A 72,089-nucleotide genomic window follows, 5' to 3' on the forward strand; every position below is an offset into this window, starting at 1 on the left:
GTAGTATCACACACATTTCACAGTAGAAAAATTAGGTTGAACTAAACTATAATTTTTCAAAGGTTTTGAGCAAGAACCGAAAAATTATTTTAAGTCCAATTCACCCTCCTCTTAGACATATTTTGGGACATCATAATTATTCAAGGAGGATAACTTGTAATCAATGTTGTCGAATACATCTTTGTTCCAAGCTTTCAATCAGTGTCTTAAAGAGAAGTTTTGCTGGGATTGGAAACAGAGATTTCATTCCACGGAGATTTAACAGTCTTTGAAAACCCAAGACCTTGCATCAATAAATCGGATAGGCTTGGTCCTCAATCTTGGTCCTCCAACGTGAGGAGAATAGGGCTATGATTCGAGGACCCCTTGGACATTCCTTGAAGAGCCAATTTTAGGAATTTCAAAAGCCAATGATAGGAGAAAGCACTTTGTCAATTCTGCTCATGGAGCGACTGTTTCCCCAAGTGAAACGTTTTCCAGAAAGCAATACGTCTGAGAGATTCAAATTAGCCACAAGTGATTGAAAGTTTCCCATTCCTTCCTAGGAAAAATGACCACTTTGTCAATTCTGCTCATGGAGCGACTGTTTCCCCAAGTAAAACGTTTCCAGAAAGCAATACATCTGAGAGATACAAATTAGCCACAAGTGATTTAAAGTTTCCCATTCCTTCCTAAGAAAAGCAATTAAGCACTGGTTAATTCACAGAGGATTTCATCCCACAAGTTACTCTGGCCAGCATCGTCCCATGGTGCATATACAAGAGCAATAGAGAAATCAAAATTACAAGATAGGATATTACTCGACAATAGGATCCATCTTTCGAAATAGAGATGCCGAACAACCTTTGTGGTGTCCTTGTTCCAAACTGCAATTACTCTTCCAGAAATCGCTTAGTTTCCAACAAAGTCCATTCCATGTGCATTGATTAGTTTCCTTAGATGAGATCGCTTGGATGCACTTCCTAGGCCCAATTCCAAGAGAGATCACAAATCATAGTAGTAAGGAGAAAAAATAAGAGGGAAGAAAACATATGCACTAGGTAACAAGAAAATGCTGTCGCCAGCTATTTAGAGTTGAGCAGCTCCACATCAGTGGCGAGACGCCTAGCTAAACGATGAATAATTTCTTCTTCGTTCCCTTAAACGTTAATCCAAGATCTTTTCCAAGCTATAAAGCGAAATTGGCGTCTATGGTTGGTCTCATGGCCATTATCTCTATGGAACTCACAATATTTTCTCATCTTTACTTACAATAAATTTTTCATTCAACTTTCTTGGCCACTAGAGATTTTTACTGTTTCTTCTTACTCAAGCCAAGGTCTTTTCTCTTGAAGTGTTGAGGGGTGTAAAAACCCTATTGTATGGTTTGATCATTTTTCTCTTCTTTATTACTTCCCCTCTTAGAATTATATCTATCATAACGAATCCTCTTCTTTAGTTCTCTTGAATGTTTGTAATACTTAACATTCATCATCAAACCTCATATATTATTTGGCTCGAGCCATTAATTCGGTGAAGCTTCTGGGAGGGTCTACACCAAGGTTTTCAAAGAGTTGTATTGATTTGCAATTACACATCATTGCATTGATAGCCACTTCATGGTTTAAATTTTTAATATGCACTACTATTTGGTTGAACTTCTTTAAGCGATTTGCTTTCCTCAACAACTTCGTGCCAGTTTGACAAATAACCTTTTTCACTGGTATGCTTGTGACAAATCTTGCACAAAATTGCCTAACTTGTAACGAGAAGGAGGTGATAGAGTCCAACTCCAACCTTGATACCATTCTTATACAACACCTTGTGAAGTACTACATCATCATTCAATTGCATGTGCACAATTGTCTAAATTTGGCTAGGTGACTTCCATGATCTATAATTTCGTTGTCTGACTAGAAGTTTGAATTTAGTTGGAAAAGTTGCACACAAGATACTGTTTGTATGCATCAGTCATTCCAAGCAGATATATATACATATATACATAGAATGACAAACCAATTATGAAGTAATAAATATATAATGATGGGTCTCATAAAATATAGTTTTGTCCATGTGTTTGAAACAATTTCTTAATTTTAAATTTTAACTAACTTTTTCCGCTTAATTTTAACCAATCATGATTCATTTGCGATTCCAAGTATTAATCCTACGTAGAATAGCAGGGGTACTATCTAATTTCTTGTCCGGGAGTGGCCACTCATCACTTAAGTTGATATTGTAAACCCTTCCATCTCGATATTTTCTGAATCTCTTGTACCTTTTTGTCAAGGTCATCCTCGTCTAACAGACATTAGTGGTTTAGTTTAGGTTGTTCAGTTGGTGAGGGTGGCTCAGGCGTAAAATTCATGATGCCAAGAGGACTCTCGTATGGTATCTAGAACAGTGTTGGTGTTGGTGTTGGCGTTGGCGTTGGGCTTTACCTTAGGTCATGCAGGGTTTGGTTTTGTGTTTTGGGCAGTCGCTCTAGTATTATACCTAATTTCTCGAGTGGAGAGAGGATGGTCCTAGAAAATCTTCTTCGTTAATTAAATTTAAACCTAATCCCTTTAACCTAATAATTAAAAAAAAAAAATTGGGATTAGGTAGGGGGAGCTATACGTGTGTTCTCCACATGCATATTTTATATGGCTACGTCCTAATCTTACTTGCTATTTGGCTAACGCCCAGCAACTTCCAATTATTAGAGTGGTGGCAGGTGAGTCACAAACTACAAATGCCCAAGAAGGGAAGAATTGCTATTTATAGAGGAAAGATTAACTTCAAATTTGTGGGTTTCTACTAAATATAATGTTGACAATTGGGTTGGTCTTGGTAGCTCTCTTGGTTATTTACGTCACCTATTGGGTTAACAAATGGAGGAACCCAAAATGCACTGGTGTTCTGCCTCCAGGTTCCATGGGATTTCCTCTCATTGGAGAGTCCCTTCAGTTACTAATTCCCAGCTACTCTTTTGATCTCCATCCTTTCATCAAGAAGAGAATCCAGAGGTTTCTTCACTGATTTATGCCTTAGAAACACTGAATGTATACATGTCCCTGTCTTATTATTACATTGTTTACATGGATTTTTCTTGTTCTTCAGATATGGACCCATATTTCGAAGTAATGTGGCAGGTCGACCCATTGTATTCTCAGCTGATCCTGAACTCAATCATTACATCTTAAGTCAAGAAAGAAGATCAGTGGAATTGTGGTACTTGGACGCATTTTCTAACCTTTTTGTGCTGGAGGGTGAATCAAGAACTAGTGGAGCCACTGCTTCTATTCACAAGTATATACGAAGCCTTTTCTTGACTCATTTTGGCTCTGAGAGGCTCAAGGGAAAATTGCTTCCTCTGATAGAAGATCTAATTCGCACAAATCTACGCTCATGGTCGAGTCAAGCAACAATCGAAGTGAAACATTGTGCTTCAGCTGTAAATTCCAAGCTCAGGGCTATTATGCACTTGGTAAAAATCAGAAGTTATGCTCTTTATTTGATGTGTATAATTTTCTTATTTTGGTTATTGCAGTTAGTCTGTGATTTTACAGCCAAGCTTCTCTTTGGCTATGATGCTGAAAAATCCTCGTTTAAGATGAGTGAAAAATTTGAAAGATTTGCAGAAAGTTTTGCTGCATTCCCCTTCAACATTCCTGGCACTGCATACCACCGAAGTATAGAGGTAATCAAAAGTTGGCATTGCCCTCTCTATGTTTTTTCCTTTGAAAAAAGGACCTTGAAGCAGGAGTGTGTGCTTGAACTTTTGAATCATAAACTTCCTTGAATAATGCTCAGAGATGTAGACTTGGTTCTTTTTTTAATTAAAACGTCCTATATTTTATAAAATCAATCTCTTAATCATTTTATCAAAGAAAATGTTAGTCAAATTATTTTAGCCTTAAATATTAATATTGTTTAATAATTTTACCTGATTATAGTACTTAGTCCTAGTGACGGAGGTATAACAAGTTTAGTAACATTTTCTTTGACAGAAATCTAATTAAAGGACTAAAGGGTTTGATTTATAAAGTATAGGGACATTTTAATTGTATTTTAAAGAAATAGAGAATAAGTAGTTAATTTTCACAAACTATGGAACATAATAGTAATTTACCTCAATAAATTTCACTTAGAATGTGTTCAGGATCATTGAGCACACTGTTTAATTTATCCAGAACCGAAAGAAGTTGACGACATTTCTGGAGCGTGTGCTAAGAGAAAGAAAGAGCTCTGCTGAGAAGAGTGAAGAAGATATCCTGAATCAAACCTTGGATGATATGGAAAAAGAGGAATTCATTACAGATGAGTTCATAATTCAGATTCTTTTTGGGGGTCTTTTCGCCATCGCCGAGTCAATTCCGATAACTATAACATTACTTTTCAAGTTCCTTTCAGCCCACCCTTCAGTATTAGAAGAATTGACGGTACAGTATGCTTTTACGCGCATTAATTAATATTATTATTATTATTTGGAATAAAACTTTGAAGACGACTTCAATGCTACTAAACTAAAGCTAGCTAATTGGTTACGTGCATGAATTATTAGTTTATAAGATGTATACCTTAGAACAGTAACTGTAAATATTAATTTGGAACAGAATGAACAAGAGAAAATTCTCAAAAACAGGAAGGGTTCAGATTCCCCATCAATTACATGGGACGACTACAAATCAATGACTTTTACGATTCAGGTAATTCTGCTTTCTCTCTCTCTCTCTCTATACATATAAACTTGTGTTCTACTCTTGATTTTGAAGCATGTAATTAATTTTACATACATCTTATGTGTTTGTTGGCATGTGGAAATCATAGGTCATCAATGAAACTCTTAGGATGGGAAATATTGCTCCTGGATTGTTGCGAAGAACAATAAGAGATGTTCATTATAAAGGCATGTTCTGACTTATAATTCAAAGGTTGCCTATTCCCAAAGCACAAATGATGACATACATTTTAACTATTAGATGAGAGCTTGAGAGATTAGTAAGTGCTCTTGGTGCACATGAACCTTCTCTTATAATCATATATGTGAGTTCTACTATTCATATTATAAAGAGAATCACATTTTTTTAAGAAAGGAAGCAATATTTTCATGTGCTCTAGAGTATTCTATAATCTTTCATTTGTCCTGTCAAATACTTGGAACGCCCGGGCATGCATACACCCACAAGCATTGTTTTTAGTTAAAACTTCTTCTGTTCTCCGAGCTAATATATTTGGATTGATATTTTCTTTATAAAGGATATACAATTCCTGCTAGTTGGACAATAATGCTTCTCACTTCTGCCAGCAATTTGAATCCTGAGCTATACAAGGATCCACTTGAGTTTAATCCATGGCGCTGGAAGGTGAAGATCAACCCTTTTGAAAGGCACAAAAACAATAGAAACTACTAATGATATTGTTTCTTGATGAGAATTAAGCAGCATGACCATTTGAAAATTGATTTTGGGTTCTTAATATAGGACTTGGACTCGCAAACTATATCCAAGAGTTTCACACCTTTTGGTGGAGGAACAAGGCAGTGTGCTGGGGCAGATTTCAGTAGGGTGTTCATTTCCATATTCCTCCATGTGTTGGTCACCAAATACAGGTAAATTTCTTGGCTTTTTCTATGATCATTCTTGCGTTCAGACAAATCATCTATATCACGATTCATGACCTAGCCCCTTTATTTGTAATTATTTATAGGTGGACAAATATAAAGGAAGGAAAGATATCTCGAAGTCCTATGTTACGAATTAGAGATGATATCCACATCAAGTTATTTGAGAAGGATTGACAAAACAAAAGGCATCTGCATCTAACACCAATTGCTTGGATACATATACATGTTAATTTCATGTGTTTAAATATTATCTTCAATAATCTTTCTTTCATGTTTGATCCAAGTTTGTGAACCTTCTATTTGTTGAAGAGCAGAAACCTAACTAGTGCTTTATGTGTAGCTTTCATACCATCATGTAAGATTTTATTTTATTTTTTTGATATTTTTTTTTTATAATCAATAGATTATTTTATTAAAGAAAAATAAATGGATTGGAAAAACCTATTATAAATCGCTCAACTAAACTCCGGCCAATAGTCTCCCCAAAGAAACTAACTTAGAGCCAAATATGCTAAGTGAAAAGCCTGCCAAGAAAACAAAACATGAAGACACCAAGACATTAGAAAAATCAGCAAAACCAATTACATGTATATGAGTCTTAACATAAATGTTGTGTCATAAGTCCATGTGGATTCAGCGTCTTTTATGATGGCATCCATATTGAGGTGGTAAATGGACTCTTAGCAAGAGAGGACTAGATCAATGACGCAATAAACAAGACTTTTGGAATGGTTCCTGCTCGTATAGGAAATGGAATGGCAAAATCTCTTCTAGATTTAGTTGGTGAACCCTGTAAAGCATCTAATACCATTCTTGCAATAATAGGAGGCCACAAGTGCTCACTGGATGTGGCTGCTATCTTGCAAGGAGAAATAAAATTTTTCAGAGCCTGGATACTCTCATGGGGTAAGATTTGCCAATTCATTCATAATTTGGAAATTCCATATCATATCAATGAGTTTATTCTCTTCTGGAAAAAATTTATGTAGGAAAAAAAAAATTGGTAGAAAAGAAAGCACAAATTATGGTGATTTTGGATTCATTGAGAGAGGTGGAAAGAACGATGGTGTTATTGAAGAAACAACCATTGTTGCATGCCAGGAAGTGCCTGCTGGCACAAAAGAAATTCCTGGTGACCCTTAGGAATTTCATGTGCTGCTTCCTCTATTTGACCTTCCTTGCTATGATATTGTTGAAACAATTTGGATCTTTTTTGTTATGCTTGAGGGAAATTGATGGAAAAGAAAAGAAAAGAAATGCCATTTCTCAATTTGCTTTTGTTTGGACAACAACTACAAAAAGGAAAAGAGGAAAAAACAATGGAAATTAGATTTCTTAATTTCCCTACCTTTATAAAATTTCTCTCCAATTTAGATTGAAAAAGGAAATGAAAGATTAAAAAAATTATGAAGGCTAAAGTTATAAACATACACTGTATAAATAACAAGGGCTACATGATAAGAGTATAAAAATAAAAATATACTTCTTTTATTTTTCATCCACTTATATGTAACTAAAAAATATAATGTAAAATAGATTTCTTTTCTTTTCTTTTCCTCTACTTAATTTCTTTTCATTCCCATTTCCATTTCCATTGCACAATTAAGTATCCAAACAAAGGCTTAGTGTTAAAATGATCAAAGGTGACCAAACCACAATTGCCAAGGAAACTGGAAGGAGACTTGGAATGGACACAAATATGTATCCATATTCATCTCTGCTAGGTGAAGGTAAGAACGAGGCAACTATATCACTTCCAACTGATAAGCACATTAAGAATGCTGATAGTTCTGCTAGTGTTTCTTCTCTGAACATATAAGAAACACATATGTGGAATGAGTGTTGATGGAGTGAATGATGCACCTACCTTGCCGAAGGCTGACATAGGAAGTGATGTTGCTGATTCCAAAGGTGCTACCAGAAGTGCCTCTGACACAGTTCTAATTGAGTCTGGGTTGTGCAACTTGAACCAACACCAATTTAACATGGAAGATTAAGCAATTGTCAACAAGCTTGAAGAATAATTAATATCAGCTATATATCTTCAAGTCAGTATCATCTGCTTGGTGCCCATGCAAACTAGAAATTTTCAGGAATAAAAAATAATGGTATGATTTGGTTGTACAATGTTCTTACATCCTTCTTGATCCTATTAAATTTGCAATGCAGTATGCACCACATACCCCAACAAGAAGGATTTTGGTAAGGACTGTAAACAGATTCTTCCATTTTTGAAGCTATTTTTAGAAACAATTAGATGTAAGATGAAACAAATGTTTAGTCAAGATTCAATTGGACATTTGAGAATGACTAAATGCAAGATGAAGCAAGGTGGTGACAGAGGTTCTATTTTTTCCAAGTGCTTTTTGGCTAAAACTCTTCAAATTGCCAAAAAAAAAAAATCAACTAAGAACACTTCCTTTTTTTTGAAACACTTCCTTTTTTTTAAAAGCTGATGAACTAAATCCAATTAAGCTGAATAATTGAAACATGAGCAGGACAAACGAAGACAAGCTGAGAAGCCAAATCCAGTAGAATGAATGACATAAACCAATAACCCAAAAGCCACGTCAATGATGAAGCAGACACAAACAATGAATCCAGCAACTGAAATAAAGAACTCAAAAACTAAGATAGACTTGTAAATCAAAAGAGAATGTGCAATTAAAGCTCCGCTCTATAGATATTATAGTCTTCGGCAATTTTCTTGGCAAGATGATTCAGGACAAGAGACTCATCACCTTCAAAAATAAGGCCAAAATTTCTTCCCACATTTAAAGTCAGTTCAGCTTCTGGACAAGGAGAGAGATGCATCTGATCATATGACATCTCCTTACCCATCTACAGTGTAGCCGAGCAAAGTAACCGAAGCACCTTAACTTATTTTATTGCATTTCTTATTACTCACATTTTATTTTCTTTATTTGCGGTCAATTTATTAGCCAGAGAAACTGACGAAGTTTTTCATAATTTATTAGCATTTTAACGATTTCCCCACCTATTAAAATTTTCAACAGTATCATCTCAAAGCACAAATTTTCTCATAATCCCAATATTTCATATCATTTATCTCAATTTCTCAATTTTCATTCATACATAGACAAATAAATTTGGTATTCATTCATAAATGAAATACTACATTTCATTAATGTATATAATTACAAATAATTACATAGTTCCATAATTTACATGACAAAATAAATATTTAACACAAAATATAAAATACAAAATACATGAAATAGCCTAGTGTCCTACTCAAAATACACTGCAGATGTGGTGACACTGGAACACAATGCAGATCGGGATGCTCACCCAGTCTGAGGTCTGTTGGGCTCTCTATCTGTCTCACCAGTGCCTACGTGTGGTAAAAAGCGACGCGCTAAGCAATACAGCTTAGTGGTGCCAATATAAAATAAAAATAAATTAAAATAAATAAATATGAAAAAATTATGTTGCTATTTCATGCAGACTGGATTTCTGATAATTAATCGTAATATTATTAATTTTAGTACTTTTTATGTTCATTATTTGGTTATAAATTATTTAGACTTGTTTTAGTTGCCCATGTAACCTATACTAGCTCATTGGACTGGATAAACGGGTAAACTGGCACTGGGTACTAAGCACCTTGGGCCGTCGCACCATCGGTCATAAACTGTTTGCCAAGTGTGCAACAGAATGGCTAATAAGCCATATCAAACATCAAGCATAAAGCCAAGTATATCAATCATAGCAAAATGGCCATAGGCCATAATATCACAAAATGGCATGATATACCATAAATCATGGAATAGCATAAAGCCATATAAAGTACTGCTATCGAAACCCTATTGACATGCCAACCTATCCAAACCAATCATTCTAGGCATACTAGGGCATATTACAAAGTTAATTGTTTTATTCATTGCATTTGAGGTTTAATAGTTACTATTTACCTTACTATTCATGTAAAAATATTGACTTTTTCATAATTAATAGGTAGGCAAGTTCTAATTGCTCTGAAATACCACATTTTGGGCTTTACATTTGTTGGCATTGGTTGCCAATTTCAATTCAAAGCTCTTTGGAAGTTATTTCAAATTTTCAGATTTGGTCACTTAAGTTTTCTGTTCCATTGGACCAATCTACAGTGAGACTTTAGCTAAACTTTCTTCATCAAAGTTGTTTCTTAATATGTCTTCTTTAATTCTCTTTTTGAATCACTCAATTTGAAAGTTTGTAACTCAAGTTATGACATTTTTACCATAACTGGCTGGATTGGTCATTGTCCAGATTTTCTGGGTAGAATTTGGTTCTGACAGTTTTGGTATCCTAAATTTGGCTAGCAATTTGAATTGGTTCTGGTCAGAATTTGAGTTTTTGTTCTTCATGAAAGTTGTTCTACATGTCTAAGATTTCCAAGGGTTCAAGAATCAGGTCATTTGGACCTCTCTACACAAAGTTATGGCCAATTGAACAAACATTCATTTAGTCATTTTCCAGGTCCAGAATTTTGGTCTCCCGGATTTAGGCAATTTTTAGGTCAACTTAAGTTGGTTTTCTGGGCAGGGTCCCTCCATAAAAAATGTGGCATTTTATCCCTAGTTTCACCTTCAATTAGCTTTGTACCAATTGAAGCTACACAAGTCAAGTTAGGGCTACCCAAACACACTGGACTCAAGTCTAGGATTGTTTGGCACATAGGGTAGCCTAACCATTTCAATATCCAATGCCACATTTAATCCCAAATTAAGGTCAAATCATGCCAATTGGTTATCAATTGACCTTAAGAACACTAATTTACCATCAATTTAGCAAAACCCTAATTTTCCCTCAAACCCTAATTCCCAAATACTTCAATCTTGCTTCACACATAGCAATTAAGGTTCTAAGTCTTATATTCTCATTCAAGGCCATCCATAGATAACTTTAATTAAATCAAAACACATCACACACTCCCCTATTCATGGCTGCCAAAAATTAAGAGTACTCATACATGGGTATTTTTATTTAATTTCCTCAATTTCTAACTTAATTCATACTCTTAATATAAAATTTAAAGAGAAAAAGAGAGAATTTGGCACTAATCTTAGTATGGCAGAATTTTCTCTTTGTTAAATCTTCACTTTCTTAGCATTTTCTTGGCATTTTCTTGCTATCTAAGGCTCAATAACTCTTTACTGGAGTCTCAAAAATTATTTCACAGGATTCCTTACCGGTCTAGGGTTGCTAAATATCTTCATAGCTATTTCCCGTTAGGGTTACCCATCGCTGTAGCTACGGCTCATTTAACTTCATTGCATTTTATTTCTAAAATTTTTCCTTAATTTTTCTTATCATTATTTGGTTTATTTTTGACCCCTTACTCTAGTTTAAATATACTTCCAGACATTTTAGCTGTCTAGATAGACATTGGTCATCGAAATAGTAGAATGTACGGACTTCTAAAATGAGGGCGTTACAACTCTTCTCCTCTAATAAAAATTTTATTCTCGAAATTTACCTGATGCAAACAGTTAAGGGAACTGTTGCCTCATCATCTCTTCGCTTTCCCAAGTTGCCTCCTCGGTGTTGTGGTGCCTCCAAAGTACTTTCACCAGTGAAATCTGCTTGTTCCTCAATTCCTTTACTTCCTGAGCCAGGATCCTTATGGGTTTCTCTTCATATGTCAAATCTGATTGGATTTCAATCTCTTCCATGGAGATGGCATATGAAAGGTTTGATCTGTACCTTCTCAGCATGGACACATAACATACATTGTGGATCTTGCTGGTGGTAAAGCTAGCCTGTAGGCCACTGGACCCACACGTTCAATGACTTCATATGGGCCAATGAACCTAGGGCTTAACTTACCCTTTCTTCCAAACCTCAATACCTTCTTCCATGGTGAGACTTTAAGAAATACCTTATCGCCAACTTCATATTCTATATCTTTTCTCCTCAAGTTAGCATAAGACTTCTTTCTATTTGAGGCAACCTTCAAATTGGCTTTGATTAACTTCACTTTCTCCTCAGTCTATTTCACCAGGTCTGATCCCACAAGTTTATCTTCGCCCAGTTCAATCCAATATAATGGTGTTCTGCACCTCCTCCCATACAGTGCTTCATACGGAGCCATCTTAACGCTAGCTTGGTAGCTATTATTGTATTCAAATTCTGTCAGTGGAAGGTATCTGTCCCAACTTCCCTCAAACTCAATAACACAACTCCTTAGCGTATCCTCAAGGACCTATCACATATTTCATGTTATTATTATCATTTCAATTTCAATATTTGTAATAATTCAATGAGTTTTAAAGTTTTACCTGAATTACTCGTTCCAACTGTCCATCCATTTGAGGATGAAAAGCCTGTTAAAATGGAGTTGTGTACCCAAAGCTTCTTGCAACTTCTTCTAAAATCTAGATGTGAACCTCGGGTCTCGATCAGTATGATAGAAAGTGGGATTCCATGCAGTCTAATTATTTCACTAATATACGACTCTACTAGCTTCTCCGGTGAGTAGTCAGTTCTGATTGGTAGAAAATGTGTTGATTTAGTCAATCTGTCCACTATCACCCATACTGCATCATGCTTTTTCTGGGTGAGAGGTAGGCCATTAACAAGATCTATGGTGACCCGATCCCATTTCCATTCAGGTATGCTTATAAACTGTAAAAAACCTAATGGAACTTGATGTTCTGCCTTAACTTGCTGATATGTCAAACATCTAGTCACATAGTCAGCAATATCCTTTTTCATACCAGGCCACCAGTAGTGAGGCTTTAGATCATGGTACATTTTTGTGCTTTCAGAGTGCATAGCATAAACACTAGTGTGTGCATCTTTCAGAATGTTTGTCTTCAATTCCCCATTATCTGGTACACACACTCTTCCTTTGTAATACAGACACCCATCTTCTTTCACATCATATTTGGTCTCCATCCCTTCTTTGATTTTGCTCATAATAGCCATTAGTTTCTCATCTACCTTCTGCCCATCCTGTATCTACTGTAGCAGGTTTGACTTCACTTGCAACTCAGCTAAAATAGCTCCATCATGAGCCAAAGACAAACGGGCATTCAGTGATCTCAATGCTACAATGGACTTTCTGCTCAAAGCATCAGCAACTACGTTTGCCTTCCCAGGATGGTAGTCTATCACACAGTCATAATCCTTCAGGAACTCAATCCACTGCCTCTGTCGAAGGTTGAGCTCCTTCTGGGTTGGCAAATATTTCAGACTTTTATAGTCTATATAGATGTATCACTTTTCACCATACAAATAATGCCTCCATATCTTCAATGCAAATATGATCACTGCTAACTCCAGATCATGGGTGGGGTAATTCTTTTCATGTGGCCTTAGCTACCTGGAAACATAGGTAACCACTTTCCCCTCTTGCATCAGAACACACCCTAACCCATTATGGGAAGCATCACTATAAACCACAAAATCCTTCCCAGATACTAGCTGCGTTAACATTGGTGCCTCTGTCAACATAGCCTTCAACCTCTCAAGACTAGCTTGACACTTGTGATTCCAGTCGAATTTTACATTCTTGTGTAGCAACTTAATCAGTGGAGCAACTATCAAAGAAAACCCCTTCACAAACCTTCTGTAATAACCAGCTAGCCCTAAAAAGCTTCTGACCTCAGTTGCATTTCTGGGAGGCTTCAATTCTATCACTGCTTCAATTTTCTTAGGATTCACTCTAATCCCATCAGCTGATACTATGTGTCCAAGAAAAGAAATTTTATTTAACCAAAAGTCACAATTGGACAGCTTAGCATATAGCTTCTTCTCTCTCAATGTCTGCAGAACAATCCTCAAATGCTCATCATGCTTCTCTTTATTCTTGGAATACACCAGTATATCATCAATGAAGACCACTATAAATCGATCTAGGTATGGGTGGAAGATACGGTACATAAGATCCATGAAAGCTGCCGGTGCATTTATCAAACCAAACGGCATCACCAGAAATTCATAGTACCCATACCGAGTCCTGAATGCAGTCTTAAGCACATCTGCCTCCTTTACCTTAGCTGATGATACCCTGATCTGAGATCAATTTGGAAAATACACCTACTCCCTTCAATTGATCAAACATATCATCAATTCTGGGCAATGGATACTTGTTCTTCACAGTCACTTTATTTAACTGCTGGTAATCAATGCATAGTCTCAAAGTCCCATCCTTCTTTTTCACAAACAGCACTGGAGCTCCTCACGGTGACACACTGGAGCATATAATTCTCTTATCCAATAACTCCTTCAATTTAGTGGGTGCCATCCTATAAGGAGTAATGGAGATTGGTGTTGTACCCAGCAGGACCTCAATGGAAAATTCTACTTCCCTTTCTGGTGGCAAACCAAGCAATTATTCAGGAAATACATCAGGGAAGTCACTCACAGTGAGAATGTCATGGAGACTAGATCTAGCCTTTCTGGTATCAACCACATGCACCAAGTAGGCTTCACAACCCTTCTTGATCAATCTCCTTGCAACAGTGGCTGAGATGACATTAGACAAAAAAACTATCCTTTCCCCCATAACTATTATTTCTTCATTCTCAGAAGTTTTCAATGTAATCCTCTTCAATCTACAATCCACTATTGCCTGACAACGTGACAACCAGTCCATTCCCAAGATCACGTCAAACTCGTGGAAGGGCAATTCAATCAGGTCTGCTGAGAACTCATATCCCTAAATCCTCAATGGGCAACCTTTGCACACTCTATTTACCACTACACTGTGGTCTAGTAGGTTAGTGACTAAAATGTCTTGGTCACTTTCCTCTACTTGAATTCCCCTTTCCATGAGTAATTCGATGCAGATGTATGAATGTGTGGATCCTGGATCCACTAATGCATGCACAGGTATGTCATAGAGAGAAAACATACCACTGATGACATCTAGGGCATCATGTTCCTCCTGAGCACTCATGGCATATGCCCTTGTTGGTGCCCTGGCCTCTGGCCTCTCAACTGACTCTATTGCCGACCTCTGTGATGTGCCAGCTGCCTTAGATTTACCTAGCCTTCTACCCCTTTGAGTTGCAGGGGCAAGCCTATCTGCTAGTGCTGGAGCAGTTGTAATAGTCCTCCTTGGGCAATCTCTAATCTGGTGCTCAGTAGACCTCAACTGAAATTAACCCCCAATCACTTGCCAACATTCACCCTTATGCCACTTATGGTAGTGTGGACACGCTGAAGAGGCTACTGGGGCTAGTCCCCTAAACACCATCCCTAGAGAGCTGCCCACTGATGGTATGAACTGGCCTCTCCTCGGTGTGAACTGAGATCTGGGCCTTTGGGACTAGCCTTGACCCAGTGGCTGACTAGCACTTTGAGCAGGAGGACCTCTAAACTTTTTACCAGGTGCAGAGGATGAACTGGTCTGACCTGAACCTCTCTTCTGTTGTCTATCTCTTCTGCTCTGTTCATTAATTCTGACCGTTTCTACTTTTAATGTAGCTTCAACTAATTTTGCGAAGTCAGTAATCCCCAAAGCTGTAATCATAAGCTTGATATTGTCATTCAGCCCTTCCTCAAACCTTTTGCACCTCTCAGCTTTTGTGGGTACTATTTTTCTCCCATATCTGCTCAATCTGACAAACTCTCTCTCATATTCTGCCACTGTCAGCTGTCTCTACCTCATACTGATAAATTCTCTTCTCCTCTCTTCCAGGTACACATTACTGATATATTCTTTCTAAACTCTGTAAGAAAGAACTCCCATGTGATCTGATCTGGCTGCACCTCCTTGGATACTGTGTCCCACCACTGATATGCATCATCCTGAAGCAGGGACACAGCACCCTCTAGGTTTTGTTCTAGGGTGCAGTGAAGTTGTCTCAACACCTTTCCCGTTCTGTCTAGCTAATTTTTGGCTGCCATGGGATCATCTTCCTTCTTTCCCAGAAAGTCCACAGCCCCATATTTTCTTAATTTCTCCAAATAGGACTTCTGTGGTGGTGGCGGAGGTTGTGGCTGTGGTTGTGGTAATTTTGGATGAAACTCGCAAAGATCCTTAATGTTTCTATTTTTCCTATGCCTTTTAATCAACCTATTAATCTTCAGCTTTGGAGTGGGAAGATCAAAGTCCCAAAGAGAATTACTTGAACTGCTAAGAATAACAAATGATTTTAGCTAAATAGGAATAAGTATTGAGTTCCATCCATTCTTTGGAACTGCAACAATATTGAGTTCTGGAGGATCAAATTAATTATACGACAGTGGATCAATCTGGTTATTGAAATTTCTTGAACCATTCCTAACCACGTAGAAACTAGTGCCATGTACATGCAATGGATAGTTCTCGGCAGCACCAATATTAGTCCCCTAGAAAACTATGTCAACTGCATCTCCATAGTTTAACATCTTCACTTTCAAACCTGTGGCTATAAACACTGAAACATTGATTGCATCTCCAGCGAAGTTAAAAAAGTTTGGTGGAAAACTTAGGAAATCTTTGTCAACAACTTTTGTCAAGCTCTTCAGGCTTCTTGCTCATAAAGAGAGATATCATTTGTTATTCGGCATGCTAGATGCTGAATGAATAAACCCTCTTCTCCTTCATAAACAAAACCAAGATCCTTTCCTGCTTGGATCGCAGAAGTTACTTCAACTTCTGAAGAGAGGAAATGGTCATCAGCTATATAAATAACCAACGGGAGAATAGGATGTACAAGCAATGCTTCTAGAAGAATATTGTTTATCCTTCTTATTTCATTATCAGTTGCTACAAAGGATTTTTTGGATTGCCCCTTACTAACTCTCTTACCCCTATTTTGTAGCTTAGGATAAAGGTCCAGGAGTGGTCTTTGGGCCTTAGCTCTCCTCTTTATGAGTCTTGTAGCTTTAAAGTGAGAAAGAGGGAGATTACTATTTAAGCTTGGGCTCTCATTTTCGTCATTTTCATCTAGTTCCTGTTGTGATCTTGGACTAACTAGAGAAGTAGTTATAATGGGTTTTAATGGTATAGACCTAGATTGAGGATAGGGCCTAGATAAAAACTCATAGCGGGTTAAATGGCCATTATGAGGGGGAGAGATGGATGGTAGCACCTGGATAAGTTCAAACTCTTCCAAATTAAGAGCAAACAACTAGTTGGGTTTGGGTCCCAAAGGAAACATATCCGATTCAAATTTGCAGCTAATATTCCCTCGAGTATTTGAGCACTCAACCTTCTCTGAAAAATCACACTTGACATTCCTTGAAGTATCAACACTCTGAGCGCTAGCTTTATAATGAGAGGAGTCTTCCAAAGCACCATTTTTCGATGGCTAATGGCTACATGAGCTATCATCACAGTTGTCTCCACCAATGGAAGAAATATGTAATTGATGACTTCCGAGATGCGTTGAATCATCTCATGCAACTTGTTGGTCTAAGGAATAAACTGAAGTGCAACTCTTCTCTCACCCTTCATTTACCTTGTAAGCATTGGATAAACCAATTGCACTAGACATGCTTGCTTGCCCAGTATCATCTTCTTCATCCGAACTATTATCCTTTACAATACTGTGCTTCTTAGAACTATGACCTGGACAATATGATCTTACAAAATCACCATTACTAACACATTCTTCTACCATTAAAACATTAAACCAAGATTTCTCAACATCGACAGCTATTGTTATCGGACCAACAGAGGATGAAACAATTAATAGTAAAATTTCGGCATAACCTAATTGTGATTTCTTTTGCATAAGAGGATCCATTAAAATGAAAGTTCCACACATACCCCTAATCCAATTAAAAAAAAAATGCTCAGACCATAAAGAGAGGGGAACATCAAACAACCTCAACCAAACTAACCTTTTCTGAGAAGTGAACTCCTCACTCCAAGGGTTAACCTCTACAAACCATTCATTGAGAAGTGGCATCTCAATGAAGTTTTTCACAGACTCTGTATCCTTAAAAACTAGCAGAATAGTATCACCTCCCATTGGAATTACCGATATTGAGAACATACCTTCTTTCATCAAGTATTCTTCCAAGTTGGAAATGGTGTGAATGTTTAACATAGTGGCCACCGCACAATTTGCCAACCATTCCAAATTCTCCTTCTTTAACTCATCAGGGACTGAGTAATGACCACTCATGATATAGGTTAGTGAAGTATCCCCATCTCCATCCCTAACCTTCCATGACAAATATCAAAAGGCCTCATTATTTTTTTATACCCTTTGTCAATTCTAGTTGCACCCGCATTGTTAAGGGAGTTACCATGAAGAGAAGAGACCTGTTGTCTATAAACTTGCCTCTGAGGAGGAGAAGAAGGAGCCTTTGCTTTTGAAAAATTTTCCCTGACATAAACATTAGCAACACGATGTGAAGGGCTGCCTGCACATGCTTGCATCATTACCTTTCCCCTTCTCTACTTTGTCCCCACCGTATCTCAACTGAAAGCTCAAAATTTATATGAACCTATCCAAATCCCATTTATCATATTCAAAAGCTTATCAAAACCATTCAATGATGCGCAGATGAAACCAAACTGTCTACCTCTCTGACTAAGCTTATTAGGGATATAGGTATCATCAATTCTTCCCAATTGAGAAAAGGATTGCAATAGCGACTTTGCATCCCATCCAAAGGGGAAGTTCTCGAAATAAATGCTCTAACGATTCCTTGAAAATGCTTCTTCTGATTGAGAGGAGGTAAAGTAAAGTAAGGTTTTATAAAGTAAAAATTTTCAAAATAAAGCTTTTCATGATCTTCAAACTTTCATAATTTTTAAGTGTTTGGAAGTTATGGAAGGTTTTTAAAATATATGAAGGTTTTAAAGAGAAAACCTTCTTAATCCACCAAATCGGTGAGTTAGAAAATGAAGGTTTTTGGAAGTTTTCAAAAACCTCCAGGAACCATATTTTAAAACACCTCCTAAACACAAGTTCAATGTTTTTAAACTTTGAAAAACCTTTCATTTTTTTAAAAAAACCTCCTCCCAAACAAAGGCTTGTTTTTTCAAATTTCCTCAAGGACAAGGAAGCTTTTGATGGGAAGTTGTTGATATGGTGTTGTTTGGATAAGTAAGTTGGCATAGTTGAGAAAAATCAATCAGTTGCAAAAGCTTGGCGAGAAATGGTTGGACAGCTATTGATTGCTATTGAACAATTGCATTAGTCAAAAAATTCTTTGTTTTCTCATTCTTTCTTTTTCTTCCTTCTTTCTTCTCTACCTTTCTTGCTGTATGGAATAAAATAAAGAGGGAAATTACAAAAAAATTATCTTGTGATTATACACATTTTTCAAGTAGAATCCTGAGGTTAATTTTTTGACAAAAAGATACCTCAAAATTACGTACGTGCCATTAGCAAAGAAGTAAAATTGCCTAAACATTATTAGAGTAAATTACAATTTAATATCCAAGGTTTAGTGAAATCCACATATTAGTCTCAATATTTTTAAAACTCACCTATTTAGTTGTTGACTTTTTATTAAATCTATATATTTGTCCTTGTTTGGATGTATATAAGAAAGAAAGTGTCCAGATTATTTTTTATTCTTTTTGTTAATTATAAAATAATATAATATAATAATAAAATTTTCAATTAAATTCTTTTAGGATCTTTATGACCACAATACAATTTAGTAACTAGTTACCACTGGTTACTACTTACCATTGTTTCGGGTTACAAATGTGATCACTCCTTTGTTCATCATGTTTGTCACTATCTTTTGTGCTCTTCAAGATGAACTTTATAGATTTTTGCGCTTGTGTAGTTATAATGGACTTGGAAGGTGGATATGAAAGCCATTACAGTGGGGTCAGATTTTGTTGGGGGTGGATTATGTATCTATTACCTAGGAAAATAAAATCCCCAAAATGCCAATTAATTGTCTGAGCGTAGAAAGTCCATAACCCAATTTGGAAGACAAGAATTTGAAGAAAATAGAAGCTCAACTGCATTAAGTACCAGTCAAATTAGCTCTAGAGCATTGGAGCAAGGTCAATCTCCTGTGGATGACACTGGCATTTCTTCTGCTTCAACAATATGCATGTCCAGCTCCAATCTGTCGTCAATTTTGGAAAGCTGGGAACTGACGATGGTCTTGGTTCCAAGGTCACGTTTCAAAGTATGCATCCATCTATTTGTACAGTAAAGATGATCATTAAGGTTGCATGTGAAGCATATTGAGCCAAGCCTTGGCATGTTTAAGTTTGGCTTGCTTATAGAATTGTCTTAAAGCTTATAGTCATAAGCTTGGCTCAAAAATTGAGTATACTTTAGTCAAATGTGGTTTGCATGCTAATTAAGTGAGCCTAAATTAGACTTGAGTTATTTTTCTTCAAATTTTGCTTATTGAAATTGTTGATAATGTAATAAATTGCAACAAACCCTTAAGAAGATATGGTTTAGCCTCATTATCTGCATCCTTGTTCAAACTCTTCCTAAATATATAAAAACTCAAATTACATCATAAATTACAATTTCTATTTTAACAAACAAATCAAACCATTTTGAGAGTCAAATAATTAAAAAAAAAATCAATTTAATTTGATTTGGATTGATAATCTAAACTAAAGTCTAAGTTTCTAATTTTGGTAGGCCTCATTCTCTTTAAAAAAATTTAATATCGATAAAACTTTTGGGGTTAATGAGGTATAAAGGTAAGAGGATAGAGGGCAACATAGTTTTTTTTTTTTTTTCTGGTTTTTGGAAAGCGAGGGCATCGTAGTTTCAATCATGCAAGCTGTAGCGCTAGAATTGTCAGTCCAACTTGTAATATAATTATTGCAAGCGGCCAGCACAATTCGAAGTGATAAGCTCTAGCTTAAGCAACTTGCATGAAATATATATTTGTTTAATGTTTGGGCAGCCCGACCAGCACCGCCACCTAACTCTACCTCATGGATGACAGCCCGCCCACTGCCCGAAACCCTAACTGCAAGGTTTGCCCAAGAAGAGCGTACAACCCCTTATAAAATCGCCACCAAATTGTTCTTTTGCATAGCCGCTCTCTTCTTCTTATTCATCCTTCTTTTTTCTCCTCTTTCTGTCAAGTTCTAGCTTCTTCATTTTTACAGCTAGTTTTGTTGCCGCCCTTACGTCCCTTTTATAGTTGGTTGTCATTTGGATCAAGTCCATTACATAACACTTCTCCCTTTCCTACTTACATCTATTTCTAACCTGAATGGGTTACAAAGTAGGAGGGGAAGACTCAAACTGCTCAAATCAGATTAAGCATGATATTTAGAGTATGAGAGTTGCTGATCTTGGTGATGCCTGGGTATAGTTTTTTTTTATCTGCGCCTGGGTTATATAGTTGAGTATTACATATATATATATATATATATATATATATATATATATATATATATATACATAATTTCTATATAAGTATTGTTTATTTGCATGTGGTCTTCAAATTGATTGGATCAATCTTTTATAAATTGTAATGATCGATTTGTGCAAAAAACTTCCATCCGCATGTGACTCATTGGTGGACATGGCGGCCATATTTTGCACATATTGACTACGAAGAAGTGTATAAAAATGAACTTCTGCAGTTTCTAAAAAGGTTGTTGTGGTTTCTTTCTTTCATCAACCTAATTAGATTTGCATACACATTTATCCGAAAATAGTCTTTTTCTCCCATTGTGATAATGCCGTTTTCGATAGATCTTGCCTGTGGGTTGTTCCAATTCTATTTGAAATGGAACCCATTTTCAGATTACTTAGGAACATCGCAAGGGAAAGAAATGAAGGGAGAGAACATATGGTACATGTAGTGAGCCTTTCTTGATAGAACAGTAATGTGGGAGCAGTTTTCCCTAGCTAGCAGAAACAAGGTGGAGACCATTCTAATTAATTATAAGGTGACCCAAAATCAATTTAGAATATTATAATAATAATAATAATATGTAATATTTTCACATTTGAAAAAATTTATTGAAAAGGATCGAATAATGGGGACTCAGACGTTGCAGGCCACAATTCTGGTAGTATTATAATATGGAGCTTCAAATATCTTGGTTTATGTCACCACCCAAAGCTATGGATCCAACCGACGTTAAAATTTGAGTCGCTGCAATCTATAGTAAATCTAATCCAATGAAACTCAATATAAGACCCATAAGACTTAACATAAATTAGGAGAGTTGGACTCAACCTTACAAAAATATATTATAACCAGAGAGTCTAGGTCAATTCTATATACATAGCATCTCATAATTAGAGAAATTTAACCCAACTCTTAAATTCACACAACCTTTCATACCACATATATATAAATAACAAAACTAGTGCCACCATAGACTTGCAAGAAGTAGGGGTATTTAGTTCCAGTTTCGATACACTTCTACCTAAGAATCAAAACTAGAATCAAAACCGAAATAAAACCTTTGATTCTATAATTTTTAGGAATCATGAATACTTGGAACTGAACTTCTTAATGATTTTGGTTTGGTTCTAAACAATTTCATATAATTCTAATTCTAGTTTCGGTTCTATACCACTTTAAATTTTTGTTCCAATTTCAGTTCGATTTTAGATTTTAACACTTAGAACCTCAGCATTCTTATGTTCATTTTCATATGGTAAAAATGATCTTAAATTTCAAATGTAAAAACAACAATACTAACATTAAAAATAATATTAATATATTATGCATATTCCTTAACAAGAATGTAATATTATCTTCTACATATTTTTTAATTATATAACAAATACATATATAATTAAGAACTACAAAATATTACTAATATGTAATTTATTATAAGATGATTTAATGCATTTATGACTAAAATTATTTAAATAAGTTAGAAAAATAAAAGATGATATATATCAATTTTTGTGTTTGGTTTCGGCTCCTTTTTTTTATGAAATACCAAAACTGAACCAAAATATTAAATATGTGTTCATTTTAGTACAGTTCAATTCTTATAGTAACAATTCTTTTTTTTGTAATAGGCAATGAGATATTTTTATTAATTGAAAAGGTTAGGAAAAACTTAGCTTACCTAATCCAATCAAACCCCGGACAGCAGGCCTCCCCTTGAGAACCAAACTAGGGCTAAGTAAGCTAAGTGGAAAAACCTGATGGAAAATACAAACACCAAGAACTGAAGCCACAGGACAAAGAACAACATTGTCCAATTGCAATTTAACCAAAACTCAAAATACTTGTAGCTGGGCTTTCTGAGCAAGACTGAAACATGGCAACAACACTAAAAAAGACTAAGCACATTTTATCATTAAAGAAGACCCATAACAACACTGATGACAAGCAAATCAATAATAGCATCAACACAAAGGCAACCCAAAATACTTTGATAACGAGAAAACCAACAACAGCATCAACACAGAGGTAACCCAGAGCGCAAAAACTATGCTCATAACCAAGCAACAAAGTCATTTGCTCTAAAGAGTCCCTATTTTGCCAATGAATCAACAACAACACTATTAGCCTCACGCAATGTGTGGACAAAGGAAATGGAAGGCAAAGAGCTGATACAATTCTGCATGAAGTTGAGAGTTCCATTGACCCGCCATGGAGCTTTGTTAGTAGTAGAGATACACGCTAAAACATTCTTGGAATCTGATTCTAAAAGGATGTGTTCAGCTCCCAAGATCACTTATGGGTGAGAGATCAACAATTCAAGAGCCTTGTGAATCGCCTTAAGCTCTGCAAATTTGAGTCTAAAATAATAGTTGGACATGAAAAAAGACCAATAAAATCACCATTAGAATTTTGAAGGATCACTAATGGCACTACGACCAGGTTTTCCAAGAGAAGACCCATCAATGTTCCATTTGAGGAAACGGAGGGGAGAAGGGGACCATGAAACATAAGGCCGATGCTTGATAGCGTTTGTCCAACATTTAATGGAATCAGCAGACAATAAGAAATCAGAACCAGAGTAAGGAAAATCAGAATCAAGAGCTTTGAGCCACACAGATACTCTGTATAAAATGGTTAAGCACAAAGAGGCAGTTGAGATAATAGAACCATTGAAAATTTTATCGCTGCGAGCAATCCAGATTGACCATATAATGGCATAGAAAAGGGTAGTCCAAAACCTTATTTGAAAGGCACCATGAACCAAAGCCTTCCATTCAACAAAAAGATTACCAACCGAATTCGGCATGCAAAAAGATAAACCACACCGTTTAAAGAACCATGCCCAAACAAGTTAAGAGAAACAACACTCCATAAAAAGATGGTTAACATATTCAACTGTGCAATTGCAAAAGGGACAATTGGACTCATTAAGAGGAATAATGTGAAGATAACTAAGCCATTCCTTGGTACTTACCTCCCATGACAAGCAAACCAGACCAACATCTCAGTTTTTGGCAATGCTAAACTGAGCCACACGAAAGGAAAATCCCCATAGCCATGATAACGAGCATCTAGCAGGTTTGAATAGAGTGAGTGAACTAAAAAATGTCCATTAGTTGACAACTTCAAATCAAACAATCTTCCTTGGATGAGCAAAGAGATATTGCATTCACCACATCCAACAGGTTATTCATTGAATTCATTGAATCCATTCTCCCAGAAAAATTCCAAAGCTAAATCACTACAAGAAAAAATCAGATTTATGACAGAAAAATCGGTCACCAATCCAATTTTTTGACGGATCTGTGACCAAAAAATTAACGTCACAATTTTGTTTGTCACAAATTTTTAGTGACGGATAAGAAAAATCCAGGATAAGAAAAATCCATCACAAATTTCAAAATTTGTGACGGAATTCATTCGTCTGTCACAAAATGTTTGCCGGTTAAAACACAAATCTGTCACAAAATTGGTCGGATTAGTGACGGCAAATCCGTCACAAAATATTGTCCGTCACAATTCTTGTGACATTTTTTTTTTTGTGACGAAAAGCATTTTGTTACAAATTTGTGATGGATCTGTCCATCACAAATTTGTAACGGATTATAATTAGTAACAAATTAATTTTTTTCAATTTTTTTTGATATTTTAATTTTTTAATAATAAATAAATAATAGTGAATTAAGAATTATTATAACACAACGAAAGAACAGGTTATCAGCGACAGGCATTTTTCGTCGCTAATAGTGGATTTTGGGTCACTGAAGGCTTCAGCGACGGATTTCTACTCAACTCAACTCAACTAAGCCTTTATCCCAAAAATTTGGGGTCGGCTATATGGATTCGCTTTTTCCACTCTGAACGATTTTGGGTTAAATCCTCAGAAATGTGTAATGCTTCTAAGTCATGCTGTACTACTCTCCTCCAAGTCAATTTAGGTCTACCCCTTTTTTTCTTTCTATCCTCTAGCCTAATATGCTCTACTTGTCTAACTGGAGCCTCCGTATGTCTACGCTTCACATGACCAAACCACCTCAATCTCCCTTCTCTCAACTTATCTTCAATTGGCACCACTCCTACCTTTTCTCTAATACTTTCATTACGGACTTTATCTAGTCTAGTATGGCCACTCATCCACATTAACATTCTCATCTCTGCAACTCTTATCTTAGATGCATACGACTCTTTCAGTGCCCAACACTCACTACCATATAGCATAGCCGGTCGTATGGCTGTACGGTAAAATTTTCCTTTTAATTTATTGGGAATCTTACGATCACATAAAACTCCCGTGGCACGTCTCCACTTCAACCATCCGGCTTTAATCCTATTACTAACATCCTCCTCACATCCCCCATCCTCCTCACATCCGTCACTTATACTCTCGTCGCTAATTTTTGCAACCGATTTTTACCACCATCGCTAAATTTAGCAACGGCATTAATGACCGCATATCACTGTCTCTAATATTAGCGACACTAGATTCAGTTGCTAATGTCCATCGCTAAATACCAATGACAAGACAACAAATTTCCATAAGTCCGTCGCTAAATCAGTAGATATTCTCTCCTTTATCTCACTAATTTTATTTTTTTAATTTCTTCTATCAATATTATGAATTTATCATAACAATCCATAATCCATAAATAAAAACAATAAACTAATTATAATCGACATAATTAAAATGGATAAATTTACAAAATAAAATTCATACAAAATACTTGATATTTATACAAAGTAAATTAAAATACAATTACATCTATAAAAAAGTACTATAATTCCACACATAATAATCTCTCTAAATGATGCTCCATAGTTGCATATTTTATGCCTTTCTAGTGTCTTGAGCATGCTGAAACCAGGACAAAAACAACATTGAAAGAATAGGTTTATCATTTATGAACCCCATAGATGAAGCAGAATGTTTCATCATCTCAAAGCAACACATGTTGTGTGTTTGATTGTAAAAAAACAACAATATTGTTAAATATTGTTAAGGGCTCTTCATTTTTTTAATTTCTTCAAGTGCTCTTTGTTTTTGCAACTCCGCCTAAGTAGTTTGTGCTTAGCCGGTCCCAAGCCCGGATAAAGGAGGAGGGTTGCGGTAGGTGACAACCAGCGTAAAAATTTCGTCACACCCTATGATATGGATTCAAATGATATAAACGCTGGGGCGTCCTCTACTAACGACGCACTACATCGGAGCCCGAGTGTAGTGATAAATATGCAAGGGTGTAAGGCGTTCACCGAAAGCGACGCGCCATGCCGGCGCCCGGGTGTGGTGTTAAGTGAGCAAGGGTTCCCACATTATGGACGGGTGTGGGTAAAAAAGTTAGTCCATAGGACAGATAGCAGAACAAATAGTGGAACAGAACACAAGATAGACATAGAAAACAATAGAAGATATCATACAAGGAGACCAATTAGGAAGGAGCAGGATAGGAGGAGGATCAGGGTTGGTACTTGGAATGTTGGATCACTTACAGGAAAATTAATGGAGCTTGTGGATACCTTGGAAAGGAGAAGGGTGAATATTGCTTGCATTCAGGAGACTAAATGGGTAGGAGAGAAAAGTAAGGAAGTGGGTAATTCAGGTACAAACCGTGTGATTTACCTGGAAAGGAGGGAAATAAGAACTGAGTGGGTATAATCATAGACAATATTGAAAGACACAGAGTAAATGTGAAAAGAGTAGGAGATAGAATTATACTAGTAAAGCTAGTACTAGAAGGAGAAACAATAAATATAGTTAGTGCTTATGCCCCACAAATAGGACTAGACAAAGGAGAGTAAACAAAGGTTTTGGGAAGATATGGATGATTTAATGCAAAGCATACCGAATGAAGAGAATGTTTTCATTGGTGGAGATTTGAATGGACATGTAGGAAGTGATAGGCAAGGTTATGAGAATGTTCATGGAGGTTTTGGTTTTGGCAGTCGAAATGAGGAGGGAAAAAGCATCCTGGATTTTGCTATAGCATACGACCTAATACTAGCAAATACCTACTTTATAAAAAGAGAGTCACATTTAGTGACTTTCAAAAGTGGGCAACATAGAAGCCAAATCGACTTCCTCTTAACCAGGAAGACAAATAGAGCTCTATGCAAGGATTGCAAGGTCATTCCAGGAGAGGCTTTAACAAGTCAACATAGGTTGGTGGTCTTGGATATCAAGTTTAGGAACAATTCAAGTAAGGTCAGAAGAAATAGTGTAGCTCGAACAAAGTGGTGGGAGTTCAAAGGAGTAAAGCAAGTGAAGTTCAAAAATGAACTTCTCGAGTCCGAAGTATGGAAGCTAGATATGGAGGCCAATGATATGTGGATACAGATGGCATCAAAGATTAGAGAAGTAGCTAGAAAAGTACTTGGAGGGTCTAAAGGACATGGACCACCCTCAAAAGAGAGATGGTGGTGGAATGAGGAAGTACAAAAGGCAGTGAAGAGAAAAAGGGAATGGTATAAGAAATTACCTAAATGTGATAATAATGAAGCATATGAACAGTACAAGATAGCAAAGAAAGAGGCAAAAAAAACAATTAGTCAAGCAAGAGCACAGGCCTTTGAAAAGTTATATGAGAAACTTGGAACTAAAGAAGGGAAGAAAGATATTTATAGATTAGCAAGGAGTAGAGAAAGGAAATGTCAAGATCTCAATCAAGTTAGGTGCATTAAGGATAAAGAAGGAAAAGTGTTTGTGAAAGATGAGGACATTAAAGAAAGATGGAGAAATTATTTTAATGATCTCTTTAATAATAGTCAAAATGGAAATAGCGTGAATATAGATTATAGAACAATAGAAAAGAATGTAAATTATACTAGAAGGATTAGATCTTTAGAAATAAAGGAAGCACTTAAGAAAATGAAAGTGGGTAAAGCCTGTGGGCCCGATGAAATACCAATTGAAGTGTGGAAGTATTTGGGAGATATGGGAGTGGCATGGTTAACTAAATTATTTAATAAGATTCTAAACTCAAAGAAAATGTCTGATGAATGGAGGAAGAGTATTTTAGTACCTATTTTTAAAAATAAGGGAGACATACAGAGTTGCTCAAACTATAGGGAAATTAAACTCATGAGCCATACTATGAAGTTGTGGGAGAGAGTTGTGGAGCATCGACTACGTCATGATACTTCTATCTCTCTCAATCAATTTGGTTTCATGCCCGGTCGTTCAACTATGGAAGCGATCTTTCTCATTAGAAGCTTGATGGAGAAATATAGAGATGGGAAGAAAGATCTACACATGGTTTTTATTGATTTGGAGAAGGCTTATGATAGTGTTCCAAGAGAGCTCTTATGGAATGTGTTAGAATAAAAGAGGGTATCTATTAGGTACATACAAGTATTGAAAGATATGTACGAAGGAGCAACTACTATTGTCCGCACAGTGGGAGGGGACACAAGAGATTTTCCGATCTCAATTGGATTACACCAAGGATCAGCCATAAGCCCTTACCTTTTCACATTAGTTTTAGATGAACTGACGAAACATATACAAGAGAGTATTCCTTGGTGCATGATGTTTGCGGATGATATTGTTCTGATAGAGGAGACACAAGAAGGAGTCAATAGGAAGCTAAAACTTTGGAGAAGTACTCTAGAGTCAAAGAGTTTTAAGTTAAGTAGAACGAAGACAGAATACATGCATTGCAAGTTCAGTGAAGGCCAAAATGGTGATAGGGAAGGAGTTAGTTTGAATGGAGTGGTACTATCCCAAAGTAATCACTTTAAATATCTAGGCTCAGTCCTTCAAGTAGATGGGGGATGTGAGGAGGATGTTAGTCATAGGATTAAAGCCGGATGGTTGAAGTGGAGACATGCCACGGGAGTTTTATGTGATCGTAAGATTCCCAATAAATTAAAAGGAAAATTTTACCGTACAGCCATACGACCGGCTATGTTATATGGTAGTGAGTGTTGGGCACTGAAAGAGTCGTATGCATCTAAGATAAGAGTTGCAGAGATGAGAATGTTAAGGTGGATGAGTGGCCATACTAGACTAGATAAAGTCTGTAATGAAAGTATTAGAGAAAAGGTAGGAGTGGTGCCAATTGAAGATAAGTTGAGAGAAGGGAGATTGAGGTGGTTTGGTCATGTGAAGCGTAGACATACGGAGGCTCCAGTTAGATAAGTAGAGCACATTAGGTTAGAAGATAGAAAGAAAAAAAGGGGTAGACCTAAATTGACTTGGAGGAGAGTAGTACAACATGACTTAGAAGCATTACACATTTCTGAGGATTTAACCCAAAATCGTTCAGAGTGGAAAAAGCGAATCCATATAGCCGACCCCAAATTTTTTGGATAAAAGCTTAGTTGAGTTGAGTTGAGTTGCTCTTTGTTTTTGCAGTTTCCATTGTTCTTAATATCTTTGTACAACTAAATAATATATAAAGCTCCTAAATAAAATTGTGTTCATGTATGCCAAGATTTTCTCATTAATATTTCCCTTATATACAACATATGACAGATGACACTCAATTACAAATTAACTTTATAGTTTTATAAATTGAAATGTAATTTAAATGCCCACAGTAAAAACAAGAATTAGTTGAAGTAAAGAATTTTGGGTCACCTCAAGGGTGGTACCACAACAAACTTCATATCCATTGAGGGTTCCTAGTTCAACATGCAAGCATCTTTGCCTACTTGGAACTGAATATGTTTGCCATATCAGCATACCACCTATACAAGTGCCAAAATATTTTGCGGATGCTTTAATTTAAAAACTTTTGAAATTAAAAATTTGCCTTTGAATTTATCTTGAAAAGAATATACAAATTGCCTCCCTTTTTTTCTTTTTAATATAGTTCAAGTTTAGCACCATCATTAATTAATTGAAATAACTTGGCCATTTCAGGTACATACTATTCAATAAGCTAATAATACAAGAAATAATGCATAGGTCCACACCACCATCCATCTAATAAAGAAATTTATAATTGAAAGGATATCAACTAATTGCAAGCGTTGGGATTCTTAGAATATGGAGAAATGTAACAAATTTCATATCCTTTAAAAATTTAGCATATTATTTAACAAAAATTCAATATATTATTCTAACAAAAATAAAAATAAATATTTAGAGAATCTATATACAAAAGATTTTAAAGATATTGGCCGGTACATAGTTCTCGGGACAAATAATCCTTCTTATTCCTCCTACTCGCATGCCTTGAATCACTTTCACAAATCCTATAACAATTAATTCTCTATTTTCAAAATAAGAGGAAAAGAACAGACAAGTAATACAATTCATCCATCTCTTTTCTTTTTTCTCAACTGGACCAAATATATTATCGCACAAATGAACTTCTACAGGAGAAGTCTTTTGCTTTAAATTGTTAACAATAATTTCTTTGAAATCATTATAAAGAATATGGTGGATCCTCAGCTGCCAAAAGATGCAATTAATAAGGAAAGTTTTGTAAGAATACATACAAAATTATGATCCCAAAGTACCGCATTACGGGGCAAGGACAAGTTTAAGTATTAATTACTTGTAAAATCTGATCATTTGTTGCAGTAGCACCATTACCTCTTCAACATCACGATACCAAACCTTTGAATTATATCCCTCTTCAACATGCAGGCAATGGTATTTCTCATCCAATAGTACCTTTTTCTGTAGTTCCCCTGTTAATTATGATAATTGCCAAAGAGTTATTTACCAAAATTTCTATACAAAAATACTATTTAGACAGGGTAAATGTAATGGAAAACTGCTTAATTTATCAAAAACTAATTATACAATCAGATGCATATGTCCCACGATTGAAGAAAAAATCAAAAGACAGTAGATCTAAACCATGAGGACCCAAATCCAAGCCAGCTCTAAAAGCCCAATAAAAACAATAAGCCCTTGGTGCCAAAATCATTAACATTAATAGCAGGAAACAACAAATTTCCGTTAGTTTGCATCCGGTACAACCTCTTATTGCCATTCCACGATAAATCAAAAATAATAATTAGCAAAAGACATGGAAGATGAACTGACCTGAGCTGAAGAGCAGCGGGGAGCTTGAGATTCAAGGGACGAGCGATAGTAAGCTTCAGATCCTAAGGAAGAGTCACAGCGAGCTTCAAATACGAGGATGAGCGGTGAACTTCAGATACGAGGACAAGCGGCGAACTTGAGGGGCTATGACAGTAAGGGAATTGGAAGGATTGAGCTGAGAGGACTGGGAGGTGAGCGGCTACTGCATGAGTTGAGCGAGATGGGTCTTTGAGTTTGTGATTTGTGAATCGGCGGGGGTGGCTACAGTCTGCATAAAAGAGATAAACAGCGCCACGGGCTTAGGTTTATATTCAGTTGCTGAAATGACGTCATTTTAAAATATATAACTTACCCAAAAATACCTTTTGTGACGGATTAAGCGACACAATTTTATCCGTCACTAATTTCGTCACAAATATGTGTCAAGTTCGTCGCTACTGATTTAAAAAAAAGGTTCGTCGCTAATCTGTCACTAAGTTTGTCGGTCACCTAAATTATTAGCAACGGATTTGATTCCGTCGGTAATTCTCAATTTTTTGCTAAATTTATTAAAACATCCAAATTTTTTATCCTCCTCCTCTCCCATCATCTATTCTAAGTTCTTATTTCTTATTGAATCTTCTTTATCCTTTTACCCACCACCACCACTCTAGCTATCCAAGAAAAATCAATCAAAAAGCATAAGTTAAAATTAAAATTGAAAAATTAAAGGTTAAAATTAAAATTTGAAATTGAGTTCAAGATTAAAAATTACATTTGAAATTGAAACTAAAATCAGAGTTAAAATTAATTAGAAGTTAGATTAACAGTAATAATATTTTTAATTTACTCTGAACTTAAATTATTTTTAATTAAATACCATTTTACAATCTGTTCTTGTTCTAAAACATAAGCTGCTTTACATCTATCACCCTAAAAAATTTATTTAAATTAATAAATAAATAAATAAAATAAGTATATGGAGAAAGATAAAATGGAAGATGTATTTTCTTTTCCACCTTTTGCTACTAGTTGAGGTGGTACACAATGCCGACGAAAGGGAAAGAGGCGACAAGGTGGGGAGGGAAGGGAAGAAGAAAGAAAGAGGATCAATTGTTTGACTAGAAAATTCTAATTTTTAAGGCTGAACTTTTATGATTGATTAACTTATCCGTCATAAATTTTTTATGAAAAACATAATTCCTTCACAACTTTGCAATAGAATATATTATGTTGTCATAAATTTCTAACAGATAAGTTAATTCGTCATAAATTTATGATAGATAAGTTAATTCGTCACAAATTTATGATAAAATAATGTATTCCATCACAAACTTTATAACAGAATTACGTTTTTTGTCAAAAATTTGTGACAAATAATTATTTTCCATTACAAATTTGTGATAGAAATACATTCTATCACAAAGTTTTTGACGGTAATATTTTTCCGTCACAAATTAGTGATGGATAAATCCACTTATCACAAATTTGTCACGGCTTAAAGATGGAATATTTCGTTCATCAATAATTAAAATATTGAAAAAATAAATAAAATATTTATGACGGATATGTTAGTAGTATGCCCTAGAGCATATCATTTAGTATGTATCTTGTACATATTTTTATTAATAAAAGGCATTTCCACTTTTCCATTTACATAATATATTTATGTGTAATAGAAAAGGTCCATTGATATTTTGTTAGAAATTCTATTCTTAAGTTGTTAAGAATATGAGTAACAGTATTTCTAGTACAAAGTATCATAAATAGGTTCACAATCGAGGATACTTCATAATAAGGACATGACTTATCTAGAAAGATTGTATTCATGTTTGTTACCAAGTTATTTATATGAGATATAAATAAGATGGAATGGTGAGTCTCATGCCATATAGCAAACATGATAGGCACTTATAAATGATAAGTAGGCCGAACTAGTGACACTTATGACAAACACATGGAGTTTACTCTTGTCAATGTTTTGTCATAAATCATATCAGTGCATATAATCTTTAGACCTGAGATAGCACATTTATCTTGTATATAGGTAGTTTGAGTTTGATACTGCTTTCATACTTGTACTGTGTATGGGTATATGAGCATGTGTTGGCTCCTACTAGTTATATATAAAGGTAGGTGTTGATCAAGATGGAATCTGTTCCTCTAAGTAAATAGAGATAAAATCCTATGTTCATTTAATTGTTCTTGATGTTTCAAGTTCCTGGCCAGGATAGATAGATTTATTCAGAAAAGAGTTTATGATGAGAAAATCTTTTTAATCAAGAACTGGAATTAAAAGAGAACATAATATTCATAGCAAATGGAGTTTGACATAAACCATGACTCCAGCTTGAGTTGGGATTTTGTAACAGAGAGATTCCAGTGCATGGTAACATATGATTATAGGTTCATTTAAGGTAAATCTTATTACTAATTGGGTGGCCATGGCATGCTATGCTAGGTGTTAACCATGGTCTATGAGGTGCATAAAATGATTTAGAGAAATCATTTATGGTAAGAAAGAGTTCAGATGATATTAAGAGTTGATATCATATCTCATTGCCAATTAGTGATGAGCCTAGTAAGTCACACACATACACAAGTTATCACCTAATTAAATATAATTTAATTAATTAATTAAAGAGTTTAATTGATTAATTAAATAGGTTTGGTTTGCAATTAGATTGCAAGGTCCCTAGCATGACTTGAAACCAAATCTAGATTATTGAATGTATAGTATAAGTTAAATTTATATTTAAAGTGTTTAAATATGAATTTAATTAATGAGAAATTAATTAATAGAGATTAATTAATTAATTAATTTATATTTGATATAAATTGATTAGAAGAAGAGAAATAATTATTTTGGGTTAAGAACTCAAAATTAAGACACAGGGGCATTTTGGTCATTTCACAGTGTGACACGTGGCACCATGAGATGGTGACACATGGCATTACACATAAGCTTGCTAAATGTCTTTTAATCATGTAAGATGATTAAAATTAAGATTAAATATAGGTTTGACACTTGGCACAATGTGATTGGGTCAATTAAACCTAGAACCAATCAGAGGGTGACATGTGGCAAGGGTTTAATGTGTTGACCTAGCTATATAAGTGTTGTTATGAATTAAAAATAAGACAACCAGCAGCCACTCCTCCTTTGTCACGCCATTTTGAGGCTCTCTATCTCTTCTTCTTCATCTCTCATCAATTCAAAGAGATTTGCCATCAATCTCTTGAATTAAAAATACTAGAAATCATTTCTAGTGTCCTGTTTACATCTTTAATCTCTTAAAAGTTAGAACTTGATTTTCTAAATAATAGAAAAAACTTTAGAAGCTGTTCAAGGGCTGCCATAGGTGTTCTTAGTGTGGACAAGCTAGAGGGACAACATTTGGTGTCCTGAAGACGAATCTCAAAAGCACAAATACGCTGCAGCGCATCAAGAGGTTAGTGTAATCGTTCTTGATTTAATCTAGGGTTCTAAAATTAATCTGATTAATTTTAAAATCTTAAATGGCAAATACAGATCCAAAAACATATTAAAAGAATTTTATTATGTTGTTTATCATTGAAATCAAATAGATAAAAATAAATCTTGCATGATGCATGTGACCCTAAGTGAAAAATTTTGAATTCAATGGTATAAACTTCTGTTTTTCATGCTTCCATTCCTTCAATTGGTATCAGAGCCACTATAATTGCCATTTAGATTGTTGATTATATGATTTAATTGTGTATTTTGATCATGAGATGATTTATCCATTACTAGTTGCAATGGAGGTGTGGCGGCATGCTTGAAAAACACCATCAATGGTGCGCATGGTTTGGCTTCCATGGGTGGTTCAAGGTTTGGCTTTTAATTCTGTAATTGTTGTATGATCTAAGGCCTATTCTTTGACTAAATAAAGTGTTTAATTAGTAGTCTTAATCATACAATTAAATTATGATTCAAATCAGAATTTTAAAAATTGTTTGAATGTGATTCAAATCTGAATTTTAAAAGTTGTTTGAATGTGATTCAAATCTGAATTTTTAAAGTTGTTTGAATCATATTTAAATCTGATTTTTTAAAGTTGTTTGAATAATATTCAGATCTGATTTTTTAAAAAATGTTTGAATATGATTCAAATCTGATTTTTTTAAGAAATGTTTGAATGTGATTCAAATCTGAATTTTTAAAGTTGTTTGAATGTGATTCAAATCTGAATTTTTTAAATTTGTTTGAATGAGATTCAAATCTGAATTTTTAAATTTATTTGAATCATATTCAAATCTGGATTTTTAAGTTGAATATGAGATATTCAATTTAATTTAAGTATGTATGTTTTATTTAATTGTTAAATAGTGATATGCATGATGGATGATCATGGACTATAAAAGACCAATGTGATTGGATTTATTTCTTTTATGTTTCTTTGGGATTGTAAATTAATTAATTAATTTTAATTTATTTTGGGCATGTATTATTAAGTTTATAATAATTTTTGGGTTGTAATTTCATTTATTTAAGTTCTTGTAAATTCGCCTTGGTATACCAAGGATTACTATATAATATTGGATTACAAGAAGTTCAAGGAGGTCAAGAGTATTGGTAGGACCAGTGGGAGGAATTCAAGATCAAGTGTTGATTATGTACTCCTTCAGCAACTCTTGTAAAATGAATGAATGAAATGCACCTAGGAATGCCCTGATTCAATTCTTGGTGGCTCAGAATTGAATCCCTTAAAAAGTCTATGATCATACCATATTTACTACTTATCCATGAATGCATGAGATGTATGGGAATGTATGCAATTATATGATATATGCATGCTAAATGGATAATGTGCAAAGTGAGACCTTAATAGTAATTAGGATGACTATAAAATCTTCCAAACAAATGATTAAGTTGGAAATGCTATAATTAAAGTAATTATAACATAGGCCCTCCATTGGGGCAATTATTTTAAGAAATTTTAAATAATTGCATAAGATGCAATTAATTTAAGAGATTTTCTTAAGAATAATTATTAAGCATGAGATGTTATAAATATGTAAATGGTTTGGTGGCCAATATTGGATGTACCTGAGGACATTAAAATTATTTGCATAATTACCAGCTCAATGGGATCAATTTAACTAATGCAAGATAAGTCAATAATGGATGTACCTGAGATTTTGAGCATTAGGGGCTAGGTAAAGGATTGAACCTCACATGAGATGTGATGGGCAAGGAGTTGCTCACTTATAGTTTATTATAAGTCCAATAACGGATGTACCTGAGGATGATCAATAGAATTATAAGAATTCAATCACCCACTAGAAATCCATCCAACTAGAATTTATGTTTTCTACTTTGGAAGTGTAGGATTTGCTAAGTTAGTGGGAGGACCAATTTGATTAAAAGACCATAATCATTTTGGTTAATTACTTGATACATTTACTAATTAATCTGGTTATTTTCTGTAATTAATTTTCTGATAATAATGAGCACAGAACAACCACCACCATCCAATATCCTTGCAAGCATACTTGATCACAATAGGTTGACAAGACCTAATCTCTCTGATTGGCTAAGAAATTTGAAAGTTGTCCTGAACCTTGAACATATAGGATATGTTCTAGATTCAAATGTTCCTGGTCCCTTACCTCCAGAGGCCACTCAAGAGGAACATGAAACTTTGGACAAGTGGAAGGAGCATGATATGAAAGCTAAGTGTTACATGCTTGCTTCCATGAGTAATGAGTTACAGAAGCAGCATGAGAACATGCAGAGTGCGAGTGAAATCCTCCTTCACCTACAAGAGTTGTATGGTGAGCACAGCAAGAATGCTAGGTATGAGATATCTAGTCAGCTGTTTCGCATGAAGATGTCTGAGGGACAGAATGTTGGGGATCATGTCCACAAGATGATTCGGCTGATTGGGCAGTTAGAACATCTTGACTTCAACATGGATTTCCAACTACAGATGGATTTGATCCTTCAATACCTTCCTGAGTCTTTTGGGAATTTTGTAACAAATTTTCATATGACTAAACAGGAATGCACCTTAGCTGGTTTACTCAACATGCTGGTTATTGCCCAGAAGAATATGCCAGGCAATAAAGGAAAGAGGTAGCTTTGATTGCATCTTCTTCTACTGGAAAGTCCAACAAGAAGAAGGGCAATAAGAAAAAGAAACCTCAGATTCCTGGTCCTTCCAAAAAGATAGCCAAACAGAAAAATAAAGATCAAAGTTGACAAAAGTAAAGGAAAGTGTTTCCACTATCAGCAGGAAAGTGTTTCCACTGCCAGCAGGAAAGTGTTTCCACTGTCCAGAGTATAGCAATCTAAAAGAATGCAATGTCATGATGAAAATCAACTCAAAATACAAAATATATTTGGCACTTAAGATTAGGTCATGTTACAGAAGATAGGATTGCAAAATTGAAGAAAATGAGGATTTTATCCTCATTGGGCTTTGAGCCTACTCCAACTTGTGAATCTTGCCTTCAGGGCAAAATGACTAGATCACCTTTTATTGGACAAGGGCTAAAGGCTGAAAATATTTTGGAGCTAATACATAGTGATGTATGTGATCTATTTAAGGAAATGGTTAAAGGCGATTTTCATTACTTTATTACCTTTATTGATGATAAATCAAGGTTTGGGTATTTGTATTTGATGAAATACAAACATGAACCCTTTGAAAAGTTCAAAGAATTTAAATCTGAAGTAGAAAATCAAACAAGAAAGAGTATTAAAGCTCTTTGATCAGATCCTGGAGGAGAAAATTTGAGTACTGAATTTGAGAGAGCATGGCATTGTTTCCAATTGACTCCTCCAGGAACACCACAGTTGAATGGTGTATTTGAAAGAAGAAATCGTACCCTATTGGATATGGTACGTAGTATGATGAGCTATACTGATATGCCAATCTCCTTTTGGGGATTTGCATTAGAATCAGCTTTGTATATTCTGAATAGGATTCCATCAAAATCAGTTTCTTTCACACCTTATGAGATATGGCATGGAAGAAAATCAAGTCTTAAGCATGTTAAGATTTGGGGTTGTCCAGCTTATATCAAAAAGCTGAACACTGATAAATTGGAAACCAGATCAGAAAAGGGTCGATTTGTTGGATATCCAAAAGATGGTTTTGGATATTATTTTTATTTTTATTTGCCTACATCACAAAAGGTTGTGGTGACTAGAGATGCCACATTTCTTGAATAACAGTTTGTCCAAGAAGGAGGCAAAGGAACGCAAATAGAGTTAGAATTGGAGAATTCTGACCAACCAACAGATCAGATGGGTATAGATCCATCTAGTCAACCTACACCCGTTGATGAAACATCTACAGCTGTTCCTCGTAGAACAACCAGGGTATCTCACCCACCAGTGAGATATGGTTTCCTTCATGAAGAAGAACAAGAGTTGTCTACTCATGAAGAATTAGATCATGGAGATGATCCACTTACCTATGAAGAAGCTATATCAGATATAGACTCTTCAAAATGGATTGATGCTATGAAATCTGAAATTAATTCCATGTATAAGAATCAAGTTTGGGATCTTGTTGACCCACCTGAAGGTATTGTACCTATAGGGAATAAATGGGTTTTCAAGAAGAAAATTGGTTCTGATGGAAAGGTAGAGACCTATAAGGCAAGACTAGTAGCGAAAAGGTTTGGCCAAAGGCAAGGAATCGACTATGAGGAGACTTTCTCGCCTGTTGCCATGCTTAAATCAATTAGGATTCTATTAGCAATAATTGCATACTATGATTATGAGATTTGGCAGATGGATGTCAAAACAGCTTTTCTCAATGGATACATTGCAAAAAACATTTTCATGGAACAACCTAGGGGTTTTGAATCCCAAGATGGATCCAAGGTATGCAAGCTAAAGCGATCCATTTATGGGTTGAAGCAGGCTTCGAGGAGTTGGAACATCTGTTTTGTTGAAGCCATTAAATCCTTTGGTTTTATCAAAAATGAGGATGAGCCATGTGTATATAAGAAGGTTAGTAACAGTGCTATCACTTTCCTTGTCTTATATGTGGATGACATATTATTAATGGGTAATGACACAGGTATGTTGACAACTGTAAAGGTATGGTTGTCAAATACATTCTCCATGAAAGACTTAGGGGAGGTAACCTATATTCTTGGGATTCGCATCTATAGAGATAGAGAGAAAAGAATAATTGGTTTATCCCAAAGTCTGTACTTGGAAAAGGTGTTAAAGAGGTTTAACATGCTTGATTCCAAGAGAGGATTGTTACCAGTGAGACATGGTATCCATCTTTCTAAAGAGATGTCTCCAAAGACATCTGAAGAAAGAGATAAGATGGCCAGGATTCCATATGCTTCGGCTATTGGAAGTTTAATGTATGCAATATTGTGTACTAGGCCGGATATGTCGTTAGTTTGACTAGCGGTATCAATCCAATCCAGTTTGGAACATCGATAGTCACAAGAATATCCTTAAATACTTGAGAAGAACTAAGGATTTATTCTTGATCTATAGAGGTAGAGACTTGCAATTGGATGGTTATACTGATTCTGATTTCCAATCAGATATCGATGATAGAAAGTCTACCTCTAGATATGTGTTTATTTGTAATGGAGGTGCAGTCAGTTGGAAGAGTTCCAAACAGAGCACGACCGTAGATTCCACTATCGAGGCTGAGTATATTGCTGCATTAAATGCTGCAAAGGAAGCTGTTTGGATAAAGAAGTTTGTGACAGAACTTATAGTAGTTCCTTCCATTGAGTTAACAGTTCCACTACACTGTGACAATAATGGAGTAGTCATACAGGCTAAGGAACCAAGGTCTCACCAAAAATCCAAACACATAGAAAGGCGCTACCACTTTATCAGAGAAATAGTTGGGCAACGCGATGTAGCCATGCAGAAAATAGCATCAGCTGAAAATCCAGCTGATCCATTCACTAAGCCTATGTCACAGACTCAGCTAGACCGTCATCTTGAGAAGATGAATCTAAGATATTGTAATGAATGGCTCTAGTGCTAGTGGGAGATTATTAGTAGTATGCCCTAGAGTATATCATTTAGTATGTATCTTGTACATATTTTTATTAATAAAAGGCATTTTCACTTTTCTATTTACATAATATATTTATGTGTAATAGAAAATGTCCATTGATATTTTGTTAGAAATTCTATTTTTAAGTTGTTAAGAATATGAGTGACAGTATTTCTAGTACAAAGTATCATAAATAGGTTCACAATCAAGGATACTTCATAATAAGGACATAACTTATCCAGAAAGATTGTATTCATGTTTATTACCAAGTTATTTATATGAGATATAAATAAGATGGAATGGTGAGTCTCATGCCATATAGCAAACATGATAGGCACTTATAAATTTTAAGTAGGCCGAACTAGTGACACTTATGATAAACACATGGAGTTTACTCTTATCAATGTTTTGTCATAAATCATATCAGTGCATATAATCTTTAGACCTGAGATAGCACATTTATCTTGTATATAGGTAGTTTGAGTTTGATACTGCTTTCATACTTGTACTGTGTATGGGTATATGGGCATGTGTTGGCTCCTACTAGTTATATATAGAGGTAGGTGTTGATCAAGATAGAATCTGTTCCTCTAAGTAAATAGAGATCAAATCCTATGTTCATTTAATTGTTCTTGATGTTTCAAGTTCCTGGCCAGGACAGATAGATTTATTCAGAAAAGAGTTTCTGATGAGAAAATCTTTTTAATCAAGAACTGGAATTAAAAGAGAACATAATATTCATAGCAAGTGGAGTTTGACATAAACCATGACTCCAGCTTGAGTTGGGATTTTGTAACAGAGAGATTCCAGTGCATGGTAACATACGATTATAGGTTCATTTAAGATAAACCTTATTACTAATTGGGTGGCCATGGCATGCTATGCTAGGTGTTAACCATGGTCTATGAGATGCATAAAATGATTTAGAGAAATCATTTATGGTAAGAAAGAGTTCAGATGATATTAAGAGTTGATATCATATCTCATTGTCAAATAGTGATGAGCCTAGTAAGTCACACACATACACAAGTTATCACCTAATTAAATTTAATTAATTAATTAAAGAGTTTAATTGATTAATTAAATAGGGTTGGTTTGCAATTAGAATGCAAGGTCCCTAGCATGACTTGAAACCAAATCTAGATTATTGGATGTATAGTATAAGTTAAATTTATATTTAAAGTGTTTAAATATGAATTTAATTAATGAGAAATTAATTAATAGAGATTAATTAATTAATTTATATTTGATATAAATTGATTAGAAGAAGAGAAATAATTATTTTGGGTTAAGAACTCAAAATTGAGACACAGGGGCATTTTGGTCATTTCACAGTGTGACACGTGGCACCATGAGATGGTGACACATGGCACCATGAGATGGTGACACATGGCATTACATATAAGCTTGCCAAATGTCTTTTAATCATGTAAGATGATTATTAAGATTAAATATAGGTTTGATACTTGGCACAATGTGATTAGGTCAATTAAACCTAGAACCAATCAGAGGGTGACATGTGGCAAGGGTTTAATGTGTTGACCTAGCTATATAATTGTTGTTATGAATTAAAATAAGACAACCAGTAGCCACTCCTCCTTTGTCACGCCATTTTGAGGCTCTCCATCTCTTCTTCTTCATCTCTCATCAATTCAAAGAGATTTGCCATCAATCTCTTGAATTAAAAATACTAGAAATCATTTCTAGTGTCCTCTTTATATCTTTAATCTCTTAAAAGGTAGAACTTGATTTTCTAAATGATAGAAAAAGCTTTAGAAGCTGTTCAAGGGCTGCCATAGATGTTCTTGGTGTGGACAAGCTAGAGGAACAACATTTGGTATCCTGAAGACGAATCTCAAAGGCGCAAATACGTTGCAGCGCATCAAGAGGTTAGTGTAATCGTTCTTGATTTAATCTAGGGTTCTAAAATTAATCTAATTAATTTTAAAATCTTAAATGGCAAATACAGATCCAAAAACATATTAAAAGAGTTTTAATATGTTGTTTATCATTGAAATCAAACAGATAAAAATAAATCTTTCATGATGCATGTGACCCTAGGTGAAAATTTTTGAATTCAATGGTATAAACTTCTGTCTTTTATGCTTCCGTTCCTTCAGAATATTCCATCACAAATCTGTCCAATGATGTAATCTATCACAAATTCGTTTCTAATTTGTGATAGAATAGTTTTGTCGCAAAAAATCTGTTATGACATTATGTTTTTCTTGTAGTGAATATTGTCTTCCCAAATACTAATTTCACCTACCAAGGCATTAGAAAGGTTGGAAATACAAGAAGAGTCTAATGGACACTGTAACCTCCACAACCACTTAAATAAAAGTGATTAGTTGTGCAGTAGCAAATTAACCATCTCTAATCCACCTTTCTTTTTAGGCAACATCAAATTTTCCCAATTAATCAAATGAATTTTGCTTCTATCAATTTCCCCAGACTAGAAGAAATCTCACATTAACTTCTCAATCCTTTTAACAACCAACTTAGGCATTTGAAACAGAGATAAGTAATACAATGGAAGGTTAGATAGGCAAGATTTAATCACCGTTAATCTTCCTGAGATAGACAAAAACTTACCTTTCTAAAAGGATAACTTGTTTTTGACTTTACAAACCACCAGATTCTAAGCTGCCACTTGATTTATGTTAGCCCCTAAAGGAAAGCCCAAGTACTTGGTGGGAAACTCACCATCCTAATAACAACAAAGGCAAGTAGCATATGCCAACAAATGACTATCAAGGTTAATTCCAAATAAATGGCTTTTGTAAAAATTCACTTTAGGCCCTACCATAGAGTAGAAGCATCTCAACAGTCTTGCAATATTAACCACATTCTCCAACCAAAGAGGGCAGAAAAATATTATGTAATCCATAAACTAAAGGTGTGAAACCACTGCACATCCATTACCAACTATAATGCCTTGTAATTTACCTAATTCACAAACTTTTATAGCCAACAAAATAAGTGGTTCAACTACAATGTTGAACAAAAAAAGGAAGAGTGGATCCCTTTGGTGAAGGCCATTAAACTGAAGGAGCGGAAGCATGAAAAACACAAGTTTAGATTATTAAAATTCAAAATTTTTCATCTAGGGTCACATGCATCATGCAAAATTCATTTTTATCTATTTGATTTCAATGATAAACAACATATGAAAACTCTTTTAATATATTTTTGGATCTACATTTGCCATTTAAGATTTTAGAATTAACAGATTAACTCTTTAGAACCCTAGATTAGATCAAGAACAAGTGCACTAACCTTTTTGATGCATTGCAGTGTGTTTGGCACCTTTGGGATGCGCCTAGGACACCAGATGTTGTCCCTCTAGCTTGTCTACACCAAGATCACCAATGGCAGCCCCTTGAACAGCTTCTAAAGCTTTTTCTATTAATTAGAAAATCAGGTTTTGCCTTTTGAGAGATTACAGATGTAAAGAGGACACTAGAAATGATTTCTAGTATTTTTAATTCAAGAGATTGTTGGCTAATCTCTTTGAATTATTGAGAGATGAAGAAGAAGAGAAGATAAGGCACTCAAAGGTGGTGGCACCAAAGAGACAACAGCAGCTTGTGTATTTTGTTCTTTCATCCTTACACTTATATAGCTAGGTCACCACTTAAAACCCTTGCCACATGTCACCTTCTGATTGGCTCTAGGTTTAATTGACCCAATCTCATTGTGCCAAGTGTCAAACTTATATTTAATCTTGACTTTAATCATCTTACATGATTAAAAGACATATGGCAAGCTTATGTATAGTGCCATGTGTCACCATCTCATGGTGCTACATGTCACCCTGTGAAATGACCAAAATACCCCTGTGTCTTAATTTTGAGTTCTCAACTCAAAATAAGTATTTCTCTTCTTCTAATCAATTTATATCAAATATAAATTAATTAATTAATCTTTATTAATTAATTTCTCATAATTAAATTCATATTTAAACACTTTAAATATAAATTTAACTTATACTATACATCCAATAACCTAGATTTGGTTTCAAGCCATGCTAGGGACTTTACAATCTAATTGCAAACCAAACCTATTTAATTAATCAATTAAACTCTTTAATTAATTAATTAAATCATATTTAATTTGGTGATTACTTGTGTATGTGTGTAACTTACTAGGCTCATCACTAATTGGCAATGAGACATGATATCAACTCTTAATATCATCTTAACTCTTTCTTACCATAAATGATTTTTCTAAATCATTTTATGCCCCTCATAGACCATGGTTAACACCTAGCATAGCGTGCCATGGCCACCCAATTAGTAATAAGGTTTACCTTAAATGAACCTATAATCATATGTTACCATGCACTAGAATCTCTCTGTTACAAAATCCCAATTCGAGCTGGAGTTATGGTTTATGTCAAACCCCATATGCTATGAATATTATGTTCTCTTTTAATTCCAGTTCTTCATTAAAAAGATTTTCTCATCAGAAACTCTTTTCTGATTAAATCTATCTGTCCTGACTAGGAACTTGAAACATCAAGAATAATTAAATGAACATAGGATTTTATCCATATTTACTAAGGGTAACAGATTCCATCTTGATCAACACTTACCTCCATATATAACTAGTAGGAGCCAATACATGCCCATATACCCATGCACAATACAAGTATGAAAGCAGTATCAAACTCAAACCACCTATATATAAGATAATTGTGCTATCTCAGGTCTAAAGATTATATGCACTGATATAATTTATGACAATGTATTGACAAGAGTAAACTCTATGTGCTTGTCATAAATGTCACTGGTTTGGCCTACTTATCATGCATAAGTGCCTATCATATTTGTTATATGGCATGAGACTCACCATTCCATCTTATTTATATCTCATATAAATACATTGGGAACAAACATGAATACAATCTTTCTGGATAAGTCATGTTCTTATTGTGAAGTATCCTCGATTGTGAACCAATTTATGATACTTTGTGCTAGAAATACTGTCACTCATATTCTTAACAACTTAAGAATAGAATTTCTAACAAAATATCAATGGAACTTTTCTATTACACATAAATATATTATGTAAATGGAAAAGTGAAAATGCCTTTTTATTAATAAAATATGTACAAGATACATACTAAATGATATGCTCTAGGGCATACAACTAACATAAACATCCTGAATTCATTATATGGGCATCCATTTACAAGAACCGAGACCCAGCAGTTTGAGATGCATGACGAAATCCAAGAGCGCCATCTAGATCCAAAGCCCATGCAATCTGGAATTTTGTCAATATGTCCCTATTTGATTGAATCGAATGCCTTCTCAAAGTCTACCTTAAACAAGAAACAACTTAAATTGTTCCGCTTGTAATGCTCAATTGCTTTGCTGGCTATAAGGAAAGAATCTAATATTTGTTGACCACTTATAAAGGCATCTTGCTATTGACGATAATGGAAGGCATAACTCTTTGAGACACAAAGAAATAATCTTTGCAAAAATTTTATAAATCCCATGTAGAAGACTTATAAGTCTAAAATCTTTCACCTTATTGGCTCCTACAATTTTAGGGATTAACACACTGAAAGAGAAGTGAATATTTACTAGCAAATAAGAATTAGTTTGAAAATCATTCATTAAACTCATAAGCTCCTTTTTAATTAACAGTCATGCCTTTTTATAGAAGAAAAAAGTTTGCATTGCTAAGACCCGGTGCTTTGCCTAACTCACAACTCTAGATAACATTCCTGATTTCCTCCAAAGTAAATGGTTCCTCCAAAGTTTAGGCCTCTAAAGGACACAAACGCAAAAGGCTTAAATAATTGGGTTGGCTAGCTTGTAACGATCGGGCTCTAACCACTAGAGGAATTGTTCGCTTTGGCCGTAAGCCTCACGGTTTTGTCCCATAGGTGGAATGGAAAACTTCCCAGGAGGTCACCCATCCTAGGATTTCTCTCAAGCAAGCACGCTTAACCCTAGAGTTCTTCCAACTCTCCAGGCCATTCCACCAAAAGGCGCCTCTGGTGATTAGTTCCCCCATTTTATATATCATTACTTTTTTATATATATCATTTTATATATCTCCTGCTTATAAGTGAACAGCTGCCCATTATGGCAGATCTTTGAGATTGAATTTTTCTACATTCAATTTGAGCGTTGAATGTGAAAAAACTTAGTGTTCCTATAGGGGTTTACACTACAACATCCTAGATTTTTGTCTCCATAAGTTTTCACTATGAAGAGCCCATATTTGTTTTTCCTCAAAAAGGCGTTGAACTAACTCATTCTCCTACAATGTTAAAGCATGTGTTTCAACTATAACCTTCCACTAGTTAAGAAGCAATTTAACCTCATTCAATTTCACATCAATATGGCCAAAAACATTAATATTCCATTCCTTAAGCTTGTTCCTAAGCAATTTAATCTTCAATGGCAAAGGCGAGGATGGCGCGCTCATTGAAATTTCCCTCCAAAGATCATTCAATAAATTTTGAAAACCTGGCCATGACGACCAAACATCTGAAACATGCATTGGCTTGGGCCCCTAATTAAAAACTTCTGAGATATAGAGCTAGCGGATTATGGTTAGAAAGGCCTCTTAGCAATGTCTTTAATAACATATTTGGAAAGGAATATAGCCACTGTTGGGAGACCAAGACTCAATCAATTCTACTCCTTGACTAAGAATTCCTCCAAGTGTACAACTTCCCATAAATAGGCAAATCAGCTAAGTTGAAATTATTCACAAAATCCCTAAAATTCTCCATTTCCACAACTAATACCTTTTCACTACTCCTATCCCTACAATTCAAAACGTGGTTAAAGTCACCCATCAACATAATAGGGGTGGTTGTAGATGCTAGATTGTTAGAGATATGCTGCCATAATAACTCTTGATCCCCTTCCTCATAAGGAGCATAAATTAACCCAATATTGTAAATCAAAAGCAACATTAACTACATTCAATAGAATCCATCTATGTGAACATCAAATGTAGTAACTGCATCCTTATTCCAAACAACTAGAACCCCTCTAGACCTTCCTTCTGATTTAGTTGATGTCCAATCCAAGTTTCCTATTCCCCATATTGTTCTGATAATAGAAAAATTGACCAACTCACATTTGGTGTCTAGAATAGCAATTAAATCAACCTTTAATTTCAAAATAAGCTACCTTAAATGAGATTTTTTTTTAAAATAACCACCCAACCCTCTACAATTCTAAGACAAAATAGAAGCCATTTTAGCCCAAAACCACCTTAATTAGAAAAAATGAGCAAACTCAAACCTTACACAATCAAAAATCTTCTTCAATGTGCTTGAAAGATTGATTGACAAGAAAACCATCCTCCCCTTTAAATAGAATGCCCAGATCCTTCCCAAAATCTATAGTAGCCAATGTTTCTTTAGCAAAATTTATTAAGGAGATATTATCATTTGATGAAGGGCTATTACCTAGAAGGAAGAGTTGAGAGTATTCATGCGTCGTATATCACTGTCTGTGGCTATGAATGTCTTTCTCGTTGACCCTTTTGAAACACACTTTTTCCCTCTTGAACCCAATTTTGGGTACAGTTCAAGTAATTCAATAGAGGCCTTATCATGCTTTATCATTTTCTTAATTCTAGACATCTTTAAAATAGTCAAAGGCAGATCACTTTCTAAGGATGGGCTTAGTGAAGTAACATAGCACTTGAGCTATACCTGAACTAAATTACTGGGCCTTAATTGGGTTGTATTTAACTCTTCATCTGGGTCCCCTTGGGAATTTTATACCAAATTGGCTGAATCCTCTACATTAGAGCATTGCCCATCTAAACAAGGTGGCTCTCTATTCAATGCATCCAACTCAACATCATAGTTTTCAATTGGCAAAGGCTGGTTATCATTTAAAGTTGCACTGATAATTTCATCATTAGGTTCCAAGCACAAAGGATCTACATTTAATGGAAAGCTATCAATTTGGTAATCTTGTCCCCTGCCACTGTCATCATGTAAAGGCAAAGCTGAAAGTCTACTGGGATCCTCTAAGATGGCATGATCATAACTCATTGAGTCAATTGAATCTAAGACCCCCATCCTCATCATTAGACAATCCCACCTCACTACACTTTATCTCTGAATCATCAAATTCATGGTCAAAGAATGCTAAATGTCCCCCATTGTTTCTTAAAGAAGAGAAAAATAATCCCATATGTCGACACCATATTTTGGCCGATCCCCAAAATCAACAAGACTTTGAAACCGATCCCCAGCACTAGGTCTCCCTGGGCCAGCCAATGACATTTCCGACTTCTCTTCATTTTTTTTTTACCAGATGACCATATTTCCGAACTCTCCTTAAAAGGAATTGAATCAATGCTAAGTCCTAACATTCGTTAAAGCCCTGCCGATTTCTCAAATCATTTACCGATCTCTTGGGTATATCCCTGATCTCTGTTGATAAATGAAGTGAACTAGCATTAGATCTTTTCTTACCAGTTTTAGTGCCGATCTCCTTTTCGGAAGATTAAGAGCTAAGGTTTTGGTTCGGTTTAATGAGGGTTCCAATCTTAAGTTTTCAAGTTAAATTTTCAATTTTAATCAAGTCCCGTTCATCATTTCTTCCCCACCGATCTAATGCTTATTGTGCTTTCCGATCTCTTATACTTAGATTAATAATTGCATTTTTGTCTTGCTGTGCTCATACAATCAAATACTCAGACAAACAATGGTTTAAAATTTTCCGATCACAACCCTTCATTGAACAAAGAGGCATTCCATTTCATTTCATAATTTGTACAAGTTATTCGGCTGGGGGATCACCCCCAGCCTGATTTACATTCTGCTCACTCTCTCTCAACTCGGCTTCCTCCCCACTGTCCTCATCGTCGCCCTCAGGAGCCAGGTCGGCCATCCAGGAGAAGTCCTCTTCAGGGTAGCGCTTCTGGAGTTCGGCCAAGAGGTCCTTGTGAGCATTCACATAGGCTCCGGCTATCCCTGTCACCATCTCTTCATCCTTCTCTTTAAGCTCCTCATCCTTCGCCTTAAGCTCCTCGTCTTTTTCCTTAAGCTCCTCGATGAGTTGGGCGACCTGAGCAGCTTCGTTGGCGTGAAGCGCCTGGACTTCCCCAAGAGCACGGTCCCTCTCAGCCAAAATATGATTCTGTTCGGCCAGCCTGTCTTCATGGAACTTTGCCCGTCCCTCGACTTGAGATATATAATCCCGAGCGGATGAGAGTTGGGATCGGAGGGAAGCCAATTCCTGATTTTTCTTCCCGATCTCCTTACCCAGACGCTGGACCTTTTCCCAAACCATGGTCTGATTCACCAGGCACTCCACATTCAGACTCATGGAGTGAGTCAAGATGTCATCAAGGCTGCTCGAGGATAGCCTGTCCCGATCCTCCCGAAGAAAGATGGAAGACCCCAAGACTTGGGCAAAACCGGGGTTCTCCCGTACAGTCCGGTTATTCTTCAAAGACTCCATTAACTTCTGAGCGCCACGAGAAGAGGTCCTCCCAGAAGCTTGAGTAGGCCCCCTTTCTGTGCTTGGAACAATTGGGAGAGGTGGAGGCTGCTCTTCCGTTCTAGGAGGAGATCGGACAGCTTCTGAGGTCGGCGGACCCGAAGGTTGAGGCGGGTCTCTTTGTATCTCCCCAGGCTCATGACCGGGTGTTTGAAGTCGTTCCGAACGCTTCATCTCCTTTATCTTCCGGGAGATCTCTCTTTCCTTCTTCCGCTTCCTAGAACCCTCACCACCCGCCATACCTGCATAAAGAAAAGGTTAGTGAGATCGCTAAGGTCGTGAGAACTGAGATATAGAAAATACCAATGCCGAGGTCAGAGAGCGGAAGTTCGCGGTCTTGGCCGGTGAGCAATTGAATAGTCCAATGGTGCAGCTCGGCAGTCACCGCATCCAAACAAGAATACTTTTGAGTGGCGGCCTGACTCTTCAGATCCATCACTATTAAACTTTCCTCCTGACTCAGAGTAATGTACCTCGGAAGCAAGGGCCCCTGGTACCACCAGCTACGGGGGAAGTCCTCAAAGCAGCTCGGATCTTTGCTCCTCAGAATGAAGAAACGGTTCTTCCAATTCTTAAGGGATGAGGGCAGATCGGAAAAGAGCCCGCAATGAGGCTTCTCCTGAAAGAACCAGTGTTCGTCAACCTTTCGTAGAGTTTGTCTTTGCAGCTCGGCGAACACCTTAGCCGTAGGTCTGATTCCCTTAGCTCGGCATAGACCTCGGAAGGCTACCAAGATCCGCCACGAGTTGGGGTGAATTTGAACAATGCATGCTCGGTGAAGTTTTAAGACCTCCTTGTAGAAATCGTCTAGAGGGAACCTCAGACCGGCCTTTAACTGTTCCTTGTACACCATAACCATGTCATTCTCTTCAAAGGAGTGATCGACACGAAGATCGCCGTGGCACTTGATTAGCTCGCATTTAATCAGCCGAATGTTATATTCTTGGCTAAACGATTGTAGATCGGATTCTCGAAGAACCGACGGTAGCTCGTCTAGAGGGAGAGTCTCTCTCCCTGAAGAAGGTGCGAGCCTTGATGGTATGACCCACCCCCGAGTTGGAGCGGAGGCCCTGAGAGGTTCTTGTTGAACGCTTGGCCCGACTGCCTCTTCTTCATCAGACGATGACCACGAGAACTGAATCGAAGGAGGGCTCGCTCTCGACCTTCTGACCGTTCATTTACAAAAGAAACAAAGAATTTAAATTAAAAAGAGGATCAAAGCCCTTACCGGAGTCTGATCGGCGTCGGAAGAACTTGAGAAAACGAGAGAACTTCGAAGTTGTGAGCAGGGGATTGAAAATGGAATGAGAGAACAACTGGCTAACCCTCCCACCCCTATTTATACTAGTCCGAGCATTTAATGCTCGCGAGGTTCTAGGCAGCTCATCGATTGGTGGGGCTCGACAGCTGTTCTGACACTTCTCTCAAATATCCGAATGTTCAGAGATGGGTTAATTGGAGATCGGCATAATAAGTTAAATATTTTGAATAAAGGATCAGTTAAGTGTCATTCAGGTAAAGAACCAGATCGGGAAAATGATCAATGCAAAAATAATAAGATGATAACCGATAAAATAAAGTCTTTATTTTCAAAAGATCGGATTACATCATTTGGGCGATCTCTAGGGATCGGGTTACACTAACATTGGATCACATCATTTCTGTGATCTCTAGAGATCGGATTGCATTAAAAATAAAATACATCATTTGGGCGATCTCTAGGGATCGGACTACAATAAAGGTCTAACTACATCATTTGGGCGATCTCTAGAGATCTGATTACATTTTAGGATTACATCATTTGGGCGATCTCTAGAGACCGGTGGAACATCCTATCTAAAAGGCCTATGTCAAAGCCTAGTCTCGTGGCTGAATCAAAAGATGTGTTTGACCAAGAGACCGGCTGTTGGCATCGGATAGATGTGCAGCTCAGATGGGGTGACTATGACTCCCATGAAGATGAGAGATATCGTCACCGATGTTACCACCTGAAACCGACCCGCTGTCGGAACACCCAATGTGGAGGAAAACCGCTGTCGGAACACTCAATGTGAGGAGAAACCGAATGAACTCAGTTGAGCGACTCGAGATCGGTACAACCAAGGTCCGCAATACAGATCGGTCAAATCCAGTCCTCTCACCATCGTCAGTAAAGGTCATTCGATCACCGGGATCGTGAATTTTCAGTCGGTAAGTAAAGAAGTCCATCGGAAAAAGATCAAAGCCACAGTTATAGCTAGAACTTCCACCGAGCAATAGAACAGGAAAGTAAGAAAGGAAGAGAGGAAAATCGGATGAAAGATATGTCTCTCACAACAGGAGTATATATAGGGAAAATGAGCATTTATTGTCGAGCGTAAAACGGCAACGCTTCGGGAATCGAGGGACAATTAATACTTTGACCAGACCGGACCTGAAGAAGGGAAAAGATCGGAATAGTAGATCGGAAGGTGGGAGACCAGCATGAAAGGTCGGAAAGAACATGCGAAAGAGATCGGAAAGAGGAGGGATCGGTAGGCAAAAAAGAATAAGACAAATTCCAATAACCGTCGTCAGAATCAGAGCCGAGGTAGTTAAGGCGTTGCAGACGAGATCTCACCGCACGCCTAAGAATCGCCCGCAATGCTGACAGGTGCCAGGGTATGTCATGACAGTCCTGTACATCCCAATCTCCACCGTTGATCCCACTTGTAAGGACAAACCCGGAACCCTTAGATCAAGAGAGAAGACGACAATACCAGCGTCTTTCGCTCTTAGCCCTCGGATCGTTCCGGACAAGGAAATTTGGGACCGTCAGATGGAAAGAAGAAAAGGACAAATATTATGAAAAGTGATCTCAACCATTCATTTTGATTCTCTTTAATTCCTGAACCTCCGATCATGTCCTTCGAAATCTCGACCCTCCATCTCCCTCAAATAAATCCTGACCCTTCACGAAGAGCACCCGATTCCTATAAATACCTGCATAAAAACTGTTCAAGGGACGGACGGGCAAGAAAAAATAGACAAGAGGCTGTTATTATAGCAGAGGAACTCTGAAATTTCATTTAGTTTACTACTCTGCTATTTAGAAGTGTCAATCAAAAAGACTTTTGAAACAAGTTTTCTGAAGTGTTTTTCTTGAAAAGATTCTGAATACTGGAACTCTACATTTCCAGCTTGTTCATAATCTGGTCACACTCTCACTTTCTGCCTTTTATCATTTCTGTCCAAGCTCAACTTCATTCCATTCGGTTCTTTTCATCTTGATCTGATCGCATTTTAGCTAATCACCCTCCAGTTCACGAGGAACACCACCCCTCAGGCCAATCAATCCTTGCCTTATCACTATTTGGCACCCCATAGTTATTTTAGTAGCTTTGGCTCCTTACAGGTAAGAGCTCATACTACTGTTTTATTAAGTGCTTACATTTACTTTCTGCATTTTTTTTGTTCTTCTCACATCTGTGACTTCCTACTTTTGTACAAACGATCCCCAAAGAATGTTACTGTAAGAGCTCATATCACTGTTTTATCGAGTGTCTACATTTACTTTCCGCATTTTCCTGTGTTCTTCTTACATCTGCAACTTTCTTCAAGACTATTTTTGCACAAACAATCCCCAAAGAATGACACTCTCAAATCATCTATTTAGTGATCAGTTCATTTTTATTAATCTTCATTTTTTTGAAAGCAAGTTTTCTAACTCCTAGTAGTACGTAAGTGGTTGGGTAAACGTAGGTAACTGCAACTTAGGGGTCTCTTTTAAAAGAGAGAACATGAATAACACGTCAGGAAGATAGCCAAACTATTAGGCTGACGTAAACAGCAATTCGGCAAGATGTCATAAAGCGAAATAGAACCAAAGTAAACATAATAGAATAGATCGGATGTTAATAGATATTGGTAAAATGACTACATGAAAAGGTCAGTGAATCAAGTCTAGTGTTCCCCGTTCAGCCACAGGGTATCCAGAAACCTTATCCCCAGCATTTTTGAATGCCAGAATTCTTAGTTTTAGGTTCTTAGGACCCGTAGCTGTGGTTAAATTTTTAAAGGTCGGAAGAGTCTTTGTCCGAGTCCCGTCAAAATAGAAGAGGTCGGAAGAGTCCTTATCCTATCCTTGCCTAAAAGTTTTAAATCAACAGCTAAAGGAGATCAGAGGAGAGTTCTTATCCGGTCTCCAATCCAAAAATCTCAATACTCTTAAAGGAGATCGGAGGAGAGTTCTTATCCGATCTCCCCTCAAAATTTTAATAAATAACTTAAAAGAGATCGGAGGAGGGTTCTTATCCGATCTCCCCTCAAAATTTTAATAAATAACTTAAAGGAGATCGGAGGAGAGTTCTTATCCGATCTCCCCTCAAAATTTTAATAAATAACTTAAAAGAGACCGGAGGAGGGTTCTTATCCGGTCTCCCCTCAAAATTTTAATAAACAACTTAAAATAGATCGGAGGAGAGTTCTTATCCGATTCTCACACCCGTACACTAAGGTTGTCTCATTTACTTATGTATCTGGGTGATCCAAATTTAGTGAAAAATCAAATATTCCTTTTACCAAAAGGATTAACATTGCCGTCTAAGCCCTCCTAACTAATTTATAAAGGACGCAGAATTAAATCTACTTTCCCTTATTAAGGGACGAGGTGGGGTGCCTAACACCTTCCCCACCCGCTTTAATTCCGAACTTAGAATCTCTGTTTTGAAGTGGTTTCATTTTTAATTTAACTTCTCAAATGGTTTTCTTTAGTTTCCCTCAAAACTAAGGTGGCGACTCCTCACTTTTTCCCACTTCGGTGAGTGATCGTCCAGGCGACCGCAAAATCTATTGCGACACCATATATTCTTTTATTGCAGCTACATTAAATTGAAAGCAGTCCATGTCAACCTCTAAGACCTTATGAATTGGCTCTATAAAATCCACTAAAATGATTATTCTTGAGTAATCAAATTGAGACTTGGTCTTGGTCGAGCCATGTATCGTAACATAAGTTCCACAAAGATTATTGATCGAAGTGAAGAAACTCTTAGACCATGTGTGGAATGGAATCCTATAGTAACAATTTTTTTTCAATTTCGGTATGATTTTCAGTTCAATTTGGAACCTCTAGGAGCCGTACATAGCCCTATAATTAAGAAGTATAATATTCATAAATAAAGACTTAAATAAAAGATAGCAACCATAAGTGTAATAGCCTGAATGTGGACCATTATTGACTAGAGCACTGGAAGGCATAAGGCCATCAGAACCCATAGCAAGTTTTATTTACATCAAAATCTTTTCCTAAACCCATACATTTATATGAATATTTTATTAAATATAAAATATAATTACAATACTTTTATATTAGAAAATAGCATGTGGCAAAGGACAGTCGTAACTTATAATAAAAAAATTACACGTCTTTACAAAATGGAGTTCCACAAAATGTCCATTTACCTTTAAGCAAAATTGAGGTAGTGACCTCTGGAACTCAACTAGCCAAAATCTATTGATTATATTTTCTATGCTTGTTCCTGAAGGGGAAGATAGAAAACAGGGGTGAAATAAGGGCTTGATGAGTAAAAGCATACTTTTGCAAATAAAACATATAATAAAGCAATTATATCCAAGAACATGAAATGCAGCATTCATATGAAGTTTACACAACACAGACAAGCCATATCAAGTAGTTCATGTCACTAGTAATTCCCTAGCCATTTACATAATACATGTATCCAAGATTCCATGCCCATTAAAGGAGCTTAACATATACATAATGGATACCAAGGATGCATAATTCATATCTTACCTAAGGATGTTTCTAGACCTTGGTATCTGGATGTTAGAGATACAAAATTGTGTTATGCGACATCCCTTAGTATAAACATAGTGAGCCCACATGCATACCTGCCTTTACTTTACTTTACTTTACTTTACTTTTCCATTGGGAACTAGTGAGTCATTCATGAACTACCAATACAACACAAGTCACAATATAGCACCTTCATGATATGCAATACTAGCATATATAAACATTATGTAATTATAAACCAAATATATTATATAATCACCATGATGCATGAATGTGCATAAAACATGATGAAAAAATTTAATTTATCAGTTAAAACAATTTAAGTAGCTTCTACTCATAGTATAGGATAATCCTTTTCTATTAGTAGGCCTGCTAAGACTAGTAACATTGTTCGTTGGATGAACATATACAAATATACTAATAGTTGATTAGACATTGTTCATTAATTAATTGTATTTACATAACTATCTTAACTTAATTATTGTAATTATCCTACCAAAAATCCAACAAAGCCTCCCTTGAAACTAGTCATATCCTCCCTGCAAACAAATACAAACATAAGGCCTCAGGCCCACAACAATATCACAATGCCCATCCGAGGCCTATAACAATCCTAGTCTAAGTCCTCAATTCACCAATTAAGGTCCCTAAGTCCTTCTAAAGTCTAATCAATTATGTCCAATGTCCAAAAAATTATAGAAATGTAACACCCCTATTTGTATAGCCTGTTATATTTCATTGTTCCGGTGATCAGTGTCGGTCCGGACAATTAAGGGGATTAGAACCATACTTAAGACAATTAGATAAACCATAAACACAAATAATTAGTAATGTTCAAGTAGTTAAGTATAAATAAGAAAAACAGAACATAAGAAGTTAAACGAGCCGAGAGTCACAGCGATGGGTGACCTTCTCGGGAATGACTGCGAAGTCGTTTTAAACTCAAATTTCGAACCGTAAAAAGTGACGCTGCGGTCCTTAGAACCCTTATGGACACAGTGGAAAAGAGAAAATCACGAAAAAGAACTGTTAAGTCAGTCAAATAATTAGGTCAGGGAACCAAAAGAAATATGGAATTATTTGCAAAAAGGGATGAACCGGCGAGGAGCAATTTGGTCAATTGACCCCGAGAGCTGACTCCTGACCTAACTGTCAAATAAAATTGGAGAAAAGAAAATTTCGGAATCGAGAATTAAATTAAAGAACTAATAGAAAAAAAAAGGAAAAAATCAAAAAGTAAAAAGGTGATGACATCATGCATGACCTCATGCATGATGCCATAACTAAACTAATTAATTTAATTAAATTAATTGAAAAATTTGTGGTCTTCCATAAATAAAATAAATAAAGAAAAGAAAAGAAAAGAAAAAACAAAATCACTTCTTCTTCTTCTTCTTTTGCCGCCTCCCTTCCCTCTCCCAAATCTCTCTCACTTAAACCACCATTAAAGCTCATTTTGAGCTTGAAGAACCCTAAATCCCAACCTAGAAAATTTATTTACCAACCTTAAACCTTGTTGATTTCACTTGAAAGGAATTTTGAGCAAGATTAGGAAAGAAAAAAAAAAAGAAGAAAATTGAGGAAGAGGAATTTCAAGTGAGGTAAGCAATCTAAATTGCAAATTTTAGTTTATTGGTTATCTTTGTGGTTTGAGTAATCTAGAAATTTAATTAAAATCAAAAGAAAACAATTGTAGAGGACCAAAGGGAATTTCAGCCAGCCATGGATGTGGGAGAGTTTGATGTATTTTGAATGAATTAAATGTGTTAGTAAGCTTGCATGAGAATGGTAGTAAGTTGGAAATGCATAAATGGGAATAAATGTAACATTTTAGTGTAATTAGGGTTTGGAGACCTAGGGTTTTGAGGCAAATTTTTGGAGAAATGCATAAATGATGACTTTGGTCTATTGTGAGATGAAAAATGGTCAATAATGACCAAAAGAGATGTGTGGAAATTGTGAGAATGGAAGTTAAATTCGTAGGGCAAATGGTCATGCTGCTGGCAGCATGACCAAGCCAAATTTGAAGGACCAAAACGGAAATTTTACAAGTCCAATTGATATGCCACCAATTGGGGATGAAAATAGACATAAAATAGCACAATTTTCATTAAGGAACCATAGCCAAAAACTGACCAAAACTTAGTGAACCAATTGACCAAAGTGAAATGAGAGCAGGCTGCCACTGCATAAACTGACCAAATGAACAGTAATTGTTCATTTGGTCATAACCCGAGCTAGGAAGGTCAAAATGACCTGAAATTTTATCAGTAATTAGATAAGATATAGATCTAAAACTTTCATGAAGAACACCAATCCAAATTATGCCATTAACCTAACCAAATGATTGAGCAAAGTTGAGTTACTGAACCTGCAAAACTGCAGATTTCCATTTGAGCAGTAAAGTTCCAATGGCTATAACTCTCTCTAGAAAACTCCGATTTAGGCGATTCTTGAACCGATGGAAGCCTAAGACATAGTAGAACATTTCGTATGAAGGAAATTAGACCAAATTATGGACTTAACTTGATCAAATTACTGCACGAAATTGGATCAAAAATCTACCAGAACCAAAATTGCAGCATGAACATTGCACGTGAACAGTAATTGTATTTTGGCTATAACTTGAGCTAAAAAAACTCCAATTGGAGTGATTCAAAAATAAGAATACACTTAAGACAATAAGGAACATTTTCTATGAAGGAAGGTTTGTCAAATTCCAACAGTAAAAGGACCAATGAAACAGTGCAACTTAGGACCCCAAAACCGAAAATTGGCAATTTTGCCTAAAAGACCTAAGTTTTGAGAAAATGACCAAAACCAACAAGTTTAGTGACCAAAATGTGGTATGTGGGTGAAGTTGGAGTTCCCATACCTATTAAGCCTTAGAAAGTCAACTATTTGACTTGAATAGTGTAGTGAATAATAACCCGAAACACAAAAATTTCGAGAACGTCGAATTTAACACGTTAGAACTAGGTAAATGTGAAGCTAAAGTTATTTTGGATTTGTGTTAAGTTCTAGTACTGAAACATTGTAAAATTGTGTGTTTCAGTTGAAAAGAATATCGGGAAGGAACCCGAGGAATCGAGTCGAGGGTAAGGGACGACTCGCTTGAGGTTTGTGCACAACATCTCCATGCTTTAAAATTCATTGATAAAGTGAACGAAATATGTATTTTACTTGTGCTTTGGAATTGTTGAAAGTTTATTTGTGACATTATTTATGATGTTTTGATTTAAACTGTGAAAGTTATTGTGTATATTTGAAATAGCAATGTTTAGCAAATTGTTAAGATAAGTTTTGAAATCACAGTGTCATGACCATATATTTGAACACCTCACTAGCACGACTAGTGGGGGTAATTAGTTTCGAATTTTGATTCCTTCTCTGGAGAAGTGTTGAGGTGTGCCAGTAGAAGAGGATGTGAATGGATATCCATATATTTGAGCTAGCTAGCCTTGTGATGTGATTTCTCTTTAGCCTCTGGCTATTGAGATTCTATTTGTTTCGAATGGCATGATTTAACTGTGGGTTTTATGAAATGTGTTTTGATACTTCGAAATGAACGTGGTTTGCATTAAAATCTCATAATTCATGTTTTGTGTTTAATGCTCATGTTTAGTCAAATTTTTGAATAAATGTGATTATATTCTGCATAAAGATTATTTTAGTATGTTGTGCACCACTGAGTCCTAGTACTCAGCGATAGCTTCTATTGCTGTCGCAGATACAGAGACTAGAGGAGCAACAGACTGAGCTGCTGAGGTGCGAGGACCGATCAGCTTAAAGCCTTCGGGTATAATTTATACCCTAACTGTAAATATTTCTTTTGATGTATATATTGCACATAAATGTATGGACATGTAAAAATGGGTCTTGAGCAGTTGTATAAAATTTGTATAATGTTGTAATATATATTGTGGTTTGAAATTCTCTTAATGTGAATTTTGTAATGATCATTGGATACTGGATTTGAAATTGAAAGTTGATAAATGTGTTGAGAAATTGTTTGAGATTGAGTTTGAAATTGAAGCAGTTGTTGAGAAAATTTTTAGAAGTGCTTTTTACAGGTATTTGAAGAACTGTTTTCTCAAAATACAGACAGAACTTTGTCAAAATTTTTATAAAATTTGCAGAAAAATAAAATGGGCCAAAAGTTTTAATTAGTTTTTAATTTCAATTAAATGTTTTAAATACCTATTGGAAAATGCTCACCACTTGTCAAAAATAAGAAAAATGTTTTAAAATCCCTTGTAGGGTACTTAATGAGTTATCGGTAGGAGAAGTTCGGTAGTTCATTAGGTATTCTACGGGATCATGTTATGCCTTATAGGAGGGTAAGGTGTGACAAGAAATATTCCTGGAGGTCCCTTACAGTGTTCCTGGTTATTATAATTTAGTTTACATATTTATTGCATGATCGGAATATTTTATAAATTAATTATGGAACCCTAGCCTTTAGGTAAAACTAACCAACTTGGATCAAGCTCACCAATGGCAATTCTATTACTTGGAACATGTCTAAAGCATCTATAAGATCAACTGTAACCATGCCTAGGTTCTAGTTGACCCGCCCAGTGCTTGAATCAAGCCAGAAAGCTAGCCTCAAGTGCTAGAAGGCCATCTTCAATGTGATCACACTTAAATAAAGCTCAACATATGTTATTAATTATCATATAATAAAATTTAATTAAAGATGATAGAAAAGGCTCGAAAATCTCAATGAGCGATCTGGATTGTCCGATATTTACCTTTCATAAATAAAGTCTGATCGGAGCTAGATTGGTCCCATCTCGATCGATGTGCTGAATTCATCGATAGTCTCGGATCATCAATTTGATAGGTAAATCTCTCGAAACTCATCGAAAATTTACTAAACCCATATTCTCTGATATATACTTATATCTAACAGTCTAAAGTGGCTATTATTGGTCAAGGAAGTTTCTCCTAACCCTAGAGAGTTGAATGCCATAGATGGAACTTTTTTCACTATCCAAAATGCCAAGGATGAGTTAAAGGCTTCACAGTGATGGGTCATGCAACAAGAGTCTGTCCACGTTTCTCCTTAAGCTATTTGACATTGAAAGGGAATGGGTAGGCCATTGTTGAGCTTCTACTCTCACTAGAGGAGTTGAGCTATTGTCATCAATCCTCTATATCAATCTCAATTTGTGATCACCTTGTTGGCTATTCAAGCTTCTCAATGAAATCATTTTTCAACCCAAAAAAATAAAAATAAAAAAAAGAATCAAAAACAAAACTTACAATGGATTTTGGCTCTAGTACCTTTGCTAAATGATTTTTTATGCATTTTTCCCTGACTGTCTTCGCATATTGATAGATTAATTCTTTCAATCAAAACCAACTATCTTTCCATAGTCAATCTAAGTCCTAACAAACCAAACATTTACATTACGACCAACAAACCAAGTTTTAAGCACCAAAACCCTTCTCAAAATACTTAAAAACAATCATGCTTGAAAAAATTTTAGATTTCCATATTTGCATGGTTGAAAGGCCAACTTGCTACTTTCATAACCTGCCCACTTTTCAACCAAATCATGTAAATAACATATCTTTTATAAAGTTACGCAATAGTAATTTACAATGGCGTAAACAACACAACCTAATAATTTCTACATAGAGAGATAATAATGCTCAAACTATATCAAATGATCATAGTAAAAAAAACTAAAAATTTTTCATTGATATCTAATAACATTTCCAAATTAATTCAATAACCATAGTTTATATTACCGATTGACAAATGAAATCACAAAGCAGAAACACTGTAAAATAAAATAATAATAATGGATTAGCAACCGACCAAATTGATTGCTAATCCATTAAAATCAGTTGCTAATCAATTTAGCAACTGATTCAGTCGGTTGCAATGAAACTGGTTGCTAATTGATTATCAACCGTTTTACCTATAGGCCCTGTAAGCTATAATGAGCTTGATTTTGATGATAACAAAACTTAATGAAATATACATTAACCCTTTGTGCATAAGTATTTAAAGTGATTTTAGAGGTCATGATGTGCAAAGACACTGATGGAAGGACTATTCTATTAACATGGCTGATATAAAAGGAGTTTATCATCTTATATAACACAAGACGAATCAAAGTCCATGAAGAAATAGGATAGAAATTAAGTTCTTAGGTCCATTGTACAAGATTGGAGAATTTATGCCATTTAAGACCTAAAATCAATTTTGTTTTTAGATTCAAGAGTTTAGAAAGTGTTTTTATATCATTTTTAAGGTTTTTGAATGGTCAAAATAATTTTTAAAACCTTTCTTCAAAAACTCAAAATTTCAAATTTTAAGTCAGACAGTAGCAAAATTAGTTAACCCATTGCGAAAATTAGTTAACTAGTTTTGATGTCTAAAATTCTCTATCTTACAAAACTAGTTAACCGGTGAAAATTTTAGTTAACTATTTTTATGATCTGACCTAACTCAACTCTGTTGCACGACTTTCTAAGTAATAACGGCTAGTTTTTTGAAAATTAAAGAGTCGTTAGACACACTCTCCAGCAGACGTTTTTAGCAATGAAAAGCACCTATAAAAGGCATTATTTACTATAATTCTAACTAATGAAAGTGCTCTTATTCATAGTGAATTTATTGTGGTATTTTTAAAGCTTTCATTCAATTACTCTTGAGCTTGAGTGGCAAATCTTCTCTCTCAATCTTCTAGCATTAAATTCTGTATCTAAGAGTTATTGAGAGTGATTTCTTTTACACCAAAACCTATTTAAGGTTGTGTAAATGTGAGGACACACTTGTGGAAGGTTTTCAAGCACCTTGTGAAGCTTGTGGGAGGTTTTCAAACACCTTGTGAAGCTTGTGGTCTTTTGTGGGAAGCAAAGACGTTGTAAAGGTCCTCAAGCAACTGGGAAGCTTGCTGAGATTATAAAGGCTTTGAATCTTACCTATTGAAAAGATCAAATAGTGGAGTGACTCTCAAAGTGGGACTTTGGGAAGAGTGGATGTAGGCTAAGAGAGCCGAACCACTATAAACATTGTGTTTGATTCTCTTCTTCCCTTAACTCTTTAATTTTCAGCACTTTGATTCTCTGATTATATATTGAATGTATTGAGAATTTGTTTTATTGAGTTAATACTGAGGTTAAACAATTAAACTTGCAAACTCTGAGTTTTATGTGAGAAAATATACTTGATATTAAGTAATTATTTTGTGTATGAGCTAGTATTTGTGCATAACTTGATTGATTACTTAAATTACATCCTAGGAACAGAGTTATACACATACATAGAAGTGCAAAGCCTCAATTTTTTATTAAGTCTTGAGCAAGGACTGAAAAATTGTCTAAAGTGTCCAATTCACCCCCTTCTTGGTCACTTTCTTTGGGACAACATTACCAACTGAAAATCGATTGCGAATAGCAACAAAAAACCAAATCAATTGCTAAAATAATCAAATTTTAAAAAATACAGTTTTTGAACAAAAATTTTCAGTTGCTACAGTAGTCAATTTAGCAACCAAAATTGGTTGCTAATAGCAACTAATATATAATCAGTTGCAAAAAAAAAAAAAAAGGTGCTTTTAGTTTGGCAAATTTGCAACCGCTTTGCAAGTTGGTTACTATTTACAACCGATTTAACAAATCGAAAATTGCAACCGATTTAACAACTAATTTTTTGTTGCTAATTAAAAAAATTAAATTTCTAAATAACAAATAAAAATTCTCATAAATAAATTATTTTAAAATTAAAAAATAATAATTTATTAAAGAAAAATTAGTCCTATAATATTAATATAAAAATATTTTCAAAAACAAATTGCTAATAATAATTACTAATCAAAATAATAACAAAAAATTAAAAGACAAATTAGTGAAAATTTGGCATATATATATTATAACAAAAAAATTAAGAAAAATTAATTAGTACTAAAAATTAGTATTACAAATAATTTGCCAACAAAAAGAATTATAATAAAAAACAAATTAAATAAAAAAGATAAGAAAAAAAAAAGAAGATGAAGAAGAAATTAGATAAGAAAGAAAATGAAGATTAGAAAGAAAAAGTTAATGAAGAAGAAAAATGAGGAAAAGAAAAAGATGAGAAAGAAAAAAATAATGAAGAAAATATATTAGAAATCAAAAGATGATGAATAAAATAAATGAGGAATAAAAAAATGAAGAAAATGATAGAAAAGAGAAAAAAAGAGAAAAAGAAAATGAATAATGGAAAAAAAATTAGTAGCAGTTTATATGAATGAATTAGCAATCAATTTTAACAACCGATTGTAAGTTGTAGATTTTTAAAAAAAATTGGGCAAGAATTTTTTGGGAGCAAATTTTGCAATCTGTCATGACCCGATCCCATGGGCTGAACCGACACTAGGACCTAGGCTAGTATAAAGCCCCTGAAACTCGTAGTAAGTCTTACTGTTCCCCAAATCCATAATCAGGGCCAAAATCTGAAGCTCAACATGCAAATAAAATAAAAATAAAATATTATACTTTTAGTCGGGCCAAACCAACCCGATAACCATCAAATACTAAAACTAGGGGAACCCAGCTCAACACTAATACCACCATTTGCAACCAATTTGAATATCATAAAAATTTTATATTTATTAAAAATATCAAAACTTAAATTAACATAGTACCTGACAAGATTATTACTACTGCTAACACATGCAAAGTTCTAGATTACACTTCTGAAAAATAATAATACAAATAAATAACTGGTAATAAACATGTGATGAATGAAACAAGTTATTCTAAAAAAGAACTCCTCCTGTAGCCTGGAAAAACAGGGTGAACAAGAGTGAGCGTTCGACTCATAGAGTATGATATTGATTTTACATACAATTTCTATAACTATCTAGTACTAATGCATCCCTGAGGATAAAATGCATCATAGATCACCAATATCAAATAATACTCGCATAAAAAATAATTTGGAGCACTCACACACCTATTTGTCATATCAATATAAATATAATATGGGAGATGATGCCCTTATACAGCTCTCTTAATCTAAGGCCTGCCAGCGAGATCAACTCGAGCCAGACTTTCTCTTATAATCGAAATGCAGGGTTCAGCGAAGTCAACTCAAGTCGTACTCTCCCAACTTATTACAAAAAGGATCGGGCCCTAAGCGAGACTAGCTCGAGCCAATTTACCTGTCCTACCTATATCCATTATCAATACACCGCACGCACGCCAACACATGCACACAACTCTAAATTAACCTAAGGCAACCCCCACATCAAATCATCAAGTAAAAATGCAACACAAAGCGTGCCTATAATAGCTAATACATATAACTATAAGTGATGAATGGGCATGCTCTAAACATATAATAATAATATTGAAATTATAAATAAAATTAATATCTACTCACCAATTAATCGAAAGTCACTGCGATGGCTGGGCAGAGGAAGAAGGCTGACCTGACTCACCTAAAAATTATATCATAAATTTATCAATATTTACTTAAAGCAAAACTTTAAAGAATCAAAAGATATCCTAAGTTTTACAGAAAATTCGACAGAGTTTTTCCTATACCTAGGACTTACCCAACCAATAAAGGGGTTCAAATAACACTTCTAAAGCCACACATCATTTCAACAACAACACATGGCCCCTCTTGGGCCCTCCAAAACAATCAATACTCACAAACTAGGAAAATTACATTTTAATCCCTGAAGATAACATTCTATAAAAATCATTTAAACAAGCTCTAAAAATTCTAAAATTTTGTCCTGAGGTCCTTAACAATATTATAAAGCTAACACAAAAGGAATTATAATTATCTAGCTATTCACGAATATTTTATGGATTTTTATTCTAAACCTGGCATAATAAAATTAAAGAAACTTGGAGTTCGGGTTTACTTATGCCAATTCTAATGCTTGGAATGCGTTCGGAGCATTTACAAATAGTGGGGAGGATTGTAATTCTAATTTGATTCTGAAACAGTTTCGGTAGCCTATATGCTCGGCTTGAAATTATAGATCCAGTGACTGTCGAATTTTGACAAAAGTACCACAACACCAGGGGTTAGAATAAAATTAGTGCAAAATTAAATAAGCTCATTGTCGTGAAGTCTGTGATACTCATCGAATTTTCAATGTCAGAAAATTTTGAAATTTATATTGTCGTGAAGCTCTCGTCGTGTAGAGCATGCCGGTACTCTCGAAATCTCCGTGGCGTATCTGGTTTGAGAGAAATTTAGCCCATAAGTTAAAATATGCTAAAACTTCCCGGGCTAAAATTAGACAAGCTGCCCAATAAAAATTTATGATCCTGATGTCTATGAAAAGCTCTCGAGGAGAAGAAGGTGTTTGGGATAAGACCTGATCCAATTGGAAGCTGGATCAGCAGAATTTTGGCCTGAAAAGTGAAAAGTCGCGTGGCACGAGTGAAGGAGAAAAGGGGCATTTTCCAGCGATCCAGGCGATGGCCAACGGCGGAGAGGGTCCCAAGTGGTGCGCCGGCATCCGGGGAAGGGAGGGGAGGTGATAGCCAACGGTGGGGAGGAGAGAGGAGAGAGAAAATGGAAAGGAAAGGAGAGGCTGCAATGCGACAAGGGAGAGGAGAGGGAAAAAGGAAAAGGCCAATCTGATTCGATCGGTTCGACCCAGTCCAGTTTGATTCAGTCAGTTCGATTCAAGATAGCAAAATTTGATTTTTACTATACCCTAAGACCAAAAATGAGGCTCAAAAATTCTGAAAAAATTATAGAAAACTCAAAAAATTTTGTAAAGTCTAAATATATTTTTAGTTTTGCCATATGGTCTTTAAATTAATTTTAAAAAATCAATGAAATTTATTGTCTTAAGAAAATCAAACCCGATTTTTTAAATTCAGAAAAATTTCAGATAAATTTTCATAATATATAATATAATAAAATAATAATATTTACATATAATATAATTGTTTAAAAATTAGGAGTGTTACATTCTTTTCCCCTTACAGAAAATTCGTCTTCGAATTTTTACACAAGGCAGAATAAAAATATAAAATTATATATTAAATAAATACAGGTACTTACTGTGCATATCCCGCTCTGACTCTCAAGTGTATTCTTCCACTGATTGGCCCCTCCACAAAACCTTAACTATAGGGATCTGCATGGTTGGTTAGAAACGTTTTACATCTATCTGCCCCTATTGTAGTACGCCAGCTATTGTCCTCCTTCTAAAACTAAACCATCACATCTGACTACTCGTTTACCTTTTTTCTGACATCTCTAATACTCACTATAACTCCACTATGCTTGACTTGATATCTCATCACTTCAATCAACTTTGGTGCTTACCTCTCTTTCATTACGCCCTAATGTGTCTCTTAGTGACTTCAGTTTCCATTCCTCTGTTTCAATAATCTCTGCCCCCCAAAGACATGACTTATGTTTCTTATCCTATATGAGATGCTTTCCAGTAACACCTATCATATGCATCTTATTCGAAATCTTTACTTGCCCTATGACCTCAATGGTTAACACCTATACATCTTCTCATCCCCCATGATACTTCGAATTTCCAATCTACTTTTTGTCCTTACTAAGGTCCTTAGACCAACTCTTGTCAATCTTATGTAACTAGTCATGTAAAGTTCTATTCAAGTGCCAATTGTACCCTACACCATCTATCAACATTAGAAAGTGAACAGGGTCTCTTCTCCTATATGACAAAAGTGTTTGTATTCTCTGACAACCCAGTTAACGCGACCTTATCATTTCCCACTCTTTCTCTGGAATGGAAGTATCTTGACTTCTTCCTAAAGCTTCTTATTATGTGACATACTTTTTGACATTTTGGCAATTAGATCGAGGTTTCACTACTCCTTTAATCCCATAACTTATTTTAAACATCCCTTCGTGTGTCCCTAGCATACTTATTCCTCCTTATTCTCATCATTATAATCAACTCTACCAAGCTTTCCTCCTCTCCATTGGATCTTATCCACTTCCTTTTCTTGTTTCTGCTATTGTTGATATATTTTCAACCTACCGTACTTATTCATTAACCTTTGTCCTCTCTCACTCTTTTACATTTTCCTTTAAGGATGTCCATCCCATTATCAACTTAAACCTTCCTTTTTATTTCTTAGTCCTATCTTGATTACTAGTTCTATTACTTCTGGAATTCTAACCTTATGATTGGCTCCTACCAGCACATCTTTCACATTATGTAACACTTGTAATTGACCATAGAAAATTCTTCTTGTATCTCCTTTCCCAACTTGACTATCAGAACATTATCATTCCTTACTACTCTTTGTAGGAATCGCTTATTATTGTTAGATAGGAGCTCTTGAAACTATAAGTTCTACCTGAACTAACATGACTGTGGGAAATATGTGCTATGCTATAATTCCATATAAGATATTTCACATGTTCATTCTCCTTAATATAACCACATATACTGCCCATGACTCTCTAAACTTCAGCCTCAAATTTACCCATCAGCAATAATTTCATCCACTGAAACTCGTCTATAAATAGTACTTCCTCCAGCTTATGGTTCAGGAGGGTTGCAAGCCCTGGTAACTAACTCAATTTAACTCCTGTCAATACTTTGATAGTTCTTTCATATCTAATATTAGGTACACATTTACCGTCATTTCCTTTTAAGGAGAATGTGTACGGACTGGTGCCTACCAAATTCTTAAATACTGGGTCACCTCAACACAATTTTCCTTACTTATGTAGTCTTCTAGAGCCAAAAGCACAAGCTAAACTTAAAAAGAAAGAGAAATCTCCTCCTACAATCATCAGCACACTGTTATCTGTAGAATAATGTTCAACCCATGTCTAATGGTTTTCCTCTTAAAATTTCATCGTCTCTTTCTATAAGATATCAGCTGTAACAATCCTTCTGTTGTACCACCGATTTGCCTGACATATCATCTTAAGATTTACTATCTTTACTTAAACTCCATTTTTATCTTTTATGCCTACCCTTAGTCTTTTGCATCTCTATATCTTACTGTATTCTAGAAAATACCTCTCACTAATAGACTCTTCCAGAATTGATTCCAATCATACTTACTGCCATAACTCTTATCCTTGTACTTCTCCGTGACTTGTAACTATCACTCATACATATCTCTTTTGGCTCTATCTCCTACTACCGTTCGATTACTTATTTTCATTCATGTTTCCTTATAAAGTGATCCTATTGGTCATGCTGAAAATGTTTACCTAACCTTTGATCGCAGACTCTATAACTGCTATCTCACCATCTCTACTCATGGCCTAAGCCTATGTGCCATTTTCCACCATCCCTTTTTGCTCGTCATGCCTATTTGAACCATTAGGTTTACTTTTATTTAACTTACTACTTATCAATTTACTCCTTTATCTAATAGGACAATTAAAGACACCATTGTCCATCCTATACCTTTTACTTTCTCTAGTTGCATTCGTCAACTAACTTTCCTCATATATTTAGAAATTTAAATGGATCTTATCTCATTGCTATCTATTCCATCTTGGGAATAGGAATAGATAGAGTTTGATCCACATCCTGCAACTCTGAACTCTATATTTTAGCTCCTGACACTGACTGAACTATGACTTGCTCTATGTCCTACACTTCTAGATTCTATACCTTGACATCTATCCTCACTCATATACTCTCGTTCTGGGCTTTCTAATATTACTTTTTAGCTCATCCTATTTACCTTGCTCAGGATGACACTTTATGTACTTTATATCTCACTTTAATATTTCTAATCTTTTCCTATTCTTGGCTATTTGGTTTGTTCTTTAATTCATCTCTTTTATCTTACTCAAACTAGAAGTTAACTATTTTATTCTTTAGTGCTACTCTCTTTCTTGATCTGACTATCATGTTAGAAACTTATATCCCTTCACTGTCTCGATTAAGCCATCAATACTTTGATGTTACTCAAAATTGGTCCTTTAACTACTCTAGCGAGTAATTCTACTGGTATTTAGGTTATCTCTCCTGCTGCATCTTATCCAACCATTTTATCTTTCCCTTCTACACTTCTTCTATACATACACATATTCTATGATTTACCTATGCTAACTTCTATCCTTAGCCTTTCCTTTACTTAGAGTATACTTTTCTCTCAAGCAATAAGAAGCTAATGAGGAACTGAAGGAATAATAGCCATGCATTCACTATGAGATCTCTGTTTCTATCCTTTAGACCATATACTACCCCAACTACCTCAACAAGGGAATCTATATGGATTTCCTTTTTCCCTTGCTACTCAAAAGCTCTGCATCCTTCATGATCTGGTCCCTTATGATCCTTATAACGAACATTATACTCTCCCTAAGGGGGTACCTGAGCTAACTATTTCCCATCACACTATAGTCCCATTTAGGACATCATTCCACATATCATTATATTAGTGATACTCTTCTGTTCCTAAGAAAACATTACCATACTCTGCAGCATAACTGACTGCAAGAGAGGTACTACATCTATCGCATTACCACAACTATACAAGGCTATCTGCTCTCTTTTTATATTGTAAACTTTCTTAGGATGCCATTTCACAAGCTATGAATATTATTCATAACCTCCAATCTCCTTTAGGGAGTAGAGCTGTACTTATACTCCACTGTCACACAAAGGAGGCGCTACCTTCATTAAACTTTAGGCAATACGTCCTCCATAATGCCAACACTGCCAACAATCTCATACCGGAGACTAGATGATCCACTAAGTAGGTGTCATCATTACACTGCAATCATACTAAAAGCCTCTAGTCTCGTGCCACTTATGCTATAACATTACGCTCAAGTTAGGATAACTGAGTCACTGACTCTAGTTATCACCCAACTGCAACTTTTGATATACTATCTCAAAGGTCTTAAACCCTAACCAGGAGTTTTCCTAACTCCTCTGCAGAAATAGAACTCTGTCTTAATATAATTGTACCAAAACAAAAGTTGTTTGCAAACATTCTCATCATGGTGCACCATGGGGAAACACGCAGCTCTACACAATAATTCCATGTTGGTACTGTAATCTGCAGCTTACAGCAGAAACATTGAAAACATTATATAGTTACTACGATATGTCCCAAAAGATCAATTTCCTAATCTTTTATCTCTATCAAATTTACTGATATTCTCTGATTGGGCTATCCACTGATGACTGTCAGCAGTGATACCCTCACTTCCATCCAGGATAGCTATACTGCCTAAAGTTACCTTTATGTCCTCGTGCCTTGCACTAGATAGGCATGCTATTTAAACCCATATTGACTGAAACATAGCATTTCTTGGAGTACGCATCCCCATGGCAGACCTCAACACGTTTGCTAGCTCAAGTTCACATCACCATATACTCCACAAAAACTAAAATACTAGACTGAAGCCCTTTTACACTACCCAAGGAAAATGTAGAATCTAGCAATAAGGAATTACAAAAGAAGACAAAACGGGATCCTATACTTCGCATGTGACCCCTTAACAAGACTCTTTTTAAAACCCTAGACATGCACTTCCCATGAATCTGGAGCCTAAGCTCTGATACCAACTTTGCCACAACCCGATCTCACGAGCCGGATCAGCACTAGGACCTGGTTTAGCATAAAGCCCCCGAGACCCATAGTAAGCTTTACTGTATGTCTCAAATCCATAAGCAGGGCCAAAATCTGAGGCCCAGCATGCAAATAAAATAAAAATAAAATATTATACTTTTAGTCCGGCCAAACCAACCCAATAACCATCAAATACTAAAGTTAGGGGAGCCTAGGTCAAATCTGATACCACCATTTGCAACCAATTTAAATATCATAAAAATTTTCAATTTATTAAAAACACCAAAACTTAAATTTACATAGTACCTGACAAGATTATTACTATTGTTAACACATGCAGAGTTCTAGATTATAATTCTAAAAAATAATAATACAAATAAATAACTACTAATAAACCTGCAAGAAAGGAAGCAGGTTATTCTGAAAAAGAACTCTTCCTGTAGCTTAGAAAAATAGAGTGAACAGGAGTGAGCGTTCGACTCATAAAGTATGATATTGATTTTACATACAATTTCTATAACTATCTAGTACTAATGCATCCCTAAGGATAAAATGCAGCATAGATCAGCAATTTCAAGCAATTTTAAATAATACTAGCACAAAGAATAATTTAAAGTACTCACATACCCATGTGTCACATCAATATAAATACAATATGAGAGTTGATCCCCTATACAGTTCTCTTAATCCAAGGCCTGCCAGCTAGATCAACTCTAGCCGAACTTTCTGTTATAATTCAAATGCGGGGGTCAGTGAGGTCAACTCAAGCCGTACTTGCCCCAACTTATCATAAAAAGTACTGGGCCCCAAGTAAGACTAGCTCAAGCTAATTTGCCCGTCTGACCCATAACCATTACCAATACACTGCACACATGCCGATACACGCACATAGCTCCAAATTACTTTAAGGCAACCCCCACATCAAATCATCAAGTATTAATGCAACACAAAGCTTGCCTATAATAGCTAAGACATATAACTATAAGTGATGCGTGGGCATATTGTGAACATATAATAATAATATTGAAATTGTAAATAAAATCAATATCTACTCACTAATTAACCGAAAGTTACTGCGATGACTGGGCGGAGGAAGAAGGCTGACCCGGCTCATCTAAAAATTATATCACAAATTTATCAATATTTACTTAAAGCAAAACTTTAAAGAATCAAAGGACATCCTAAGTTTTGCTGAAAATCCAGCAGAATTTTTCCTATACCTAGGACCTATCAAACCTGCAAAGGAGTTCAAATAACACTTCTAAAGCCACACATCATCTCAACAACAACACATTGCCCCTCTTGGGCCCTCCAATATAGTCAATACTCTCAAACTAGGAAAATTACATTTTAGTCTCTGAAGCGAACATTCTATAACAATCATTCAAATGAGCTCTAAAAATTCTAAAATTTCGCCTCGCTATCCTTAACAATATTATAAAGCTAAAGCAAAAGGAAT

At 35.5% G+C, this 72,089-nt stretch overlaps 2 protein-coding genes and 1 long non-coding RNA gene across 5 annotated transcripts; 2 read left to right on the top strand and 1 right to left on the bottom strand.

Moving 5' to 3' along the window:
- Positions 1 to 2,755: 2,755 nt before the first annotated feature.
- Positions 2,756 to 5,964, top strand: LOC110638665 (beta-amyrin 16-alpha-hydroxylase CYP87D16-like). Of its 3 annotated transcripts, XM_021789283.2 has the most exons (9): positions 2,756 to 2,987; positions 3,082 to 3,415; positions 3,512 to 3,661; positions 4,155 to 4,403; positions 4,578 to 4,670; positions 4,792 to 4,870; positions 5,221 to 5,327; positions 5,445 to 5,572; positions 5,671 to 5,964. In XM_021789283.2, exons 1-9 carry the CDS (start codon positions 2,788 to 2,790, stop codon positions 5,759 to 5,761), a joined length of 1,431 nt encoding a protein of 476 aa, XP_021644975.2. In that variant the 5' UTR covers positions 2,756 to 2,787; the 3' UTR covers positions 5,762 to 5,964. The 3 variants fall into 3 exon arrangements, 2 of the variants coding, with proteins under 2 accessions (XP_021644975.2, XP_058002479.1); XM_058146496.1 differs by lacking the exon at positions 5,671 to 5,964 and having other exon boundaries at positions 5,445 to 5,576; XR_009148725.1 differs by lacking the exons at positions 5,445 to 5,572; positions 5,671 to 5,964 and having other exon boundaries at positions 4,792 to 4,962.
- A 158-nt stretch (positions 5,965 to 6,122) lies between these two features.
- On the top strand, positions 6,123 to 7,934 carry LOC131179832 (uncharacterized). Its single transcript, XM_058146501.1, has 2 exons — positions 6,123 to 6,493; positions 6,577 to 7,934. Exons 1-2 carry the CDS (start codon positions 6,316 to 6,318, stop codon positions 6,915 to 6,917), a joined length of 519 nt encoding a protein of 172 aa, XP_058002484.1. The 5' UTR covers positions 6,123 to 6,315; the 3' UTR covers positions 6,918 to 7,934.
- Positions 7,935 to 29,846: 21,912 nt separating this feature from the next.
- On the bottom strand, positions 29,847 to 31,150 carry LOC110638666 (uncharacterized). Its single transcript, XR_002491727.2, has 2 exons — positions 30,840 to 31,150; positions 29,847 to 30,478 (listed from the first exon to the last, which is right to left on the bottom strand). It is a non-coding gene; the product is annotated as an uncharacterized LOC110638666 (long non-coding RNA).
- Between the last annotated feature and the right edge of the window lie 40,939 nt (positions 31,151 to 72,089).

This window comes from Hevea brasiliensis, chromosome 1 (genome assembly GCF_030052815.1).
Source record: "Hevea brasiliensis isolate MT/VB/25A 57/8 chromosome 1, ASM3005281v1, whole genome shotgun sequence".
NCBI lineage: Eukaryota > Viridiplantae > Streptophyta > Magnoliopsida > Malpighiales > Euphorbiaceae > Hevea > Hevea brasiliensis.

Coding starts and splice junctions, on each gene's coding strand:
- LOC131179832 (XM_058146501.1), top strand. CDS start 6,316: ATGGTTCCTGCTCGTATAGGAAATGGAATGGCAAAATCTCTTCTAGAT. Junction 6,494..6,576: donor AGCCTGGATACTCTCATGGG/GTAAGATTTGCC, acceptor AAATTTATGTAG/GAAAAAAAAAATTGGTAGAA.
- LOC110638665 (XM_021789283.2), top strand. CDS start 2,788: ATGTTGACAATTGGGTTGGTCTTGGTAGCTCTCTTGGTTATTTACGTC. Junction 3,662..4,154: donor CATACCACCGAAGTATAGAG/GTAATCAAAAGT, acceptor TAATTTATCCAG/AACCGAAAGAAGTTGACGAC. Junction 4,404..4,577: donor CAGTATTAGAAGAATTGACG/GTACAGTATGCT, acceptor AATTTGGAACAG/AATGAACAAGAGAAAATTCT.